We start from the raw sequence: 72089 nt of genomic DNA, 5'->3' as shown, positions 1-72089 counted from the left end.
AATTTTTTGAAAATGTAACTACTGTATGTATGCTAGAGAAGTGCTCAAAACAGTTTTGTGCATGAACACCAGATGTAATTATTCTTGCTGTTTGTGTGTTTAATTGTAGTATTTAGTATTTGATTTAAATTCAACCTCTAATAAATGCATAAAAAGAGCACATATGTGCGTTATAGCTCGCAACCACATCACAAATCGAGAATCCATAATATCTTTCTTTATATTTAAAACATTTTCAGACCTTTTTTCCTCATAAAATTGAATTGGTGTTATCTTTTGAACTCTTGGCATGAAAACAAACATGAGGTTTCAAATGATATATAGTTTGTCAATATTAATTTAGGTTTTTATTAAGATATTATTGTTGTTAAATTTGGAGTGCTCCTCAACTTTCCCAACATGTCCAAAGAGGAGTTGGTAGAGCGCTGTCAGACCCTGAGCACAGCTTTAAGTCATGATGGACAGCCAGATATTGATGGCAGGGAACTTGCATTGGAAATGCAAAACTTTCCACATCTGCCATCAAAAAACATGACAAACATTGAGCTCCTGACTTTCCTGCACAAGAAGAAGCTGACGGAAATTTACCCCAATATGTGGGTCGCTCTGAGAATCTCTGCCACTCTACCTGTTACCATCGCTGCTGCTGAAAGGAGCTTCTCTAAACTCAAACTGATTAAAAACTACATGAGATCTACAATGGCTCAAGAACGTCTCAGTGGACTTTCAGTCATTAGCATAAATCATGTGGTCTCCCAACAGCTGTCTTATGATGATATCATAGATGACTTTGCTGCTAGAAAGGCAAGGAGAGTAAGGCTGTAGAACATTTGCTACATTTTGCATTCCAGTTTGTGTATAGTTATTTATTTTTTTGTGTATCTTTTTGTTTCTGTATTTTTTTCCCCACAATAATCTTATAATATAAATTTATTTATATTATATTTATAATTTAGGTGTGTGTGTGTGTGTGTGTGTGTTTGTTTCAAAAATATTTTCAAAATAAAGAAAAACAAGACAAAGCTGCGCAGTTTGTTTCTGTGTGAGTGTATGAACACAATGATCAGTGGTGGAATTGTCTGTGATTCCAGGGGCACCAGGTGAAATCTTGCCTAGGGCAGCAAATTGGCCAGGGCCGGCCCTGCCTAACAGCCTCCTACTCCGTTATGTTACGTACTTGACATACTCTAAATAAGGTCAATAACAAATATCGCTAACTAATCTAAATGTTAAATCCAAATATGATTAGCTGGTGCTAACATCTACAACATGTTATTATAGGTTAAGATTGCCAAATCTTCATTTTAATGTTCCAAGATTTTTCTTTTCTTTAATCGATACAAGGATGTATTTCGGCCTGATCATATGATTCTTCTAAAATGGCTGACCCAAGTCTGCATGTAAGTGATTCAAATATTTAGTCAAATGTTTACATAACCAGCTAGTGTTACTTATAGATAAGGTAACACAGCCACCCCTTGATAGTATAAACAAAAAATTGCTACACACCTGTGAAATGTTTTATAAACATTTTTATGTAAAGTGTAAGTAATTCATACATTTATTAAAGATATTTAACATTTACCTTCAGGTCAGTTCTTTTCTCACAACATGTTACTTCTTGCTTAAGATTACAGCATTTGCAGGGCCCCTTTTTCAATAATTTTATCAGAAATGTTGCCCACTCTGCTCCTTCTCTTAGCCTTTCATATGTTTTTGTCTTTTTTTGTATTCCCTGGATACAGAACCATTTTATGATTAAGTAAAGGTGTCATTAATTTTATTAGTGGAACATAGACTAACAGTATTATTTTAAAAGCTTGTTTACTGATACTTATTTGTCTTTGTGCTCTTAGGAAATTCTAAGATTTCAGATTCTTTCAAGACTGCTGTCCAAATTAGAACTAGCTCTCATAAGATCACCAGTTGATCTTGATTTCCTGGAATTTACATGTCGTCAAGAAATGTACTTATGTCAGACCCTGTCAAGATATATTGATGTGCCATCACCAGTCATCCAGGCCCTGGAGGAGCTCTTTTCCCTTGTCAGGCAGCAAATAGAACGTACAGCCCCACAGACAGAAGTAACTACTGTGGCTGGCAGGACAGGGCGTCCAAAATACAAAATTGAAATGGAGGCTTTGTCTGAACTTTGCGAACTAAACTTCTCTGTACACTAGAAAAAAATACAGCAACATCAGTGATCAAGACCTCAATAGATTGGTTTCCCAGATTAAAAATGAAATGCCCTCTGCTGGATACCGAATGGTCAAAGGCAGGCTTCAGTCCATGGGGATTCACATTCAGTGGAGAAGAGTTGCTGCTTCAATGCATGAAGTGGATTCGATAGGAGTCCTGTCCAGAATGTATGGATTGGGATGTGTGGTACGCCGCACATATTCTGTGAGAGGGCCCCTGTCTCTCTGGCATGTGGATACTAATCACAAGTTAATAAGGTTGTGCCATTGTCATATAATTTTATATACGAGTATTTCTTATTTATTAACATTAGATTAAATAATAATTTATTTTGGTTATGAAATATTAATAGTTAAAGGCCCGGTTTCACAGACAGGGCTTAGATTAAGCCAGGATTAGGCCTTAGTTAAATTAGGACATTTAAGAAGCTTTTTTAAATGTGCCTTAGAAAAAAAAAATGGAATGAGACAATATTTAAAAATATGTCAGTGCTATTTACTTGCAGTTAAAATGGCTCAATCATGCATTTTAGTCTGCGACTAGGCTTAAGCCTTGTCTATGATACCGGGCAAAAATAACTGTAAAAATATAAACCCATGTCTCCTTGCATTGTGTTAGTAGAAATCCAGACACAAAATGCTCATTTAGTTTCAAATCCTTGCTTAATAGGTACAACATTGTCATTTTTGGAGCAGTGGATGGATACTCCAGGAAGGTAAGGGCTACTGGTGTTTTTCTTCCAACATTGCAGTTATGCTAATTTTTATATGATGGAAGGTTGTATCACCAAGTTCATATGTTACAGATAATGTGCTTGAATGCTGCAACAAATAACCGTGCATCGACAGCCCTTTGCTTCTTCAGAGAGGCAACTGCTCGATATGGTGTACCCTCAAGGTAAGTTTTTTTTTTTAAAGAACAACAACCATTTCTTCACATCAAAGTTGCATGAACTATTCATACACATTTTTTAATCTTTTAATAAAAAAAATATAAAAACATTTAAGAGTTGGATTTTCATCATTTAGTAATTATTCTCCAACACATGGCCTGGAGAGTTTGTGTTATAAGTCTCCCCAAACAAAGCATAGCAGCAGATTATATACTGTTATACTATATGCAATTATTGGTTGTATAAAACACATTTCTTTATCTTTTAAGGAGCTTGCAAACTAAGTCTTTGAGTAAAATTTTCATTTTTGGTGAATCTCACACTCTTAATTTACTCACACTCATGTTGTTTCAAAACTTTTATAAAAAAAAAAAATGTTTCTCAGAACATGAAAGAAGATTTATTTGAAGAATGTTGGTAACCAGACAGTTTCGGTCACAATGATTTCCATTGTATGAAAAATACAGTGAAAGTCAATGGGAACCAAAACTGTCTGGTTACTAACATTCTTCAAAATATAATCGTTTCATGTTCCACAGAAGAAATTAAGTCATACATGTTTGGAACAACATAGAAGATGAGTGAATGATAATATTGATGATAAATAATTGAATGATGATGATATATCCAAAATAAGTCTCATCTACTTAATATAATGTCACATGGTTCAGTTAAAGGGTTAGTTATATTAAAAAATATCCTGGCTCTTCCAAGCTTTATAATGAGAGTGAATGGTACCTTAGATTTTGAAGCCCAAAAAAGCACAACTTTATAAACTTTGTTGCCCAGCCCTATTTGTTTGGATGGATTTGTTTTTTTTTTAATTATAACTCTTATTGTGTTTGGCTGAAAGAAGAAAGTCATATACACCTAGTAAGCTTGATGGTGAGTAAATTATGGGATAATTTTCATTTTTGGGTGAACTAACCCTTTAAGTAGCTGCTACATTGCATCTGTCTGATGTATTAACCTCTAATTTCCTCTTATCCCACTTATGGCTCTCACTCTATTTGTTCTTCTCTACTTCTCTGATATAGAGGTAGATATAGTTTTTCTCTTTGCCCTCATTCAGATTCTGTATTACATACTAATTCTGTAACTTATTCCTAATTTCCTTCATTACAGAGTCAGAGCAGACCAGGGGGTGGAGAATGTGGAAATAGCAAAGTTCATGTTTTCAGTCCGTGGAACTGACCGTGGGAGCTTTATGTCTGGAAAAAGTGTTCATAACCAGAGGTGCACCATAGCACTTCAACATATTATGTAATGATGGAAAAAAAAAATCTGAAATGAAAATATTTTTTCTTTCTTTGATGTCACTTTAGTTATTTTAACACTGTTCTCACATTCATAGGATTGAACGTCTATGGCGTGATGTAAGGGCCTGTGTCACCTCTAAGTACAGTGATACACTACAAAGCCTGGAAAGAGATCAGCAACTTGATTTGTCCTCTGCTATGGACATTTTCTGTGTCCAATTTATATTTCTAACTAAACTAAAGGCAGACTTGGAGATTTTTGCTGCAGGCTGGAACCACCATCCACTCAGGACAGAGGGAAATTTGAGCCCAGAACAGAAATGGCACATTGGATTGCTGCAGACACAGATTGATCGGCCAGAGAATCTTGAGGTTTTTCTCCTGTTCATTGACAAATGTTTTTCCTTTATAAATTAAGTGCAAAGGCCTATGTCTCTTAAAAAAAAAAAAAAAAAAAAATTATTCTATTTTGCTGCAAAATAGGATATCCAAGAGCCTGACATTGATTGGGAAGTAGCAGCAGACCATGACGGAGAAAATGTGGATGGTGCAGTATTGGTCCCAGAGTTTGAGTGTCCCTTGAATGAGGAGGAACTGGCAGAACTTAACTCTCTCATACACCAGAGTGATCCCAACACTCCACTTACAGACCTTTATGTAATCTGCCGTGAATATGTGACTGGCAGATGCAACCTCTAATAATTTTAGTAGAATCCTTGGCACTAATGTAACCGTTTTCATTTCAGTTTTGAAAAATGTGGATATTTTTTAACAAATTACACAAAATGAGTTACATTCATTACACAATAAATGCAACTTTTCAAAATTGTACTTGCAAACAGTTTATTTCAAGAATGTTGTTATAACAATCTTAAAACCTTTGCTACTTGTTACAATTTATTACAAAAAAAAAGAGATGTATATTTTGTCTCCAGGTGACAGACATTCAAGGTATTATATATTTATAAGAATGGTAAATTACATCAATAAGCTGATTAAAGGTTAAATGCTGTCATAACAATCTTAAAACCTGTTACTTATTACAGCTTAACATTGCAACACAACATAATATAAAAATGTAAAAAACAGCGTTGCCTCACATTGTTGGTGTATGAAACTAGTGGCGACCAAACTCTTGGCTATTATTTATTGCTTCTGAAATGATATCTTGGAACTCCTGATATGTGCCGAGGTGTTTTGTTAGGAAAGTAATGCAGACAGCACAAGCATTTATGACTGGGTAGCATGTGCTGTGATGACCATAACGCACATCACAATCATGGTCAAACTCAATGTGATTGTAGTAATTGCAGTAGTGGATGGCCCTTGCAGTACCACACTAACAAGCTGGGAACTATCTGACATCTAGCTATCTACACTTACCATTTTGTGAAACACTAACATTCCCTTCAACATTAACATTAGATGGACCTGCGTTCAGGGTACCTCTCAACAGGTTCACTAAACGCTTTGCTGTGTTCTGTATTTCCACCTATTTTCAGTTATTATCAAAGACAGAAAACATATATATATATATCGCAAAAAAACATCTTACAGCTACAAGAAATTAAGGAGAAATTTAGAAAGAAACCATAACCTCTTTACTGTCTGCCATCATCCAATTCTCAATCTTCCCGCTTTCTGTCTGTTCTCGTCCAACAACAGCCAATCAGGAGAGATTCGAAGATGCAGCCAATCAATACAGGATTTGGTCAGCAGCCAATAGCATTTGTTAACAGAAAGGATTGGGCCCCGCCCCTGAGTGCCAAAACTGACTTGTGTGCGTAAAGATTTCAGCCGTGCGCGCGTGTGCAGAAAATAACTCGCGCGTGTGTACAGATCTGCGCGCGTGTGTGTGGGACTTGTTAATTTGTGTGCACAACCATGTTTTTTGTGCTCGAGTTTGGGATTTGCAAGTTCTGCAGGTTTACATTTTACATGCGAGCTGTGTCATCGTGCTCACACTGTTGAAATTCACTTGCGCACTGTGTTTTTGCGCTTGCAATGTTTTGTCCAATATTAAACGCCATAGACTTGGGGGATCAGAAAAGTCACTAGGTCATCGTAAATCTCACATCTCAAGAAGGCTGATGGTTGCTTTTGTAACCAAAAAGCATAGGGTCAACCCTGAAGAAGTTTTAGATGCTCTTTGGAAACCTCTTTAGATAAGCATTCATCATTGGCAACAAAATTTAAACAATACATTGTTATTAAAGAGATAGTTCACCAACAAATGAAACTCACCCTCATGGCATCCCAGGTGTGTATGACTTTCTTCTTCAGATCACAAATGAAGTTTTTGTAGAAGCATATTTCAGCTCTGTTGGCCCTCAAAATACAAATGAAGGGTGGCCAGAACTTTGAAGCTCTGAAAAGTACATAAAGGCAGCATAAAAGTAATCCATACGACTTCATTAGTTATATTCATGTCTTCTGAAGTTACCCAATCAGTTTTGAGTAACAACAGACCCAAATGTAATCTTGACAGCAGTCTACTCAGCAATCATGATTTCAAGCTCGTTTACACTGATCGTGCCTAGAGACTGCAATGCGCAAGATGTACAATGAAAAAAGGAGTTGCATTTTGTCTGTTCCCACCTAAAATCGATTAGATCGCTTTAGAAGTGAGTAAATTAGATCATTTTAATTTAAGACTAGACAGATAAGTGTTTTGAAATTAGACTGTATTTTCAATCTTACGAATAAAGGTGGCCTGCTCCAGTTGATTTGTGTACTGTATGTTTAGCTGGAAGACACAAAGAGGGAATCTTTTACTGTGGCCTCAGACTGCTTAATGAGGGCTTCGACTGAAAGAAAGAGTCTCAACAAAGTCTCAAGAGCAGACTCTCGAGTAGTTATAGTGTGATAGAATATTAAAAATTGCTCATTGCCGTCCTGCAGCCAGCTCCTGTCAGCTGCTCATTGCAACCATAGACAGTAAAAGAACGTAGAGAGCTGCAGTAGGCTACGTAGACTACGTAGGCGGCAAGGCGCGAATTTCATGCTCAAAAAAGTCACAAGGAGTGATTTGATTGGATGTTGCTGATGTTAAAGCGCAGTGTTTGTTTTATTGGTTTCATGATGACACTTGAGTTCAATGTTTTTTTTTATTTGTATTTCCGTGTTTACATGACAGACAGTCATTTCATTCAGAATTCCTCAATAAATAATTTTGCCCAGATTTTTGAAATTCATTAACCCCCTTATATGCAGTTATAAGAATACATAAATTAAAGAGTCATGTTGTTTCTACATCTTATGAACATTTAGTCAATAACACACATTGTATAGACAGATTTATAGATACACAAGATATACAAAGATTTACCTCATCAGATTTTAGTTGGACTGTTTTGGATTGCTGTATATAGTTGTATTGCTTGGATATAGTTGTTGACAACAATCATTATTTACACTACATATTAGTCAAATGCACAAGTATATGCATAATTTTTAACGATTTCCTAGTAGATATTATTATTACACATTATTTGAAATAAAAGGAAATTTTCACTTGTTATAACTATAAGTATACATTGTATTTTTATATACGTATTTCATGCATAATTAAATGTTGATTTTATTTCAATAGGAATTAATTGTCACACAGTTTTTTATGCTTACGTCATAGAGCTTGAGAGTAGTTAATGCAAACAAACTAAAATCATTAATGATATGTAATATCCATGAGACTCGTTCTCATGGATATTACATGGATATTTGAGATGGGGGTAAAAAAACCTTGTTCATACTCCCTAAATACAAATATACAATAAAACCAATCTTGTCCACATGAACAAATAATCAAAACCGATCACAGCACCTCAGTACTCAGAGGGATTATGTTAGCTTACACAGTCACTGAGGAGTCAGTGTGAAGTAGGAAACCTACATAAAAGTCATCAGTGAAGATTATGTGGAGCGTGTGCAGGTGTATGAGTGTGCCTTTACAATTGCTGTAATATGACAGACTGCCACATATCCGGTCCACATAAACTCCAACTCTCATGGACTGAGTAGACAAAGGGACTATAAACTATCTCATTATTCTGCTACAGTTTCAGGTCACTGTTCAGACAAAGGAAACTAGGGAACTTGTTATTAACACCCATTATGTTCTCTGTTCTATCTGAGCTCTTATAGGAAACTCCCACTGCATCTCCTCCCTAATCCAGCTCAATGTAACTGCGCACAGATAGAGCCTCTTTACACAGAGCCTGGTGATACAGTGTGATCAGTGGTGGTGGTGGCGTAGTGGCTAAAGCACAGGGCTGTTAATCAGAAGGTCACAGGTTCTAACCCCATGGCCACCACCATTGTGTCCTTGAGCAAGGCACTTAACTCCAGGTTGTTCCAGGGGGATTGTCCCTGTAATAATTGCACTGTAAGTCGCTTTGGATAAAAGTGTCTGCCAAATGCATAAATGTAAATGATCAGGATAGTTCTGCTTCACTGTAGTTTCTGATATTGTCTGGTTGTCCTCAGATAGTATCAGCCATGGATGTAATGTGTTTGGATCCACTGTAAGCTGATGGAGATCTGCAAAAATTGAGTTTGTTGTCATTTAGACCACGGATTACTAGATTTTTAAAGGGATAGTTCACCCAACAATGAAAATTCTCTTATAACTTCCTCACCCTCATGCCATCCCAGATGTGTATGACTTACGTCTGCAAAACACAAATGAAGATTTTTAGAAAATATATCTCTGTAGGTCCATAAAATACAAAAGAATGGTGACCAGACCTTTATAGCTTGAAAAATTACATAAAGGAAACTTAAAAGTAATCCATAAAACTTGGTGTGGGTGAGAAACAGAACAATATTTAAGTCCTTATTTACTCTAAACCTCCACTTTCAGATGTGAAAGTGAAACTAAACAGGCACCATGAAAAATTTAATGTGGAATGTTAATGTCTCTCCCACACCTATTATATTGCTTCTGAAGATCATTACTTTTTTTTGGAGCTACAAAGTCTGAACATCATTCACTTGCAATGTATGGACCTACAGAGTTGAGATATTCTTCTAAATACCTTTGATTGTGAAAAAGAAAGTAAAACACATCTGGGATGGCATGAGGATGAGTAAATGATGAGATAATTTTATTTTTTTGGTGAAATATCCCTTTAATTGTATAATAAGGTAAACATGTTATTGTTTTTTCAGTGAAAGGTATAGTTCACCCAAAAATGAAAATGATGTCATCATTTACTTACCTTAGTGCAGTTTTGTATGTAGTTTTTCTTCCACGCAACACAAAAAGAGACATTGCAAGTCTCAGTCACCATTCACTTTCATTGAATAGTTGTTCCATATAATGAAAGTGGGCTAACATTCTGCCTATCTCCTTTTATGCTCCACAGAAGAAAGTAATTTGGGTTAAGAACAACTTAAGGTTGATTTAATGGGGTGAACTACCTCAAGTGAAATTTACACGTATATTCTGCAGATAAATAACTTACATTTCATCAGTCCTGGTTTCATCCGACACGCTCCTCCATTGCTGAAACTGGGTGGTTAGAATTTTTTATTTTTTTTCATTCTGTTGTTAGAGTCATATATTGATCTGTTCTGTGAAGGCATTGTTCCCCATCAAAATGATACACTTTGATGCTGCGCTGATTTAGCACTTTGGGAACGTATTTAGGAGTGACCAGCTGTGAATATGTGTGCAACACGTCAATGAAATTGACTAGAATTTATAGCCTCTGCTGGTGACATCATCAGGATGCACCTGTAGCAGGGCTATAAATAGATGCGTCACAGGTGCATCTTCAGGTCTTTTGTCTTCAGACCACTCAAGTGTGTTGTGCTTCTCAAGCTGTCAGAACTTTCTTTTCCTCTGTTAGGAATTAGAATTTGTTAGGCAGTGTGCAGAAAACCTTTTTCCTTTCCTAGAACGATTGTGAAGCAAAGCAAGCAGTGAGCAAGCAGTGTGTGTTCCCGTGTTTACGCTCTCCCACTCGTCTCGCTTACTTCCAATAAGGCTGAGGAGCGAGAGACGGGTCCGTCCCTATCGCTCGCTCCCCAGATCCAGCTGGTCCTTCTCATCAGCCTGAAGTGTGCTTCGGCACCTCTTCGGTTCACGATGTGAAAGTGAAACTAAACAGGCCCCATTTAAAAATATTTAAAATAAAAAGGAACGCTATATCAGTTTCTTCCTTTCTTCGATGACCTCCATAAGAAGCTTTCTCTTTCATGGAGGAATCCTTATACTTCCCGTGTCTTCATGTCCTCGACATCGGCATATTCGACTGTCGTAGGTGCTGAGACACGGGGGTATTCCACGATGCCGCCGGTAGAAGAGACACTCGCCTGGCTCAGCATCATCTCTTAAGAGACCCACTCTCCCCACAAAGCCATGCAGGACCACCTCCACGCTTGTGGGAAAAGCTTATCAGGCAGCAGGGTCAGGCTGGTGCTGCCCTGCACACTACGGCAGTGTTGCAGGTGTACCAGTTTGACCTGCTGAAGGACTTGAGTGCGGGCAGTATGGTCGATGAAGAGGCTTTCGCAGAGCTTCGTCATGCCACAGATCTGTCATTCCGGGCGACCAAATAGAGCCGTCTATGGCTGCTTTGGTCAGCACAGAAAGACATTTATGGCTAAACCTTTTGGGCATCAAAGACTGGGACAAAGCGTTCCTCCTCGATGCCCACATTTCGCCTTCTGGCCAATTTGGCGATGCCATGAACACGGTTATTACAACGTTCCAGGAGGCGAAAACCATAAGGAAGCCTTCGGACAATTCCTGCCCCGCCGCACTCAGGGGGAGGGGCTGCCGACCACCCAGCCCCGCCCCGGTCCTTCTAGAAGGGTAGCTCAAAAACAGAGCATGGCGAATCATGTTCCCCCTCGCAGAGACTGGGGACCGGCTAATCGCCCTCAGCAGCCCCCTAAGCAAGACCTCAGGACCGTCATCTCTAAGAAGAGAAAGCCCTGATGGTCTTGCGTCCAGCCGTAGGGGTAGCCCCCCCTTTGGACGGGTCATGAGAAACATCTACCTATACCCTCCTGATACCCCCACGAAACCGCTCCATTCCCGCCACCTCTGGCGTTTCGGGAGTTAGTGGTTTCCAGTGAAATGTTGGGTGTTCTGTTGCTTCCTGCCGTAGCCCAGGATGCGGGACACTCAACATCCCCTCAACAGGAAGTGTCAGAGTAAAAAATAAATAAAAAAGGGCAAAAACCCATCTCAGAGAACCTCGCAGCGTGGAAACTACTGACAGGTGTTTCTATGAGGGCCCTAAGAACAGTAGAAAAAGGCTACAGAATTCAATTTGTTCGCAGTCCTCCATGTTTCAATGTTGTGGTTCCCACTACCGTGAAACTGGAACAAGCATGTCTACTGTGGGAAGAACTGGAAGTCTCTTGGTCAAAGGGGCCATAGAACATGTTCCCCTTCCAGAGAGAGGGTCAGGTTACTACAGTGATACTTCCTGGTCCCCAAGAAGGATGGAGGGTTGCGTCCGATTTTAGACCTTCAAGGCTTGAATCGCTCCGAGGGCATTCAAGTTCAAGATGCTAACCGTCAAGACAGTCATGTCACAAATCCAACATCGCGATTGGTTGGTCACGATCGATCTCATGGACACGCACTTTCATATAGAAAGTCTGCCACAACACAGGAAGTTCCTGAGGTTCGCTTTCGGGGGCGAAGCTTTCCAATATCGTGTTCTTCCATTCGGTCTAGCCTTATCACACAGCACATTCACGGAATGTATGGATACAGAACTGGCTCCTTTGCATCGCCGGGGCATCTGCATTCTGAATTACATAGACGACTGGCTGATACTAGCACAGTCACAAAAACTGGCATTACAGCACAGGGACATCGTTTTAGCTCATCTGGTTTCTCTGGGGTTGAGGCTCAATGCCAAGAAAAGCATCCTCTCTCCCACTCAGAAAACAACCTATCAAGGGATCGTATGGAATTCGATCACAATGCGGGCACAATTGTGACCCGTCACGGAAACCAGTGACACAAGTCGGCAGCACAACTTGTGAGCAAAATGAGAAACAAGTGTTTTTTTCCAAAATTGGTGATTTCCGCTTTTTTGCAGAATCTGTTAGTTGAGATCATGAAGAAGCCTCTCCATGTTTGAGATAACAGTATTGGTATATTTAAAAGCGTACATTTTGAGGTTGAAATCGGCTTGTTTTTCGGAGATTCTAGCATGCAGTAGGGGCGTGTCATTGTCTGTGTGTATTTCCGTACTGAATAGCCGCCGGCGTTTTGCCCCCGCCCCCAACAGCGTGGCTACTTATTATGCAGCGCTCTAGCCGGCTCTATCTGATATCAAAATTCAATGAAGATGGACGCCGCAAAGAATGTCGCAGACGAGCTGAACCGTGGCCGTTACAACGAAAATGTTTTGAAGTACTTCTTCGACAAGCCGGATGCTTATGAACAAGCGTTCACTGATTCTGAAGACGATCTGAGCGACGATGAAAGTGGCATGATAAGACTGAATAATATCCCTAATCTACAACTGAGCGAAGATGAAGACGAGGAAGAATGTATCGGACTGGCGTCAGACGAGTTGGACCGTAAGATATCAGAGGCTATATCGATAGTAACATTTGATGGGGATATAGATAGAGAAATGGGGAAAATCCGTAACTTTGACTGTAAATGTTACACGAGGAGAAAAGAGAACTCTCTGCATGGGAGACAGTCTTGTAGCCAGAAGCTTTCTCCAGACATTATGTACAACATACGGCTGGATTCTTTAGCTGCGGAAAAAGAGTGGCAGGACATGCGAATTATTGGACATTTAGAGGCAAACAGACGCACAGTGCAAACTTCGGAGATGGTTACATCCACAAAGAAGACCCCGACAAAGAGAAAGTGTGCCCGAACGACTTATTTCATTGGAGGCAACGAGATCTGCAAGAATACTTTTCTGTTTCTTATGGGGTGAGTTTCCATAAACATCAAAGTTTGTCGTTTTTTGTTCATTCTAAGAACACGTACACGTTATCTCATGTTTAGACCTTCCAATACCTACCTATTGTTTTTAGCTAGCTCAGGACTGTCGTTTTAATTGTAACGTTAGCTGCTAATCGTTAGCATCATATCACTTGCCAAAACCCCCATTACTATAATGAGCTTTAAGATGGTAATGTGAGCTTCTGCTATTAATTTGAATAATGCTTCAATTGCTTGAATTGACTGGTGTTAATGACTTAATTTAGGATTTTTTTTAATCCTTTGACTCGAACCAGGTCTAACCACTAACTGAGGTCTAAACGTAGAAGTAAAGTAAAAGTACCTATAATTTGTATAATACATTTTGATATAGGTGACAAGATGCCTGTTAGCAAGACCATGATGTTAAACGTTTTTTCTTATTTCCCCCCCCTTTTTTCAGCATTGGCAGAGACACCCTGGCTGATATAGTCAAACACTATGAGGAGAATGGGGCAAGACCACGTTTGAGGAAGAAGCACTCATTGCCACGTCCACCAGCCAGGTTCATCAGCCCTGAGGATATCAACAGAGTTGTGGACTTCATAAAACACTATGCAGAAGACAATGCCATCATGCTGCCTGGCCGACAGCCTGGGCATAAGGATTGGCATGTGAAGTTGCTGCCAACTCATGTGTCCAAGGCCTCAGTGTGGCGTCTCTACGTGAAGTCTGCTAAGGAGCTTGGTATGTGTAAACATTGATTTAAAATTGAGTGCTTATAAAGTGAAATAATGCGGAGCACTATTAGCAATTACAATACAATTAACCATAAGCAATATCTGTTTTTCAGGTGAGCGTGCAGTTTGTAAATCCAGCTTCAAAGCACTGTGGAACCGACTTCTCCCACACATCAAAAGTTGCCGCCACGCACAGATCTCTGCTGGCAGTGCCAAAGCAATAAGGAGCAGCTGATACGAGTGCAAACCTCCCAGATGATAGAAAGTCTGAAGCAGTAAAGAAGCAACAAGATCATCTTTCCCTTGTGCAGAAAGAGAGGGCTGTGTACAACGACATGACTGCTGCCTGCAGAAAGATTTGCTCTGGCTCCAACCTGTCTTTTGGACCATCCCTACCAGCAAGCAAGAAGATTAGGATGCATTACAGTTTTGATTTTGCTCAGCAGGTAATATTTCACACACATTTACTTCACTTTACTTTATTAATGTCCCTTAAAGGGCGATTTGGTGCATGAGAATAAATAGTGCAAATGCAGAATAGCATCAATATAGTAAGTTTTATCTTTATTAGACAATTATGAATAGATGCAAATTTAATTTAATCTAATCCAAGTTCCTCTCTCCCTCTGTCTCCTACAGTTACACTTTCCCTCAAACCCTCTCCAGCCAGGACCAATGTACTTCCTGACCCCACGGAAATGTGGCCTATTTGGTGTTTCATGTGAAGGGCTGCAGAAACAGGTGAATTACCTGATTGATGAAGGCATGTCATCTACTAAGGGAAGCAATGAAGTCATCAGCTACATGCATCATTTCTTCGGCAACTTTGGAGTTGGAGAAACAGAGGTGGATTTTCATTGTGACAACTGCAGTGGGCAGAACAAGAACAACTTCATGCTCTGGTACCTTGCCTGGCGGGTTGGACACAAGCTTCACGATAAAATTGAAATCCACTTCCTTATTGCCGGCCACACCAAGTTTTCCCTGACTGTGGCTTTGGACTCATCAAGCAAGCCTACATGAAGACAAGAGTCAACACTTTGGCAGACATCGCTGAGGTACTTTAACTTTACTTTGCTTTAATGACTTCAGTGCTGTTTTCTGTTCTGCTTCAATGAAACATTTAACTGAAGATCTTTTTTTTTCTTCCTCTCTTCTCTTTTTTGTCATCAGGTTGTGGAAAACAGCTCTCCTGTGAGTCACCTCAATATCCCACAGCTTGTTGGAACGGCAGAGGGCAAAGTTTTAGTCCAGACCTTTGACTGGCAGCAGCATCTGACTCGCCACTTCGTAGACTCCCACAGATCAAGAGTTATCAGCACTTCAGGTAATTGAAACTTTCACATTGTGTACATACAATATAACATAGCAACAACATACACATGACAGTTTTTTATAAGAAAATACTTTGCCATGTTTAAAATGTCTTATGTGCTTTTTCTGTCACAGCTTTGAAGCCAAGAGACCAGGTGTGGTGCTTGCAAAAAGTCACCGTGATGCACAACCTGTCGAATATCAGCTACTGCGCGACGGAGCAGATCTGCCCCCTGTCGACGGTCTTCCTGTCCTGGCCCCACCTGGACTGAAAATTGACAGGCAGACCTATCTATATGAAAAAATCAGGCCATTCTGTGCTGACGAGGCAAGAGACATCACATGCAGATGCTAAGAGACATTTATTTATTACCTGTTTGCAAACTTTTTTTTTTCTTTGATGGCACATTTTCCTGACCTTTTTGCTCCCCCCTGTGCTTTACAGCTTTACAGGGGGGAGCTTTACAGGGGGTATGGCTTATCTAAATGAGATGTAAATGAGCCCTATTGTCACTCCCAGCAGCAGAGAGAGGTGAGAACTGCACAATCTTTTGAGGCCGTTTTCTCCCCTTTTAGCTTTTTTGAGTGCCTACCTTCAAATGGCCACAACTTCTCCAAATATTGTCAGATTTCCATGTGTTACAAATCGTTGGAAAGCTTGGAGACTACACTTTCAGAATCTGTGAATAACTCAAAATGCCCCAAAACCGACTTGTGTCCCTACTTTCCGTGATCGGTCACAATTGTCTCCCGCTCGAATCGTGTCCATTCTGAACCCCTTGAGCAAAGTCAGGCTAAGGTTGCACTATTCCTCAGTATCAACGAATACCAGGTCTCATGACATCTGTGTCCTTGGTGATCCCTTTGGGCCTTCTGCACATGAGACAGTTTAAGTTGTGGCTCAAAGCCAGGGGATTTCATCCAAGGCTGATAAGGGTTATGTGCTGCTCGCTTCGTACCCTTTCTATGAGGTTCAGACACCGGTTACTCACTTTTGGTCCCACTCTAGCTGCATCTTGCCGCTGCAAGTTGCTAATGACAGACGCCTCCCTGACGGGCTGGGGAGCGGTCTTAAGTGGTCGTCCAGCTCAAGGGGAATGGGAGGGTCATCAGCTCGATTGGCACATCAACTGCCTCGAGTTGATGGCTGTATTTTCTGGCTCTGATATTCTTCCTCCAGTATCTGAGAGGCTGTCATGTCCTGGTATGGGTGGACAACACAGCAGTAGTCTCTTACATAAACCATCAAGGAGGACTAAGTTCACGCCAGCTGAACAGACTGGCATGGCAGATTCTCCTTTGGGCCCAGGGCAAGCTCCTATCAATCAGGGTAGTTTATATCCCTGGATGCCTGAATGTGGGAGCAGATTTGCTGTCCAGACAGAAAATACCGTTGGGGGAATGGAAACTCCACACCAAGTTAGTGGAACAAATCTGGTTGAGATTTTACGGAGCAGAAGTGGACCTCTTTGCCTCCCAACAGACAGTTGTCCCCTCTACTTCTCTCTTAGTCACTCAGCCCCCCTGGGTCTGGATGCGATGGCACATACATGGCATAGAATGCGCCTGTATGAGTTTCCTCCAGTTTCTCTGCTCCCGGGAGTCTTGGCCAGAGGTCGACAGCAAGGGTCCTGCCTCTTACTGATAGCGCCACGTTGGCCGAACAGGGTATGGTTCTCGGAGATAATGTCTCTCCTCAACGGCTCGCATTGGGCGATTCCGGACAGGAGGGGCCTTCTGTCTCAGGTGCAGGGGACAATATTTCATTCCTGGCCTGAGCTGTGGAACCTTCATCTTTGGCCCCTAAAGGGTACCAACTGAGGGACACTTTGTTTTCACCTGAAGTTATCGAGACCATTCTAAGTGCTAGGGCTCCCTCTACTAGAAGTTATTCTAATAAATGGGCTGTCTTTGAAAGATGGTGCAGTGCACATAATGCAGATCCAGTTTACTGCCAGATTGCTTCAGTTCTGTACTTTCTGCAGGAAATATTATCAGCAGGCACATGCCCTGCCACTCTCAGGGTTTATGTGGCTGCTCTATCGGCTTGCCACACCTTGAATGATGGTATACCGTTGGGGAAACATACTCTGCTTGTTCATGGAGCCATGCGATTGAGACCTCCTGCTAGGACCAGGATCCCTTCATGGGACTTAGCAATAGTCCTTGAGGGTCTGATTGAGACCCCCTTTAAACCTCTAGAGTCAGCGTCTGATAAACTTCTGACTCTCAAGATGGTTTTTCTTATGGCAATTACTTCTCTAAAAATAATTTGGGCTATGCAATTGCAGGCTTTGTCTGTCTTGCCATCCTGCTTAGATTTTGCCCCAGCAATGGCTAAAGCATTATTGCACCCTCATCCTGACTACCTGCCTAAGGTACCTTTCTCGACCTTACATCCGGTCACTCTTGAACCCTTCTGCTCCCCGCCGTTTGCAACGTTTGCAGGAAAGAGTTCACAGACTTTGTCCAGTCTGTGCCCTTCAGACTTATGTCCACCACCGCACTAGCCAGTGGCATAAGTCAGGGCAACTATTCGTTTGCCATTGGGGCCGCAACAGGGGGGCGGCCGCCACCAAGCAGAATATGTCGCATTGGGTAAGGGACGCTATTGCCCTGACCTACGAGGCGCGCGGTCAAGCATCGCCAGTAGGTATCAGGGCTCACTCTACCAGAGGGCTCGCCTCCTCTAAAGCCTTGGCTAGGGGTGTCCCTCTGCAGCATGTTTGTGATGCAGCAGGCTGGTCCTCTCTACACACATTCATCAGATTTTATAGTTTAGATGTTCATGCCAATCCGGGCTCTTATGTCCTTGAGTCGACATCTCAAGCTCATGTCTGAGACCTCTCACGCTCTTGTGAGCACACTACACAACCGCAGGGGGTCCGGACAGCTACTGTGGGGCGGCGTGGGTTTTGTCGTTCCCAAAGCGCTTTTCAGCGCAGCATCAGAAGTGTAGCTTTTTGAAAGGGAACGTCTCGGGTTACTTGAGTGTAACCCTTGTTCCCTGATAAAAGCGGAACGAGATGCTGCGCTTCATTGCTGCACTGGGATGCCCCAGAACTGCTCTTCAGATAAAATAACTGACGATGCGCCTGTGATAAATCTATTTATAGCCCTGCCTCAGGTGCATCCAATGATTACACCGGCAGAGGCTATAAATTCCGTTCAATGTTCATTGACGTGTTGCAAACATATTCACAGCTGGTCGCACCTAAAGTTGTTCCCAAAGCGCTTTTCAGTGCAGCTCCCAGTGGATTGGGTCGGCGAGTTCCTCCGCTGACCTGCGCACCCAAAGGGCTAGGGAGGAGTCATACAGTGATCCGAATGAGTGGGATCTCCTGGGAGAGAAAACGCACAGTTTTGTGCAGGCACACACAGACCCCAGGAACCAGTCATCCAGCCGCGACGGCTGTGGAGAGGACGGAGGGTTCCAGTCCAGCCCCACGCTGACCCAGATGCCAGACCATTCTCCAATGCAGCGGCGAGCTCATCCACCTCGAGCTCTAGAGGACAGGCAGGCTGGCCATGAGGCGAGCCGCTGTTGCCTCGAGCACAGACGGGAGTCAACAAGCATGTCGGGGGCGGGTGGTCCGAGGGGGCATACCCAGCAGAACTGCACCCACTGCAATCCCCAGATCCTTTCCTTCGGTTGAAGGAAAGCCACGACTGCAACGTTGCCATGGTCATGTCCTCGCAGTGAGAACATGAACCATCCACAAACACTGCCTCGATGTGATCGCAGCCCAGACACACGAGACAACGCCTGTGGCTGTCTGAAGCGGAGAGCACTCTACCACATCCTGGAACTACACAGAGGCGGAAGGGCATCTTTATAATGACACGTCCAGAAAAGGACGTTCAATCCCTGTGTATTGCTCTTTTAGAGGAAAATACTCTTTTACTGAGAAAATCACTCTTTTAACAATAAATTCTTTTAAGTTTTGCTCTGTCGAAGTGCCCAGGGGCAAACTGCACTGCCGTGCAGAGAAGGAGAAAGCCACTGACGTGCGCCGTAGATCCAACAGCAGAATCAGCTCAGAGGAACAGGTGCGTGACTCGCATCTCACTGCATACACGTCCATCAGCTCCGAAGAAAATTTTTGAATGAACTAGACATATTTCTCCGACCTTTATACCCGTATTCATTGGCTTATTTTCATAGATCAGAGGCATATTCGGCGCTCAAGAGAGACCCCTAGTGTCGCTTCTTCGACACAACGTCGAAGTGAGCGACAGACGGGGAACATCTGATTTCGAGAGATTCATAAATGGAGAGTGAGAGCACATATGAAAGGGATACTAAAAGTATTAACTATTATTAATTTATAAATTACACAATAAAAAACTCTCCATAGTTCACTGCAACAGCTTTTACAGTACCTCTTTAATTTATCTCACATCTCCGTAATCTGAATATTCTTAAACCATTAATATGTTAATTTAAGGCTGGAATGTATAATTATTTAGTTAAAAACTAGGAATTTTAAATACTTTCTCCTATCCCAGCTTCATAGTCAACTATATGTATATTTTTGTAGATTGCTTCCTCCAAAAAGTGTAAATGGTATGGGAACGGAATTCCAAAATGTAAGCAGTGTACTGTATACTGTATGTTCAATCTGAAGGACATAGGCATACAATGATGTACATCATTACGTTGTGTTATGGGACCTGACTCAATATTTCAGTTAATCTGGTGTTCATTAGAGATCCAGGACTTGGTTTTGTACAGGCAAGTCAAATTCTTCCACACCAGACTCAGTAAACCATTTCTTTATGCACTGGGTCACTGCCATTTTGGAAGAAAAAAGGACCTCCTAAACAAAGTTTAAAGTTCAAGAATGACATTATATGGTGTAGCATTAACGTTCAGATGTTTGTATTCACTGGAATGACTGGAATAGCTAAACTTGATAATTAGGGGTGAACATACTGTATAATATACATCATATATCCTCTGACTATAATGTATAGTGCTGAGGAAAGTTTAAGTCTTCACAGGGAAGAGTGCACGAATGCAATGTTATGCAATTACACCAGAATCTAAAGGGCCCATGTCAAAGATGTGATTGGTCTGTCGTCTGACACGTGTAATGGGTGCTTCCGTGATCTGTCACGCCTGAGGCATTTCCCATTGTAGATATCAGACAAATATCTGAAAGAGAATTACAATTTTGAGGTGTTGGTGGAACTAGAGAGTTTTAGAAATGGCCAAAGGTGCTTCTGAAACTGAACAGCAGGGTCACCCCCAAACATTTTCAAGATGTTCTGTCAAAAATAAACCAAAAAAGTATTGTCAAGATTATGCAGATAACAAGTTAAAGAGTACAGAAGGACTTTATTTATTTATTTATTTTTCAGCTTGAGTCAACTTGACATTTTGTTGATTGGACTGTATTGGATGGAGAGTGTGCAATCCAAATCAAGAATGAGTCAAGTCATTTTTATTTGTATAGCGCTTTTCACAGCACACATAATTTCAAAGCAGCTCTACAGAAAATCATGCTTTAACAGAAAATGAAAAGGCAATATATATATAAGTCTAAAGAATCGTAATTGTATAGTTTGATAAAATACGATTGTGAATTGTGTTTAAAATAAGTAATTAAATAATAATTATATTTAGTTCCCCTTTGGCTAAACAACATGAATATATATGTATAATACTTATGTATAGTACAAGTCATGGCTTAAAATTATTAAACTAAGTGTTAAGGGCCAGTGTTTAAACAAAGATTTTCTATGAACTGTAAGATTAATGACCAATGTCTTTGAACATAGATGCTATAAGACCAGAAAATATTTACATAGATTTTTTTTTAATCTCTTTTTTTCTTCCTTTTTTATAATGACCAAAAAATAAGGCCCAAATTCAAATAAAAAAAAAAAACTATTATGTTTGACAGAAAATAAGTCAATGAAGTAATGTTGGTTTGGCATAGTGGTTAAGAAGGAACAAATAAAATCTACTTACAAAAGTAATAAAAGGCAATATTCTTAATATTATAATATAGTTATGTGAATAAAGTAAATTGAAGCAAATGCTTCAAATGCAAATGCTTAAAGACCATTAACATTTGGCTATACACAATTCATATATCTACCAGGGTAATTATCTCACCTGCAAGGTGATTCAGAGTAAATAACTCAATACACTGTATACTACTTATTACTAATAGTGTATGTTCTTGGTCTTTTATTTTATTTAGTGTTCTAGTAATCTGAAGAGTTTTATGTCAAAAAAAAGTTTTCCGTTTTAATCAGTCAGTAATTAAAAACAGAAAAGAACTGAAAAACAAAAACAAACAAAGCAGAAACAAAAATCTATGTTTGCATTGTCTAAAGGAAATGCAAGTGCGTGCGAGACAGCAAAAGATTAAAGAAAAAGGAATAGGCAATATGCTTTGGTTCAGTGTAAATTAAATGCTACATCAGAGCTGTAGCCATCTATACGAATCAACATGTAACATGGTTTTTGTGCCAGAATGTCATGCTGAAAAATATGGTTAAATAGATGTAGAAAGAAAAGACAAACTGCAATTCAGTATAAAAATATTATAATGGCACAATCAATGCTATTAATTCATTAAAGTGAGGGGGAGATTTTCAGACAGAAAGAACCTCCACTTGTCTGTGGTGCTGTTGACCAAGATCAACAGCACCACAGACACTCGTAGCTTGTTTAGAACATTTAACACACTCCTCTGCCCTCCCCCTCCACCACCTGACACATCACTGACAGCAGATATATTCATTTTTTACTGATAAGGTTACAGCCATCAGCAATACATTCACTGCACCACACCCTGTCAAACACCTGGCTCCTGTATGCAACTATTCTTTCCCTATGTTCTCTCCTTTAACTGACACTGAGGTTTCTAAATTCCTCCTCTCCAACCACCCCACAACCTGTTCCCCATTCCATCACACCTTCTCCAGGCCATCTCTCCGTCCATCCTACCGGCACTTACACACATAATTAACACATCCCTTCTTGCAGGCACTTTTCCCACTACATTTAAGCAGGCTCGAGTAACCCCACAGCTGAAAAAACCTGCACTTAACTCCACACAGATAGAACACTACAGACCAGTTTCTCTCATCCCATTCATGGCAAAAATACTTGAAAGGGCAGTTTTCAAACAGATCTCCGCCTATCTCTCACAGAACAAGCTGCTGGATGACAATCAGTCGGGCTTCAAAAGTGGACACTCTACTGAGACTGCCCTGCTGTCTGTCACTGACTCGCTGAGACAGGCGAAAGCTGAATCCAGATCATCCGTTCTGATTCTGCTGGACCTTTCTGCTGCCTTTGACACAGTCAACCATCAGATCCTACTCTCCACCCTCTCTAAACTGGGCATCACTGGAACTGTGCTTGACTGGTTCAACTCTTATCTCTCAGAAAGGTCTTTTGAGGTAGCCTGGAGAGGGGAAGTATCCAAGCCACACCAGTTACTTACTGGGGTACCTCAGGGATCAGTGCTTGGGCCACTTCTCTTCTCCATATACACAACATCACTGGGACCCATCATACACTCACATGGTTTCTCTTACACTGCTACGCTGATGACACGCAACTCTACTTGTCTTTCCAGCCCAACGACACCACAGTGACCGCTCGAATCACTGCCTGTCTGGCAGACATCTCAGCCTGGATGAAGGAACACCACCTTCAACTCAACCCAGCCAAGACCGAACTCCTTGTCTTTCCAGCCAACCCTGCTGTTGAACACAACATCACCGTGCAGCTGGGTCCAACCACAGTTTCACCTTCCAAAACGGTCAGAAATCTAGGGGCAACCATTGATGATGAGCTAAATTTCACAGACGACATTTCAAAAACTGCAAGATCATGTAGATTTACACTCTACAATATCAGGAAGACCCTTCCTCTCTGTACATGCCACACAACTGCTTGTTCAGTCCCTTGTCATAACTAGACTGGACTACTGTAATGCTCTCATTGCAGGCTTTCCTGCATGTGCTATTAGACCTCTCCAAATGATCCAGAATGCAGCAGCATGTCTGGTCTTTAATGAACCTAAGAGAGCACGTTACACCACTTTTTGTCTCTCTCCACTGGCTGCCGGTTCATGCACGTATTAAATTCAAGGCCCTGATGCTGGCATACAAAACAGTCACTGGGTCTGCTCCAGCATACCTACAAACATTTATGCAGAGCTACGTTCCCACCAGAAGCCTGCGGTCGGCTAAGGAACGTCGCCTTGTCGTACCAAAACAAAGAGGCACCAAAACACTTTCCCGGACTTTCAGTTTCATCATACCACAATGGTGGAATTACCTTCCCAACTCAATCCGGGAAGCTAACTCACTCTCTATCTTCAAAAAACGGCTAAAAACACATCTTTTCCAAAAGCACTTAACCGGTCAATAAAAAAATAAAATAAAATAAATATATTTACATTTCTTGTTGCACTTAAATCTGTTTTGTATACTATTCTGATGATAGTGAAACTTTGTAATATGGCACTTTTTGTACCACTGTCTCCCTAAGATGATTCGCTGATGTTTTTCCTCTTTTGTAAGTCGCTTTGGATAAAAGCATCTGCCAAATGAATAAATGTAATTTAAATGTACATGTATTAGACTCTGAATGTCTGAATATACTCAGGACTCAATATAACATCTAGCCTGTTTAGGATATATGCATACTCAAACAATCTATGATAGTGGACACAGAGTAACAGAGGAGTCAGGGAGAAAAAAATACCCTGCATACAAGGGACCGGTGAATGTGGTATGGAGCGTGTGCAAATGAATGGATGTTTTGTTACAAATGCTGTAATATGATAAACTTCCAGATTCCCAGTCAAGATAAACTCCTACACTTTTGGATCGAACACAAATAGGAAACTCACAAACCATGTAATTATTTTGCCACAATTTAAGTTTTCCATTTAAACAATGGAGACTAGGGAACTTGTTATTAATGCCCATTATCCTCTCTGTTCTATCGGCGCTCTTATAGGCCACTCCCAATCCAACTGCACCTTCAATCTTCACCTCAAAGTAACAGCGTCCAGTCAGAGGCTCTTTGCACATAGCCTGGGGATAGAGTTTATATCTGTCAGGATTATCAGGATATGGCTGCTCCACTCTGGATTCTGACACTTTCCGTTTACCATCAGACAGAATGAGGCGTCGATGTAACAAATCCTCGTCCACTGTGAGTTGACAGCCATCTGCAGAAAGCAGTAAGTTTATTGTAAACGGTTAGTTATTTGGTTTAGGGTATTGATTGCTAGATTTATTAATGTAAGATCTCCTATACAGAAGTTAGATTACTCTGTGGATCATTCGTTTAAATATTTTTTTTTTGTTGCATCTGTTTAACATATTTCATATTTGTTCATTGAATAGTTCTATTTGTATATTTTCCACAAGACACCTACATTTTCGCAGACCTGGTTTCATTCGACATTTTCCTCCATTGGAAAAACTAGGGAAAACTCAGAGTCAACATAGTGTATATGCAAAAGAGCAGCATTTAAAACAAAACAAAACACAGTAAAAAAAAAAAAACAGTATGGAATGACACAATTAAACAACAGTAAATGTTTGGCCTGTGCAATTATAAATAACTGTAAAAAAATTAAGACTTTAGCTATGCAGATGTGCCTGCTTGTGTCTTTAGTCTTTCAGCTCACCACTTGCACTTATCTCTCAATTTTCAAGTTTGTTTTTTTTTTGTTTTCTTTTTTTCTGGAAAATCAGAATATCCACATTATCAGAGAAGAGGGCGGATCTGTTAGCATTGACAAATGTCCCCTGCTGGACAATAACAGCACATGCTTGTTTATATAGAGCGGACACAACAGAATTGCTAAAATGTGTTCTTGTGGGAACTTTATAACGGGCTCGAGCACGTTAGGCAGATTATTAAATCCTATGTTTTCGACAACCGAAAGGCTGTTCCACATTGTATATTGCATCTAAGAACTTTTAGCAGGAGACTATAAACACTGAGAGCAGGTGAAGTTGAAAGACGCCGGGGCAGCGCCCACATTGATGAAAGAGCTGTCCGTATAAACATCACATACATTTGTCTGATCCGCTGTTTCTAGTATACCATCTCTGTAAAATTTTTATTCTGTGTGGTCTCATGTTGCTCCGCAATCTTTTTTTCCTTTTAGTTGTATGCAGATTGTGTTGTTCATATATGTTGTTTTAATATTGGTTTCAAGCATGCTAAGATATGTAATCATATGTGTGACTGCGCGTACCATACTAAAGGCCCTGACCTTTTGTTTCATGTACAGTTGCAGCGCTAGTATAAGTATTATCATATACTTATTTTACTGTAGTGTAAAATATACTCCAAATAAATGTAACTGATAGAACTAAGAGCACATACTCAAGTTTCTCCAGTTTACAGTTTGGATCTTCTTTTTTAGCAGAGAGCAATTTCATTTCTGAGTCTCCAGGGTGGTTGTAGCTCAGATCCAGCTCCCTCAGATGACCAGTGTTTGAGCTCAGAGCTGAAACCAGCGAACTGAAGCCCACCTCTGAGATCATACACCCCGAAAGTCTGCAGAAAATTTTGAAGGCCAAAAGATGTGAGCAGTGACACCATCAATCATCATAATAATATATTTTACACACAAGTAGTGGGCAACATTACATAAAAAAAGCTAATTGTTAACATATTATTTTATAACTAATATTCATCACTTGCTAAATTTCATGCTGTAACTTGATTAAAACACTTTTTATCAAGCACTTCTCTGAGCTGCCAAGCCTGCCATAGACTCCCAGCCTGAGGAAGAATAATTATTAGAAAACACAAGGTGCACGTGCATTTTCAATAATTTGACCCCTAATTATAATACAGTAATAGACATATTATGTCCTAATTGTTGTGCTTACCCCAGTTTCTCTATACTACACTGTGGATCTTTAAGTCCAGTTGATAGTTTTTTCACTCCTATATCTTTCAGGTCATTGTTTTTTAGCTCCAACTCCCTCAAGCTTGATGATTTTAAAACTGATGCTAGATCTTCACAACAAGAGTTTGTGAGACCACACCATTTTAACCTGTGGAAAGACAGAAATTAGACCACACAATTCACAAATCAGCCAATGACAAATCTAAACGTATAAACAAAAAATACTTACTTGAGTGTCAGAACTTTACAGTGTGGACTAATTAGTCCAGAACAGAGTGATTTTACTCCATTATCCGTGAGCTCATTGTAGCTTAGATCCAGTTCTCTCAGGGGAGAGTTTGTTGACATGAGAACTGAAGTCAAACTTTTACAGGAGTCTGATGAGAAATTACAGCTATTCAGTCTGAAACACAGAAAAAAAGTTAATCAACAACTAAAATGTATATATTTAAAATTATATACATTTCTGTATTTCAGGGTTCGTACACATTCTGACAAGTACATTTCCATGACTTTTCCATGTTTTTTCACGAGTTTCTTCTAAGGCTGTAGATTTAACATGTTAATTCGGTACAATTAATTATATATAAAAATAACACAAAATAATGCAATTAATCATGTTCCCAGACCTTGATGAGGAATATTTCTACTATCTGAGCAATTCAAGCTGTGAACTGTAGGCCAATGATAGGATTATGTTCAATAATATGGAAATAAATATATTGCCTTCTAAAGCCACTTTTTGTCTTACAGCTTTACTTGTCTGCCACAATAATGTAATGCATTTTAATTATTTTATAATTATTTATATATAACTATTCATAATTATTTTATCATTATTTATTATTGTAATTAAATTATTGTTATTTGTGGGGCTTTCTAAGCAAATATTTTTATCTAGTATGATCAATCGTGGTTATATATATATATATATATATATATATATATATATATATATATATATTGGCAGCCCTATAGTTTCTACCCATTTGTGAAAAATGTAATTCAGCATTGTGTATAGCTGTAACAGTCAAAACATACACCTTATACAATATCACTAAAGCAATGACAAACAGCATTTGCTTTGTAATGATTCACAACATTTTTATTTATTTATTCATTTATTGATGTGAACACTGTATTTGCCTTGTCTTGTCCTCTCACCTCATCGTTTATATGCTTTTTAATGCCAACTTGCCAAATTCCTATTTTTTACAAGCCACTTTTTTTCCTCTTCAAACAGAGGAAAATACACCAGTATATCTAGACTATAAATGTACATACAGTAAAATGTTAACCATTGGATTTAAACTGAATTCAACTCAGAGAACCTCCCGAGATGGTCTGAGATTATTTGCAGCGCTCACAATTAAGACAACGTTCTTGCAAACTACTTTCGGACCACTGACACAGAGAGAAATTCTACAAATGCACATTCTGCGAGAAGTCCTCAACAAACACTAAATCAGACACACGCATCAACACTTATTTCGTCTGTTCTGCAAAATAGAAATGGTCACGTAGGCTATAATATGGAATCACTCAGTACTAAAGGGAACAGAATTGGATTTCATATAAAATCAACACAGGACACCGTGTGTTGTATTTTAGCCAGTGCCTCAAATCCAAACAGCTGAGACCATTTAGAAATCTAAAGGCTATATACTGTATATACAGTATATTTCCATCAGTTTCACATACAATTGTCAATGTTAATAATTACAGATTAGAATGGAAAAAAAATTGAGGGAAATAGACCTGAAACGGACACCTTTCGAACGGCAGCCTTAAATCTGCTTTTGCTCCAGTACACAGATGTGCCTCTTAACAGAAACGAACAGGGGAAAGATCAAGGGACATTGAGACAATCAGCGCACATCTTATCTCATGATTTCCATTAAAAACAGGAGAATGTAGGTGATACCGAGACATGTAAGCACAGCGTAGTTCTAGCGGAAAGACTAGCAGCTGTTGATCATCACACCATTAGCTGGGTAATTCCTAGCCAATCGCATGTAAGCCATTGCTTTATAAGTCTGCACACAATCTATCACACTGCAGTTTCAGTGTGCTAACATGGCATCCTCCACCACCACCAGTTGAGCCCTGTCCGGCACGGGGGTAGACTCCTCGTCCCTGCCTCCTATCTCCGGCAGGATATGACGGTTCCGAGTACAACTCCCTCGGACCGCAAGACGGGCCTATGCCAAAGAGAGACATTACTTTTCTGTTTTACATTCATCAAATAAATGGCATCTTAAACCTGACTCAAGCCTGCGTGTCTTCCCGAAATAAATTTAATGATTGCTCATCAAGAAGTGGACAATTAACACTGCTCAGACTCACAAGCAAACGTCACCATAACATGATCAGTTATTACATACAAACGACTCGGGTTACTTAAATGTAATCCTTGTTCCCTGTTAAAAGCAGAACGAGATGCTGCGCTGGAAGCGCTTTGGGAACACCTTCATGTGTGTGACCAGCTGTGAATATGTGTGTAACACGTCAATGAACATTGACCAGTATTTATAGAATCTGCCGGTGTAATCATTGGATGCGCTGTTTGCTGTGTACAGTCTGTGAAGTCTTTGCTGCTCCGGCGTTGCAAACGGCGGGGAGCAGAAGGCTTAAGAGAGTGACTGGATGTAGGGTTGCGAAAGGCACCTTAGGCAGGTAGTCAGGATGAGGGTGCAAAATTGCTTTGGTCATTCCTGGGGCAAACTCTAAACAGGATGGTAAAACAGACAGAGCCTGTAGGTCCCCAATTCTCTTTAGAGAGGTAATCACCATAAGAAAAACCATCTTGAGAGTCAGAAGTCTGTCAGACGCTGACTCTAGAGGTTCAAAGGGGGTCTCAACCAGACCCTCAAGGACTATTGCTAAGTCATATGAAGAGGTGCTAACCTAGCAGGAGGCCACAGTCGCATGGATCCACGAATGAAGCGAGCGAGTAGAGGATGCCTCCCAAAGGGCACCCCTTCCATCAAGGCGTGAATATACACACCTGGTCCCTTATCAGGCTAATTAAGCCTCTGAGAGGGATAAAGGCAGATGGCAGACGGTGGTGCAACGAGAGAGAGATAGTTTACGGACATGTCCGTCATGTGTGTGTTTTGTCTTTTTAAGTTTATCATTAAAAATATTATTTATATTGAAAAAAAAAAAAAAACGTACTCGCCGGTTCAACAGCCGCTTCTCCCCGGGCGGACCGGAGTTAAGACTCACGACCCCCGGTGGTCAGAACGCCCCTCCGCGTTCTCAGCGACTCGTGGGGACACTCCTCCGCCCTGCCACAGCATGGCAAGCCGAAATGGCGGCCACATAGACCCTGAGAGTGGTGGGGCATGTGCCTGCTGACAGTTCTTTCTGCAGAAAGTCCAGAACTGAAGCAATCTGGCAGTTAACTGGATCTGCATTATGAACTTTTAATAGAGGGAAACGTATACAGGCGCATTCTGGGCCTGTATGCGCCACCGCGTCCAGCCCCGGGGCTGGGTGACTCAGGGAGAAGTAGAGGAGACATTGCACTGTTCATAGAGGCGAAGAGGTCCTCTTCTGCCCTGTAAAATCTCACCCAGATTTGTTCCAAGCGGAGGGAGCCCTAGCACTTAAAATGGTCTCGATAACCTCAGGAGAAAGCCCTGTGTACCTCAGTTGGTACCCTTCAGGGGCAAAGCATGAAAGGTTCCACAAATCTGGCCGGGGATGAAATATAGTCCCCTGTGCCTGAGAAAGAAGGTCCTTGCTGTTCGGAATCGCCCAAGGCAAGCCGTCGAGGAGAGATATTAACTCCGAGAACCATACCCTGTTCGGCCAGCGCGGCGCTATCAGAAAGACGCAAGACCCTTGCTGGCGAACTCTAGCCAAGACTCCCGGGAGCAGAGAAACTGGGGGAAAACGCATACAGATGCATTCCGGGCCATGTATGCGTCATCGCGTCCAGACCCAGGGGGGGCTGGGTGACTCAGGGAGAAGTAGAGGAGACATTGCTCTGTTCATAGAGGCAAAGAGGTCCTCTTCTGCCCTGTAAAATCTCACCCAGATTTGTTCCACTACCTCTGGGTGAAGTTTCCACTCCCCCGTCTGTATTTTCTGTCTGGACAGTAAATCTGTTCCCACATACAGGCATCCAGGGATATAAACTGCCCTGAGTGACAGGAGCTTGCTCTGAGCCCCAAGGAGAATCCGACGAGCCAGAAATTCAGCGGATGTGAACTTGGACCTCCTTGATGGTTTATGTAAGAGACTACCGCTGTATAGCCCACCCACACCAAGACATGGAAGCCTCTGGAGGAAGTATTTCAGGGCCAGAAATACAGCCATCAACTCGAGACAGTTACTGTGACAACCAAGCTGAAGACCCTCCCATTCCCCTTGAGCTGGACGACCACTTAAGACTGCTACCCAGCCCGTCAGGGAGGCGTCTGTCGTTAGCAGCCTTCGACGACGAGACGCACCCAGAGTGGGACCCAAGGTAAGAAACCGGGGTCTGAACCACATAGAAAGGGAACAAAGCCTGTGGCGCGTAACCCTTATTTGCCTTAGGGGACCGGCTCTTGGATGAAACCCCCTGGCTTTTAGCCACAGCTGGAACGGTCTCATGTGCATAAGGCCCGATGGGATCACCGCAGATGCAGACGCCATGAGACCTAGTATTCTTTGATACTGACGAGCAGTGCAACCTTGACCTAGCCTGACCTTGCTCAGGGTGTTCTGAATGGAAATGATTTGTGCGGGAGACAATTGTGCCTGCATCGTGATCGAATTCCGTATAACCCCCAGATAAGTGATTCCCTGGGTGGGAGAGAGAACGCTCTTTTGACGTTGAGTGTCAGACCCAGAGAAACCAGATGAGCCAAGACAATATCCCTATGCTGAACTGCCAGTTTTTGGAACTGCGCTAGGATCAGCCAGTCTTCTATGTAATTCAGAATGCGGATGCCCCGGAGTCGTAAATGAGCCAGTGCTGCATCCATGCATTTCATGAATGTGCGGGTTAATAGGGCTAGGCCGAATGGAAGAACCCGATACTAGAAGGCTTCACCCACGAAAGTGAACCTCAGGAACTTCCTGTGCTGTGGCGGAATTTCTATATGAAGATATGCATCCATGAGATCGATGGTGAACAGCCAAACTTGATGTTGGGCTTGTGACACGATCGTCTTGATAGTTAGCATCTTGGACTTGAACACCCTGACAGGGCAGTTCAAGCCTTGAAGATCTAAGGTCGGACGCAACCCCCACCCTTCTTGGGAACCAGAAAGTATTCGCTGTAATAACCTGACTCTTTCTCTGGAAGGGGAACATGTTCTATGGCCCCTTAGACCGAGAAGTTTCGCAGTTCTTTCGACAGTAGAAATGCCTGCTCCGGTTTACGGTAGTGGGGACCACGCCATTGCAACATGGAGGGAGACAAGCGAATTTAATTCTGTAGCCCTTTTCTACTGTTCTTAGGACCCACATAAAAATATCTGGCAGAAGTTTCCACGCTGCCAGGTACTCTGAGATGGCCAAACTCAATCACGCCAAACTTGAAGAATTCTTATCACACTTGTTCTGCTGAAAATATTTTGTTTGAAAATGTCATGACTTTTCCAAAACAGTTTTTCCATGTCATTTCTAGGCACAATTTCTAAATTCCATGACTTTTCCAGGATACAATGGTTTTTTTTTTTATATATATATATATTTGTAAGGGATAATCCATGACTATGTGTGTGATAAAATATTCTAATGCACAACGTAGAGGCGCAAAACCACCCAACGTGAAGCAGAGGGTGGTTGCCTCCACGAAGTGCCTTAAAATCTTTAAACACACACCTAGCCGTGGATTATCCCATTTATACCATGGTCACTTGCTGGCATTGATTTCTTAAAGCAGTCATTGTTTTTTATAGAGCAAATTGTTACTGGAAGGATAACGATAATTGTTAACTTTATCTATAGGTTGCTTGATCTAGAGTTATGCCATTTCTAAATCAGACACAGAAATAAAATAGTGTGAGAATATCACAGTTTTTTGAAAAACTGTGAATTTGAATACTCAGTTCACTTTCATCGAATGATAAAAAGATGCAGTGAACGTGAATGAGACTAAACATTTTACTTAACATCACCTTTTTTGTTCCATGGCAGAGAACAATTCATTCAGACTTAAGGTTGAGCAGTGATAAAAGTAATTTCATTTTTAAATGAACTGCCCTTTAACTACCTGTTAAAGTATTTGTTAAAGAAATCTGCCAAGAAAAAATATAAATGTTATTCAGCACATGCTAGACTTTATTCACAGCAGCGCCATATTTAATTTTTGACAAGAATGTACGTCTATCCCTCAGCCTTGTTGTCAGTCTCTTCAATGGGCTGTACTGCAGTTTAAAGTGTTTTTGGATCATTCCGCAGACAAAATATTGTTAAAATATATTTTCAAGGACACTCAGTAGACAAAAAACTCCAGACTAAATGAGTTGTGGAAAATCAGATGGGATCTAGGAGCTTTTTACAGTTTTAAACCATGCCTGCCATTGAAGAGATCCTCACAACTTCGTTTCCATTCCCATTAAAAATCAAAGATGACGCAACTTTAAATAAGGTCTATAGACCAATCCTTTTGTTTAAAAAAATGTCAGCACATGCACAGTAAGTGGTGGCAGAAAGCCCACTGACTGTTGTGTTAGATTTGATAGATGATTAAACGAAAGTATGACACAAAACCATCATAAATACAAACATATTCTCAGCGATACAATTACTATAATGAAATGAGTTAATAACAAACATGTAATCATGTTCGCTATACATTTTTGCTGCAAAGTTGATAATGTGAAATTATCTCCTCAGTCCAGTCAGCTCTGTTGATGGCTTGAAGCCACAGCAGTCAACGAGAGCCCTCGTAATAATTTTTCAACAACGTAATCCGATAAAAGTTGATGCAGTTTTACGCATGTTTTTGCCACTATTTCTGTGTTTAACATAAGCTCCAATCCCCGGCGCCGCATCAAACTCGCACCGGGGTTCTGGGGTGTGGGTCCGGCGACAAATCTAACTCTCACCGGACCTTTCCCGACCTGTGAAGACGCCAGCAGGTAGAAACCGGTCTCCAGAGGAGAGATGCGCTCATGGTTTAAAGGCAGCAGTGATGTGGCTCTTCATTGGGTTCAGGTGAGTCCCATCACATGCCTGCCAAACAGGGAAAAGTCACTGCTGGCAACGATGATCCACATGAGGGAATTTGACCTCTGAGACTTCCATATATACCATTTCAAGGACTGTTCGTTGGTGACATCAAGTAACGTAACTGTTCCATGAACATTTCCTGCTTGTCAAAACAGAGACTATTTAGCAGAGATGGGCCACTTCTATTAAAATTAATGGGAGAAATTGGAACGCCCAAAGGCAGCCATCAACAGATGTAGAAAGGAAGTCCCACCTAACAGGTAAAATTCACCTGTCAATCAACTCAAGAATGCAAATTAGCTATACAAGCTATTTATTTTTTTCCACATAATCTGTGTTAAAGACGCAATTCATTGTACCACTTGTAAAGATGGTGACTGAAACTACCTAATATCACCTTTTGATATCCACTGAAATAAGAAAATCATACAGGTTTGCAACAGCATGAGGTAAGTGATGACAATTTTCATTTGTGTGTGAAATATCTCAAGTAAATGTCACAACTCATCAGTTACCTTAAAAATGGTTGTTTAAATTTGACAATATGTATTGAAAATTTTAACAGAATAATAATGAAAGAGAACTGCTCTGCATAATTAGTTATGTATTAGTTAATATATTTTCATATTATGTATATTATTAATATTATAATATTTATATAATGATATTATTGTTTTGCATATTATTATGACATTTTTTAAATTGAAGGATACAAATGACAGAAAATACATGTATATGTTAGATCTAAAGAGATGGAGAGGAGAGATACAGTATAACAGGTGTTAAGACCGTTCCAACCTCGAGTGCTTGCAAATTGCCACGGTGACAGATTTGTCGATTATAAGCAGAAAATATAGCTGCAAGCAGCGATGGCGGGCCCAAGCCGGTGGCACCGCCACCCCCGTGCCTTTAGGGTTGCTGTGCACGATGGGCAATAACGTAACCTCGCTTTGACTGTCGAGAAGATGTGTGCTGTAGACCTTGCATCAGTGTGGGCTCTGCAAAAGTGCGCATCGAGGGCACATATCAACCACAAAGTATGCGTGAGCACCCTTCTGATACCTAAAATGAAAAATGAGACACCCTACGGTCTCATGGAGTTAATGGACACATGAAATAAGTACACAAGACTGAAAATTCATATGAAGTGTGCCATTTGGGACAGGGCCTATGACCGTGAACCACAATAGTCACATCTATGAGGTAATTCAAATGTAGAATAATTTTTAATGTCATAGGATGTCATAGGCCAATATCTTTTGCAGCACTTAAATGTGTTAATCCAGAAGGCCAGTATTTATCTGGAGGTCTTTGTACAGGTTTATTAATGTAATTATAATTTACGCTTATGTGTTCCTATGATATGCAATGGAAGTACATTTTTATGTTTAACATGGGTGTATTCACAATACATAGCATACGATATCATATTTTACGATTATTTATCATTATGTTAAGTAGATCATTAAAGTTAAGATAGTAAATGTATTTATATATTTTGTAGTAGCTAATATAACAAGCAAGTACACTGTGGGAATTATGAATTATACCAATGGAGTCGTATGGATTGCTTTTATGCTCCCATTATTATGCTGTCCTTTTTATTCATAAATTAATTTCCTCGCCACGGCCAAAACGTTGGAGATATCAAAATCCATCCGCAATGTAGCATCCTCAATGTCTTGACTTCATGCTGACCGAGTTTGGTGGCAATTGGATTAATTCTCTAGGAGGAATATATATAATTCCAGAGCATGTGTTTCCAAACAACCTATAATAGCCGACTTCCTGTTGGGCTGGCGTAAAACTTAGAGCACTAAAGTTGTTCGGCCCGATGAGATCTAGAAGTGTTCCAAGTTTCATATTATTACATGCAAGCATGTTTGATATATGGACCAAGTTTTCAGACCCCGCTCAAGGGGCGCTGTCGAGCCCCCTGCCACGCTCGGGTACCAGCTTCAGCCCGCCCCGATGGCCGCGGGTTCTGACCCGTGTGCAAAGTTTCAAGAGTTTTTGAGCACGTTAAGGGCCCCAAAAGTCCCGGAAACCTTGAAAAACAATATCTTAATGCAAATCTCACCCAACAGAAAACCCCTCTCCTCCCCTCCCTCCCTCCCCACACACACACACAAACACACAGAATCGCAGGTCTGTCTGTCAGAGAGAGAAAAATTCAGAGAAATCCACATTCAAACCACAATATCTGACTTTCTGTTGGTCGGAGCTAATGACTGTAAATTAGAAAGTTGTTCAGCTCGACGAGAACAATATACACGCCGAGTTTTGTAACTGTAGATAGAACTAACTAAGTTATAACACACTTCATGTGTCCTTTTTAGTCCTAAATCAATTTCCTCGCCACGGCCAAACCGTTCGAGATATCAAAAATCCGTCCGAATGTAGCATCCTCAATGTCTTGACTTCATGCCGACCGAGTTTGGTGGCGATTGGATTCATTCTCTAGGAGAAATATATATAATTCCAGAGCATGTGTTTCCAAACAACCCATAATAGCCGACTTCCTGTTGGGCTGGCGTAAAACTTAGAGCACGAAAGTTGTTCGGCCCGATGTGATCTACAAGTGTACCGAAGTTTCATATTATTACATGCAAGCATGTTTGATATACGGACAAGTGTTTGAATCCCATTCCAGGGGCGCTGTCGAGCCCCCTGCCACGCTCGGGTACCATCTTCGCCCGCCCTGATGGCCGCGGGTTCCGACCCGTGTGCAAAGTTTCAAGAGTTTTTGAGCACGTTAAGGGCCCCAAAACCTTGAAAAACAAAAATAAAAGCATTTCACTCATCAGCAAAATCAGCCCCTCCCCCAGACACAGAGAGACGTAGGGTCAGTGGGAGAGGCAGAGAAAATTCTCCAAAAATCCACATTCAAACCAAAATATCTGACTTTCTGTTGGTCTGAGCTAATGACTGTAAATTAGAAAGTTGTCCGGCTCGATGAGAACAATATAATTACTGAGTTTTGTGACTGTGGGTTAAAGTATAAAACCAACCCCTCACTTTTGTCAAAAGGTGGCGCTACTGAGCCCCTGCACCACGCCCGTTTCTGAAACTTTGCACATGTCTACTGGCTAATAAATGTGATGTGTCTGTCGAGTTTCATGCAATTTCAAGTATGCTAAGAGTCTAAAAAGCATCAAAAAAGAATATTCGAGTTTGAAGCATTGCCGCTGCAACAGTATCCAAGATATCAATAATCCTTTCACATGTCTACATCTGCCGTGTGTTTACATTACACACCAAAAGTTTGAAGTAAATCGGGTAAAAATAAGAGGGTGATTTCAAAGCATTTTGAAGGTGACACACTTCCTTCTGCCAGTTGGTGGCGCTATAACTTTGACTCACAATAGTCACATCCATGCGATCGGGCTCTTACAGCGAACAAACTGCTGAAGTTTCATCGAGATCAATTAATGTATGCAGAAGTTATAACACACTTCCTGTTTCTCTTTTCGCGCCATCATTTCGTTTCCTCGCCACGGCCAAACCGCTCGAGATATCAAAAATCCGCCGGCAATTTTTCATCCTCAATGTCTTGACTTCATGCTGACCGAGTTTCGTGGCGATTGGTGGAATTCTCTAGGAGGAGTATTTCAAATTCCATTGCATGCCTTTTCCAAACAACCCTAAATAGACGATTTCCTGTTGGGCTGAGGTAAAAAGTAAAAGTATGAAGGATATATGAAACGATGAGATCTATATGTGTACCGAGTTTCATATTATTACATGCAAGCGTGTTTGATTTATGGACCAAGTTTTCGGACCTCGCTCCAGGGGCGCCGTCGAGCCCCCTGCCACGCTCGGTACCAGCTTCAGCCCGGCCCTAATGGCCGCGGGTTCTGACCCGTGTGCAAAGTTTCAAGAGTTTTCGAGCACGTTAAGAGCCCCAAAAGTGCCCCAATAGTCGTAAAAAAAATAATAATCATAGTCATCCTAACGAAAACAATAGGGCCTTGCCTTTTCAAGGCTTGGGCCCTAACAAGTTGTTAGTGCATCGCTCGTTTACAGAGACGCAAAATAACAGAATTTGCATTTCTGATTAACAGGTTTATGAAGGTTTATACATGTGTAACATCATAATTTAGTACAAATGCGCTTCCTTGCATGTGCTCATATTTAAGTATCAGCTGCTAAATGCAGGAGAGAGAGAGAAAAAAATTATTATGACTCACAAAGATTCAGCTGTTTTAAGTGTGTCCTCAATTCATGCCCCAAAATTAAAGACCACAGCAAATGAAATTTAAGACTTTTGTAATTTAAGATATTTAAGACTTTTTATGGTTTAAATTTTAAAAAGTAAATGTAAGACTTTTTAAGGAACTCTGAGAACACGCTTTAAAAATAAGCCTATGAGCATTTGAAAGCAGTCGTGTGTCAGTCATACTGCCCGCTGGTACAGGATAGACTCGGTGCTTTGTACTACCTGTACTGCAGAAACACTGGTATAGTTACATCCATTTTATTTTTGTATCGACTTGGTACCGTAGAACCGGTACTTTTTACAACACTAGAACAGAGTAATAAAACTCTTGCAATGTGTCATTACGGAGGACAGCAGAGAAGGCGCATTAATATAGAATGGTGATTAAAACTGATTGGAAATACCTGTGCATTAAACGGTTTTAACGAACACATTCCAACCAATCAAAATAGAGTATTCAAATGGAATGTGGTATAAATACAATAATGTCACGCAATGTGCTTTGGATAGACCCATAAACATGTTATTTTTGAAAACAAAGACACATATTGACCACTTACCCCAGCTTCTGTACTTGACAGTGTGGACTTGTTAGTCCAGATAAGAGTATGCTCACTCCATACTTGTCTAATTTACTGTTGCTGAGATCCAACTCTCTCAAGGGTGAGTTCAACTGGACAGCTGAGGCCACTCTTCTGCAGGATTCTTGTGAGAGATTACAGCAATCCAATCTGCACAGTGGAGATAATCATTACACTAATTAATAGGGTTGGGAGATGAAAACATGATCTTCAATATCAGCATTCATCTGCCAATGTGGACACATTTTTACGCTCACCCAATTCATTCTGAAAGAAAAAAAATACAGGTCTCTGAAGTATGGGTTATTTTATATTGAAACTACTGTAAGACAACTTGCTGCATTGTAAAGTGGCTGCACAGAACATGTATTTCAAGGTGTAGCAGTGCAATCCAGTATAGAATGCAGTAGAAGTGCATTGTAATAATGTACAGGATGTATGTTAAACAGAATAAAACTGACCTGGCCTTTCTGCAGATCCTTAGTACTGGCAGCAGCCTCAGCTGGTTTGCTGTTGATGTATGGAACTTCTTCATGTCAAACTCATCTAACTCCTCTCCTGATGCGAGCAACAAATAGGCCAGTGCTGACCATTGCTCTGGCTCCAGCTCACTACCTAACAGTGTTCCTGATTTCATGGCAGTCTGAATTTCTTTGACAAGAGAGTTGTCTTTCAACTCATTTAAACAACTGAAAAGATTAATGATTCTCTCTGCCGTTAATTCCTGTTTGATCTTGTCTTTAATATAATGCACTATCTTGCTTTTATCTACACAGTGTTGAGATAAATCACCTTTAGAAAAGTCTTGCAAGAGAGTGTGGTTAGGGTCAACGGAAAGACCCAAAAGGAAGCGGACGAAGAGGTCTAGGTGTCCATTTTCACTTCTTAAAGCTTTGTCCACTGCACTCTGATGTACATCAGAAAGATATAATTTGTTGGGGTTTTTGTCAAGAACATTTTCACCATTATTAAGACATGCAAAGTGTGCATATACTGCTGCAAGATACTCCTGAAAGATCAGATGCACAAAACTGTAGACCTTTTCCCTGTACAATCCCTGCTCCTCTCTGAAAATCACTGTGCACACAGAGTACTCTGAGACTTTTTTGACATCAATGCCACAGTTTACCAGTTCTTCTTCAAGAAATGTACAATTGCCTTTCTCTAGTTGCTGGAAAGCCATTTCTCCTAGTTTAATAATCAATGTTTTGTCAGATTCAGTCAGTTTCTTTGGGTTACTTTCATCAGCTCCATTGAACTTCTTATGCTTGAGACTGATCTGAATGAGCAGGAAGTGAGTGAACATCTCAGTCAGAGTTTTGGGTATTTCATCAGAGTTCCCATCACTCAACATATTTTCGAGCACAGTGGCTGAAATCCAACAGAAGATTGGCATGTGACACATGATGTAGAGACTCCGACATGATTTGATGTGAGTAATAATTTCACTTGCCAGTTTCTGATCACTAATTTTCCTCCTAAAGTATTCTTCCTTCTGAAGATCATTGAATCCACGAATCTCTGTGACCCGATGGACACACTCAGGAGGGATCCGTGTGGATGTTGATGGTCGTGAAGTTATCCAGAGGAGAGCAGAAGGAAGCAGATTGCCCTTGATGAGGTTTGTAAGTAGCACATCAACAGAGGTTTGCTCATTTATATCAGAGCAGATGTCATTCTTCTGGAAATCAAGAGGATACTGACAGACTTCTAAACCATCCAAAATAAAAAGCACTTTCAATTCTGAAAGATTTGCTTCCTTCAATTCAGGAGCATATTGCTGAATGAGTTGCAGAAGACTGCAGTTCCCCTTTTTCTGGTTGAGGTCTCGAAATGGAAGATGAACGATGACATTGATATCTTGGTTTGCTTTTCCGTCTGCCCAGTCTAGAATGAACTTCCGCACTGACACATTCTTCCCAATGCCTACTATGCCCATTGTCAGGACTGTTCGGACATGTTGTCTTTGTCCTGGAAGTGTCTTGAAGATGTCATTACATGCGTATTTAGTCTCTGGAGTGGTTCTGCTTTGTGATATCACCTCATTCCTTAATACCTCATGTTCATTGTTTATTTCTCCACATCCACCCTCAGTCAAGAAGAGATCTGTGTAGATCTCATTCAGTAAACTTTGTTTACCTTGAGATGAATTTCCTTCATTTAAATGTTGACATTTGTGCCTAAGTGTTGATTTATTGGCATCTGTGATTTTTTGAAGTGGATTACCTAGGTGAAAGTAAGAGATTTTTAGATGCAATGACTCTTTTTTTGTTTTGTTTTGTTTAACTAATATATATATAAAATACCATTAGACAGGAAGTGTGTTGTGATCCTCAATGCTGCCTCTCCTTCAAAGCTCTCCGCTAATATTTCGACAACTTCAGAGGCACTAAGCTGCTCTGTATGACTTCCTAAGCATTCTGGGTATTCCTCATTCAGTTCTCTTTTGAAGGTTTTAAAGTCTTCTTTCCCCATTTTCCCCATAATTTGAAGGAGCAGGGATTGAATGCTTGGCACATTAGGTTTCTGCACAACAAAAGAGTAACCAAAACCTTTTTATAAATGTATCATAAACAATATAATCCATGCCTCTGGTTCACATTTACAGAGCTTTATTTTAAAATATTTTTAGAGAAACTAACCACACTGTAGATTTTACTGTGGCCACGGTGATCTTGCACAACACAGATGTTACAGATGTATATGTTGTCGGTCTTGCAGAACACCTCCAAAGCTCTATGGTGCTGCTGACAAACTCTATTAGCAGGTATACACCCTGCCTGCTCTGAGGATTCTTGTGTTGACAACTTCCTGCGTGGATATTTATTTTTTAATCAATTATTGTAAAATGACATTCTTTGGATTATGAAATTATTCATACTTATTTAAATCCTGATTATTGCATTATAGCACATCCCTTGCAAAAATTGATAATTTTCACATGCAAATGTGCTTTTGCGTCAAACTTGCAGCAAATTGTCCATTGTTGCAAATTTATGGAATTTTCACTGTAACTTTTTTGTAAATGTTGACCAAACCTTTTTGTAATTATCTGTGCTTCATCGCTGAAGTTCAGTGGTTCAGGAATTGATCTTGCACTCTTCAGAGACACATGCGATGTTGTTGAGGAGTCTGATCTCTCCTGTTTATTTCTAAGAGAAGATCAGGCAGAGAATATTTGGCATGTGTAAACAAGCATTTTCTTGAAGTCATTCTAACTTCCTCATAAATGCTTCATTATATCAAACCTTTTTATGACTTTTTGTACTCCATCACAAAAGTTCATTGGTTCAGGAATTGATCTTGCACTCTTCAGAGACACATGTGATGTTGTAGGTGAGTCTGATGTGTTCTGTATGTTTCTAAAAGTAAAACAAGGAGATAATATTTGTCACAAGTAAACAGGTATGTTTTAAAATGTTTACTTTTCTTTTATAATGTCAACTTAATTTAATGCTTCAACCTTTTAGTGCCATCTCCTTTTAGTTCATCGCTGAAGTTCATTGGTTCAGGAATTGATCTTGCACTCTTCAGAGACACATGTGATGTTGTAGGCGAGTCTGATGTGTTCTGTATGTTTCTAAAAGTAAAACAAGGAGATAATATTTGTCATAAGTAAACAGGTATGTTTTAAAATGTTTACTTTTCTTTTATAATGTCAACTTAATTTAATGCTTCAACCTTTTAGTGCCATCTCCTTTTAGTTCATCGCTGAAGTTCATTGGTTCAGGAATTGATCTTGCACTCTTCAGAGACACATGTGATGTTGTAGGCGAGTCTGATGTGTTCTGTATGTTTCTAAAAGTAAAACAAGGAGATAATATTTGTCACAAGTAAACAGGTATGTTTTAAAATGTTTACTTTTCTTTTTTAATGTCAACTTCATTTAATGCTTCAACCTTTTAGTGCCATCTCCTTTTAGTTCATCGCTGAAGTTCATTGGTTCAGGAATTGATCTGTCACTCTTCAGAGACATATGTGATGGTTTCGGTGAGTCTGGTCTCTCTTGTATAGTTCTGAGAGTGAGGAAGAAATAAAAAAAATGCTGGCACTAAATATTTGCCACTTGTAAAAAGTTAGGCTATTTTTTTTTATATTTCAGAGAAAAAAACACAATAAATAATCAATAATCTAAAATTCTAAAATAATAATAAATACAACTTTGCTCTGTATCTTTATGCTTTGGGTTATAAGTAATTGAAGTAGTGTTGTTTAAGTGCAATGTGAAAGCATATTAATTCCATATTAAATCCTAAACACCATGATGTTCATAACAACTTCAAAAATTATCAACCACTATTTTTTGTTTAGGCGGTAAGTTTCATTGTTATTTGTGTAACAAACCAGTAATCCATTATCAGTGACAATAAATTGATCAAAATAAATGCATATCTTTCTCACTGTCCTCACAATTTAGAGAGAATGTCTTCTGGACTGCTCTTGGGGGCAGATGGATCATCCTGATTTCCAGACACACTCATCAAATAACAGATTCCTGTGAACAAAGAAGTGTTTTATTTGGAGGCTCCGAAATAACAAAACAAGTTGTTGCCGTTTATTACTTGCTTTTGTGGGTAATTAGGCTATTCTTTTTTTGTTTTATCCTGAGATGGTTGTATATGGACAGTCAGGTCATGTCAGTCTGTCTCTTATATCTAACGAATTATGTGTTGTGAGTGTTTCTACCGTTCACCTAAAATAAACAGACTTATAAACTAGGGTGTAGGACCTACATAAAAAGTTGCCGAACAGCTCAAAACTCGATCAATTTAGTAAACAAATCCTTTTTAACGGAAAATTAAGTATAAAAGTTGATAAATAATAAGAATAATGTTCCTTAATCGCAATGATAGACAGAATTATTCGTTAAAACTTACCGCACTTCTCAAATCGGTTTCACTTTCACTTAGTTGACTGACGCAGCAATTAATTAAAACGGAAAAGGAAGGGAGGAGTTCTTGAATGTGGGGTTGAACATTTAAAAGCTACCAATGAGAGACCTTGTAATTACATCCGCACAAAACTTTCTTCTTCTTAACTGTTTTATGGCGGTTGGCAAACCAGAATTGGTGCAACCTATTGGTATGGAGAGTGGAGCATTGACGCTATGGTAAATAAGTAAATAATTATAATAATAATAAAAACCTGTTCTTAAATAAAGTTTTTCAATTTTTTGTCCTTCAAATATATTAGTAAAATGTCTATACTCTTCCATCCTTAATAGGCTTTTCAGTGAAAGCTGAGTAATATGGATTTCATTGCATAAGTTGTTTTCTTTCATTCTTATATGACTTACATCCCAGCTAACACACAAATTATTCCGTATTTTTGGTAATTTCATGACTTACTAACTGGTAACGTAGCTAGGCCTACAACGTCGCAGGCCCGTAAATTCATTACCATTAAATGACCAATTCACAAAGTCGCAATTACGTGCTATTGATGTTGTAAGATAACCAAGAACGTTCCGGTTACGTAAAATATTCGTAATATTTTGGTAATTTCATTACTTATTGGCAACGTAACTACAACGTCGCAGGCCCGTAATTTCATTACCATTAAATGACCAATTCACAACGTTGTCATTACTGGCTCTTGTTGCAAGGTAACCAAGAACGTTCCAGTTACGTAATATATTCGTAATTTTGTGTGCAATTGTCTGACTTACTGGCAATGAGACTGCAATGTCCCAGGCCCGTAGTTTTACCACCTTTCACGTAATAACTCAAGACAAATTGCATTTGTTTGTTTGTTTTTGTTGCTGTAGCAGTTGCATAACACCAAGTGTTGTACATCTGGAAGACAGTTACATTTTACAAGAAGGGGTCATATGAAATAAAATGTTAATATTAATGTATTTCATGTTTTGTATCCGTGTGCTTTACTGTCTCAGATTATTAATTATTTGGACATTACATTTTTTAATTCTCTGCAACAGAATACAAACCACAATTTGGGAGCCTGACATTGTCCTCTGGATAAAGACAACACACACACACAGATATATATAAACTTTATGAAGGCACTTTATTTAGACCAGGATACACAATTTCTGTATCAAACAGGCTTCTTAAAGGTTGCAATATATTTATCACTTGATATGATCCATATATTAATTTGCTACAGTTGTGTAATGCTTTGTAGTAACTTGTAAAAAAAAAAAAAATGGCCAACTTAACCCCCTAGTCTGACCTAAATTTAGGCAATGTATATGATCTTCACACGTAAGAGTGCCCACTGACATTTTTTTGCATTCCCCCACACATTAACTTTGTGTGAGGGAACAAAGTTGTCTTTGACATTAACTGTCAGGGAAACAGTAGGACATTTAATGATAACAAGGCAGTAAGTGTACTGTATGATATGACATTTTGAAAAGGAACAAATGCACAATATTGCTATGCACACTTCAATTTTTGATATTAATTCATTAAGGGATACACTTTATTTATTGCAGGATCCGTACATTAATGCGCGCACGCAGCACAGTCTGCGCATGCGCATTGTCTTGTGATGTTAGAGACATCTAAGAGATGTTAAAAAGTGGGAGGCACATATACAAAGTGTTGTAATTCCTACACCTTTCACCTGATTTGGATGTAAATACCCTCAAATTAAAGCTGGGAGTCTGCAGTTGAAGCACATCTTGTTCATTTCATTTCAAATCCATTGTGGTGGTGTATAGAGCCATTGTGTCGATTTCCCAATATTTATGGACCTGACTATACAGACGTGTATGTATGTGTGCTTACACTAACCACAGTTTGGTCTTTCAACTGTTTTTTGTTTTGTTTGTTTTTTTATTTAATTAAATTTTTTTCAAAATATATTCACATTTAATTTTACTTTCACAGAAATCCCATCTCTCCTTCTGGCTACAGAGCATTTAGGGAGGTTAGAATTGTTTTACATAATATAAAGCACAGTTACTAATGACAATGTTCCACATTTCCTTGCCTTTTTAAACTCAAGATCTTTAGAGTTTTTTGGTTGCTCAGTAGTAATATTTCTGCCTATTTATTTCAGCCCATGATTTCAAATGCAGATGTCCCTGAAATAAGATTTAAATCTAAATCATTCATTTGTTTGTCATTATCATTATCATTATTATTATTATTGTTGTTGTTGTTGTTTTTTGTGCAGTTTACAATAGCTTGTGGAATCTGTTGCAGATGTTCATGATGTACATTTTACATGTTGTTCATATCTATGAACATATGATATAGATGTTATTTTAAAAAACAAAAAAAACTTGTGCATTGTACCCAGGACCACAATCACGAACGGATGGAGGGGGGGGTTACCAACTTGCACTGGGCCCCGCACCATGCTTGTGACGTCCCTGATTGTTCTTGTACACTGCATCTTAACAAGGAATAGTCTGCTTTGTAAATGTTTTTCTGATGTACAGAAACTGATGTGACTTCTTTCTAATATATTAATTTCTCTCTTACAGATGTCAAAGATTCCATCTCATGTTCCTATCTCACATGCTCCTAAAGTAAGTATTAGCTGCTTTTTATGTAATGTCTGTGCCACATGCTATTATGTCACATACAAAGCATAACTATTCAAATAATGACTGTTTTCTTGAGATCATTAGATAAACTTATTTTGTAACAACAATTGTCCAGTACTATTGCTAACATATATCCACTTACTGTATTAATTTTAGCCTTTGGAATCAAATGCAGATTTCTTTGATGTAAGTTATGCATTTTTAACTATTGTATTTATTATAAATATACTTGTACAAGTTAGGAACATTATTCATAGCATCATAGTGATTTGAACATGACTGTGGTAGATAAAGAATAGTTCACCTAAAATAGATATTCTCATCATTTACTCACCCTTGTGTTGTTTCAAGTTTGTATGACTATGACGAAATGACAAAATCACATGTACATAAGTATTCACAGCCTTTGCTCAATACTTTGTTGAAGCACCTTTGGCACCAATTACAGGCTCAAGTCTTTTTGAGTATGATGCTACAAGCTTGGCACACCTATTTTTGGGCAGTTTCTCCCATTCTTCTTTGCAGGACTTCTCAAGCTCCATCAGGTTGGATGGGGAGCGTCGGTGCACAGCCATTTTCAGATCTCTCCAGAGATGTTCAATCAGGTTCAAGTCTGGGCTCTGGCTGGGCCACTCAAGGACATTCACAGAGTTGTCCCGTAGCTCCAGTCTGAGGTCCAGAGCAGGTTTTCATCAAGGATGTCTCTGTACAGTGGAAACAGGATGCACCTGAGCTCAATTTTGAGTGTCATGGCAAAGGTTGTGAATACTTATGTGCATGTGATTTTTTTTCGTTTTTTATTTTTAGTAAATTTGCAAAGATTTCAAACAACCTTCTTTCATGTTGTCATTATGGGGTATTATTTGCAGAATTTTGAGGAAAATAATGAATTGAATCCATTTTGTAATAAGGTTGTAACATAACATAAAATGTGGAAAAAGTGAAGCACTGTGAATACTTTCCGGAAGCACTGTAGACATACATTCCTAGTGCTTAACACATGCACAGAGCACTAGGTAGAACCAGGAAGTTATTTAATTAATCATGATCATGAGGTTGATTGCTGATGTCAAGATTTATAGTAGAGGAATGTTTTGGTCTGTTCTCACCCAAAATCATGAAGACATTTGCTTCAGAACACGTTTATTAAAGTACTGGTGTCTTATGGTTACAATTAAGCTTTTTCTGTCTTTTTCAGAACATGAAACTCCTATTCACTTGCATTTTATGGGTGTATTCACGGCATACATCCATCAAAATATAAGTCACATGACTTACAAGCAGTAATGTTTAGATAGTTGGGCAAAGTTCTGATATTCTGATACTTCTACAAAGATTTTATGATGCTCAGTGTTATGTGTATTGTTTTTAATCTATCAATATTCTGCTTCACAGGTGCCAAAGACTCCATCCAAGGCTTCTCTGTCTGGTTCTGCCAAAGTAAGTATTTTGTTTTCACCTTGCAAAAATACCTGGTGCAGTTACATTAGTGTCATTGCTTTGTTAATTCTTAATAAAGTGTGTAAATGTTTGTAGGTAAGCTCTTCCTTTCCATTATAATTTACCAGCAACAGTCTGTCTGTAAAAACATTTTATTTTTTTTGTCATTTTTACCTTTATTAGTGTTGCAGTGATGCTAATTATGTAAGTACTTTTTGCTGAGGATTTAGGTCTGTATACAGATTTGTTATGCATTTCTGGGATGGGTGAAATGGCTGAATAAAAACTTAAATTAGTTTTAAATAATTTATTTGAAAAAAATGTATATTGTAAATCTCTTTTTATGTGATCACAACCACAGGTTGAGTTAGCACATGGCACAGGTATAAAAATTCTAAAGCATCAATGGACTTCTGCCCTGCAGACCCAAACAGCCACTTCAATGGTACATGTTCTTTTAATGGTCTCCTTCCCACTGGAGATTCTGATCCACAGCAATTTGAAAGGTAAACAGTTTCGAAGGCCAGGTCATATTCTTAGATATTAATCTTGAGTAGTTTAAAAAAAGGCTAATTCTACCTTTCCTTCATTATTTTTTTACTGTCCAAAACATACCCATGAAAATATCTTTCAAATCCAGCATACCTATAGTTATTTTTCTTCAGTTCCACTGTTAAGGTGAACAAAAATATTTGGACATTTAAAACTAGTTTGAAGACAATGGTGCATGCCCTCTGTACCCTATTCAAATGTTCATGTGTCGTGTATTGTCTTTTGTAGGAGAAACGAGTAAAACTGACTGTGGTGCAGAGAGAAGGAATGCCCTTGACAAGGACAGCAATATATGGTAAGTCAAGAGTTGCTGTGCGTCCAAAATCACATACTGTTAGAGTAGGTACATTTGTATTTGAATTTACTTCACAACCATTAAAAAAGTATGTTCTATATGAATAAAACAATTTATTTTTTATTTTTTATTTATTTAAATACTATGAATTCGGACATACTACCATGTTGGCATACTGTTTTTCGAATACTGTATAGTAGAGAAGTATTTGATTTTGGATACAGAGTTGGTGAAAGGAAATTTTACAAGAAAAATTAAGTTAAAGGATTAGTTCAGCCCAAAAATTAAAACAATTTCATAATTTACTCACCCTCATGTTGTTCCAAACCTGTAAGACTTTAGTTCATCTTCAAAAACACAAATAAAGATTGAAAAATTTACTTTTTGAAGTGTTAAATTGGTAGTTAATTTGGCGTGGACTGTCAATGGAGGGACAGAAATCTCTCAAATTTCATTAAAATATCTTAATTTGTGTTTAGAAGATGAATGAAAGTTTTATGGGTTTGGAACAACACGAGGACGAGTAATTAATGACAGAATTTTCATTTTTGAGTGAACCATCCCGTTAAAATATTGCTGTGATTTTTGTCTCTTACAGTGGCAGTGAAGAAGTTTCCCAATGTGTCCAGAGGAGCTTTGGGGTGTCCAGAGGAGCTTTGGGGTTTGCAGTGAATTCTAAGATGGGGGAACTGAGATGGCTTGAAAAAAAAAAAAGTACATTTTTAGAAATTTAAAGTATGTTTGTTGCTTGAATTTTATTCAAATGTGTTACATACATGTTCACGTTTTAGACATCATATAAAGATTTTCTTCAAATGTTACGTGTGTGTAATATATGTGTAGGGCAAAATATATTTTTAAATGCTTTTAAAAATATATTTAAAATATATTTTCAAAAATGCCCAAAATATTTATTTGTATAAAATGTATTTATGTAAATGTATTTTGACAAATATTTAAGCAAATATATTTTTTGGCCATTTTTTGTATATTTTGAAAAAGCCTCTACAATAGTTTTGGGCAAATGAGGACAGAAATTAGATTGGTACTGCAAGTCCGCCCATAGAATATTAATTAAGATTAAAATTACCAACTGGTTACCAACACACAACTATTGATTCACGATGTTGCCACAACGTTGCGACAACAAACAGGCATCGTCACAAAGTTACGTTGTGGCGACGAATCCAGGAATTTCACTTTTCCGGTTGTCACGACGTAACCATTTACGTTGCCACGACGAAAGATTCGTAATGTGATTACTTTGCCGTTACGTAATGGTCATGTAATTTGGCTAGCTGGGATTTTATTAGGACAAGTTCAACTGTTCAGGAAGACGCAATCTTTCCGGATTCATTTTTGCCAATACTGAAAAGTGATTTAATTAATGAGGAATGCCCAATTATGAGTCAAGATATTATGGTATCTTCTCTTCTGTTTCCATAACTTTTCCTCTCATCTCCAACAGCTCTTTGGATATTATATAAATGATGCTCCTTTATCTCTCAATCCCATTGACCTTGCCACATCCTTATTACAACCGTTTTGTTTATTTATTTTACTTCCACTTTACTCAATGAGACACTAAAGTCTATATCATTAGGTGTTACAGCTTGTTTAGCAATCTGATCAACTTCCTAATTTCCTTTGATCCCCATGCAAAATTCACATTTACATGGTGTTTGTACATAAATGTGAGTCGGCAGTGTGTGTACACAACAACCCTACAATGTTAAAAGTCCACTCACTCCTCTTTCTTATATTTCTATTAATCAAAAAGAGTGTCAAAATGAATGAATTCGTTTCTGCTCTAATGTGACGTCACATTAGAGCAGGCCTGGTCCATGACTGGTGACTGACTCCACCCTATTATCCTCCCCTGAGTGATCTACACACAGTCCGCCATTTTTTTATGAGCTGGAGCAAATACAGTGAGAAGAATAATGTCTCAGCTTCGTAAGCATCATAAGTGTTCTGTTGTTGGCTGTAAAAGTGAATATAAGAGTCTTCATGTACTCCCAGTATCAGAGCCACTGAAGACACAGTGGACAAGTTTTGTTTTTGAAGGAAATGTGCCCCAAAACATAAAATAATTAGTGTATGTATGTTTGTGGAAATCATTTACACCGGACTGCTTTGTGAATGAGTGTCAATATAAAGCAGGATTTTCAAAATGTTTTATTCTCAAGCATGGATCAGTAGCCTTCCAACTATTCATGTTCCAGCTTTATATCCTGAAGATGTAAGTAACACACTTTATATTTTGTGAATGTTTGCAAATCGCCTTACCGAATGTGCTTGTTAGCTGCTTCCACAGCTAATGCAGCTAAAGATACCATCATCTCTGATTGTATTCACGGAGACCAGAGCAATGTCGTTATTTTTTATTTTTAACCCGAAAACTTTTACTGTCAGTTACCATTGTCTCTGATTGGGCCGCGATAAGCTAAAATGAGCCGCCGCATTATGCAGAATGAACCACAAAACGGCGCCGCGATATGCAGAAAAGGACAGTGAACCCCCCCATTTACATTTACATTTATGCATTTGGCAGACGCTTTTATCCAAAGTCTGTATATTACATCTTGTAAAAAGGGGCATAATAGGTCTCCTTTAACACATTTATACCTTTCTTGCTTTTGCTATAATTCTTTGGATGTGTGTGGCAAATGTTAATTTACAATCCATCTAAATCCCTAGAAATCTGATTACTGATGTTTGCTCTAACTCTTGATCATACAGCTTCAATTTAACAGAGTGAGTTTTCTTCTTTTTTGGTCTTTTCCACTAACAGCTTAACATGATAGACTTCACAGTCCGCGGACGGGCCCTTAAATGTACAAAATAAAAGTATGCGATAAACAAAACTGCTGTGTGTTACATTGGTACACATGCCACATATCTTTGAAAAGCTACATTTCTTGATTTTCTATTGATATAAACCATTTTAAGATACAATCACAACAGCAGGTACAATCTATATCTTTGTCAGACCACCAACATATAAACAACCAATAACAAAATTTAGGCAACTCACCTATGAAGCATCATAGTAGTCCACTGATCCATAACTTCACGACAAAAACGGTGTTGTTTCATTGTCAAATGTCCAAATGATCAAATCAATTAAAATGTTTAGTCCAAATCACATTATTACATCAATAAATATCCACAGACTCTTGTTGCATCATTTCAAAGCACCTGGCAGCTGTACCTAAACTTTCACATATTATCGGTAATAACTTCAGTTCAGATGTAAACATTTCCTATATCCGGTATCAAAATGGAAGCACGCACTCTGACCTTTTGATTGACACCTCATTTGACCCAATAGGAGCTTCCATGTCCTGTCCAAAGCCTTCAATACCCAACCACAGTCTGTGTCGAATGTAAGGGCATACCCACTTTCCTTTGTTTACTGATCAAACCAATTACATCGAAGAGTGGAAATGACTGACGCATCGTATAGCCAATGAAATTCTGAAAACAGTGATATGCGGCTTTAGTGGGACGATTAGAGCATGGTTCTGTAATGAGTGTGCGCAAAATTGCCTTGCCATTACCCAGTGTTTTGTGCATCCGTGTGTAAAACCATTGGAGTGTTGTTTTGGAACTGTTTACACATTTGGCGATTTAAATATGGTGAAACGGACGCGAAAAACAGGATTTTCACCCCAGGATGTGATATAAGAAGGCATTCATTGTGAAAATTCTGAGTTTGGAGATGAAATTTCTGAAAACAATACGGATGATTCGGAGGCAGAGGAAATGTTTATGGAGAGATGAGACATTGCTCTGGACAAGTAAGTGTTTTCTTGTGTTTTATAACATATATTACTGTGTATTCCGCATAAATAAGCTTTAGTTTGAATAATGAATACACATTTTGTAATTACCCTTTGTTGTGTGTTTCCTCAGTGAGTGTTTGAACCGTTTGTGCGTGTGTGAGGTTTTAGTTCATTGTTTGTTTCAGATCTATTGACATGCTATATAGATGGTTTGTATATTTACTGTAAATATATATTTATATATATATATATATAAATGGACGCGAAATATATATATATAAATCAATCAATAAATATAAGTTGAAAATAAGAATATATGTTGTGTTTGAGAGTCTATTTGTTACAATGCTGAATTCATGGGGGGAGGTGTAGGCCCATCTATTTGTTACAATGCTGAATTCATGGGGGGAGGTGTAGGCCCATCTATTTGTTACAATGCTGAATTCATGGGGGGAGGTGTAGGCCCATCTATTTGTTACAATGCTGAATTCATGGGGGGAGGTGTAGGCCCATCTATTTGTTCCATAGTACATTGGCAAAATATACAGTATTTACATACAATAATACATATTTACACACTCGAAAAAAAAGAAAAAAAAAATATATATATATATATATATATATATATATATATATATATATATATAGAATACAGAAAAGATGGAAAAGTTGTGTCTAGCTTTGTAAATTACATTTATTTATTCTCCCCCACTCAGCAAGTGGCCACATAAAGTGGAGCAGCAGGACAGCACCTCATCAAGAGAGGAGGGCTTTCAGAGAGACCCTTGCTGAGGAGCTGGCAGAGTTGGGGTCTCACTCCACAGCCAGACCCGTATCTCCTGCTCCACGAAGAGCACATCACAGGCTGTTGCACATCACCAAATCTTGCACCGCTGGTTGTCTGAAGTGCAGGCAGTGTCATGCAAAGACACCAGTGAAGTACTCTTCCTGTGATGTGCCTTTGTGCTTTGTACCCAAATGTGACTGCTACAATGACTGGCATGTTGCTAGAAACATGTACAATTTTATAATGGTTTGTAAATACTTTGTGTAAAAATTCATGTAAATAGTTTGTTGTGTATTTTTTATATAAACAAATTGTCCACCATAGCACTAGATTTGACTCTTTTATATGCACAACATTTAGTTTCAAGAAGGGAAAAGGCACTCTAATGTGTTTATGCATCAGTTACTCTGTGTCAGCAAAACTAATAGTGGATCTGGATATGGAATATGATAGCTCTAAGTGTCATCTTTCATTAGAGCCCAAAATTATGACTGTACGTTGAAGCGTTCAAAAGTAGGAGCCTTTTTGTCCTAGGTTACCAAAGCACTTTTGTAAAACGCCTGGGTGTACCCTTAGAAAAACATGTGTAAAATATTCATTTTTTATGGTATTGTTATAAAATTTGAACTTGGACTAGGTAACGCAAATTTCAGGCAGAAAAACAAACTTCTATTTCATTGTGTTCAAACTTCTATTACTCAAAATCAATAGCACTTACAGTAATTGTGACTACTGGGGAAAAAACTTCAGAGTGTCCCCTTTCAAATGTGACCAAAACCATGCATGAACTCAAAAAGGTTCAAGAACAGCTTTAAATTTACTTTGGGTATGCCTTGATTAGGCGTTTTAGGCTAATTTTACAGGATTGGGAACTCCAATTATTTGCCCAGTCCTCTACTTCTTTAATTGCTGTCAGCATCCTTTTCACCACACTGTTGTTTATGACACAGGAGAAATGTTATACAGAAGCTGAATTTTATTTGCTATAGATTTTCAGAGTGCCGTGAGAACGGCGTTTGCAGGCCAGGTGACCCAGAGACAAAGGAAATCGCTCTTTTATTGAGAATGTGGTGACAAATTAAATAACTTCATATAAAGATTCTCCTCCTGGCCTTCCACCAGGGGACGGAGTGGTCTGCTTACGGAGCGAGCGTCTCAAGAACGCCTGGGAGCCTTCCGGGTGCACTTCCTGCGGGGTGCTTGACGCTGGGGCTGAGAGCTGGGCCCGGGTTGAGGCGGAGCACGTTTTCTAGCCACAGGGGGACGCCCTCAGCGGGGCAGGATGTGTGAGATGGCCTCCGTCTGTTTTTACACCGCTGAGGACTGCTGGGCGGAGTTGTTGACGGAGTTGGAGACAGGGGCGTTCGAGAAAGCGTGCTTTGTCTACCTCCCATATTTCGACCAGGTCCAGTACATAGATCACGTTTCTGGACCACAAGGGTGGCCATCGCCCGTTCGAGTGCCGGGGCTTCTGACCTTCGTGGCCCGGGGGGGCGCGATCGGTCATTGAGTGCAGTTCCTGCAGCACATCAAGAACAGGACTACCCAAGTGCAAGTTTTGAAGTGCCTTGGCCTGGTGTTGGTTGCAGGAGGGGCCATGGCATGCAGGGCAGAAGCGGTCTGGGACAGCTCCACTGTCGAGGGTAGTGAGAGTGGAGGAGTGAGGAAGCCGGCGGCTTACTCAACTCGTAATGCACGTCCGGGAAGAAAGGAACTGAGGGGGCACTGCTGTGAGCGGCACACATGCCGTAGAACCAATCAAGTAGCCGTGAGGGGGTGGACGGGGTTTTCCGGTCCAGCCTTGCGGTACCTGGGAAAGCATAGCGGACCTCTGTGCGTCAGGCACAGACTGGGCAAGCAGACCCGAAGGTGGCGGCCCTGGCGAGTCATCAGCATCAGACGCCGCTGTTATGCTCTCCGATTCATCGGCGGTGTCGTCATCGAACGGAGGTTATGACAGTAACTGAGATGTGTTTGCAACAAAAACGAAAACCAAAATACGTATTTCAGATGAACTGCCCAGGTTTTGAGTAGATTCAGTTATATTCATCTTGCGTCTGACTCTTTATACAAGCTAAATAAACTTCTCGTCTGAAAGGCCCATTTGCGCTGCACGTTAAAAGCCTGGTTTGTGCGTGATGTGGTGCGAGCATCACAGCACATCACAGACGTAGGATAAGATAGCAAGAGCGGAATACTTACAAACTGGAAATGGGACTTTCCTCTACATCACAGCACGGATGACAAAATGTATGTTACCCATTCTACTGAGATTTTAGTATTTTAATAGTTTTAAGCACTGTGGAGGAAATCAAACCTCTTGAGGCAGCTCTGAAAGCACTGAGGAGGAAAAGAGAAGCTACGTTTTTCAAATTACACAGTACCCTAACAAAAATGTATAATACATTTACAGCAGTAAAAGTAACTGTGGTATTTTGATATAAAATGCATAAATGTGTTATTGTTTTATATTAAAGGAGACCTATTATGGCCCTTTTTACAAGATGTAATATATGTCTCAGGTGTCCCCAGAATGTGTCTGTGAAGTTTCAGCTTAAAATACCCCACAGATCATTTATTATATCATGTTATAAATGTCTCTTTTTGAGTGGAATCAAAAACACGCCGATTTTGTGTGTGTCTCTTTAAATGCAAATGAGCTACTGCTCCCCGCCCCCTTTCAGGAAATGGGCTGTGTCTTTACAGCTTGTACTTCAGATATTACAGCAACAACAAATCAGAACTAATATGACTGACAGCGGAAATGCCGGATTTTAGCCATATATGTATGAACCAGAGTCGGACACTGATGAAGGAGAGACTCCGGCAGAAGTCACAACTGTGAGAATGAACCAGGACATTTCTGAAAGGTTAATTGACACTACACAGCTGTGGTGAGTCAGTCTGGCAACAAACATCCCTCGTGGTACTGATATGTTGTGCAGATGTGCAAGTAAACATTCCACTTTTAGTACAACTACAGCTAGTCTTATGTTCACAGAAAACATACATTGTTTTCAAAAAGACAATCACCTTACTGTATTGTGCATAATAAAGGTGCAGTTATGAATTAAGACAGTAAGCTAAAAATAACGACATAGCTCTGGTCTCTGTGAATACAATTAGAGACAATGGTAACTTTAGCTTTAGCTGGAACATGAACAGTTGGTACTGATCCATGCTTGAGAATCAAAGTTTTTTGAAAATCCTGCTTTATATTGACACTCATTCACAAATCACAGTCCAATGTAAAATGATTTGCACATTGTAACATACACAAATTTTTGTATGTTTTGGGGCACATTTCCTTCAAAAACAAAACTTGTCCACTGCATCTTCAGTGGCTCTGATGCTGGGAGTACATGAAGACTCATATGTTTACTTTTACAGCCAACAACATAACACTTACGAAGCTGAGATATCTGCTCCAGCGCAGAAAAAAATGCCGGACAGTTTGTAGATCACTCAGGGGAAGATCTTTGAATAATCTTTTACAACTGTGGCAGTTGTAGGTAACGTTTTTAAATTTGTTTAGGCTTCTATTTTTTCACAACATATACTATAATGTATTGTTTGTATTTAAAAAAAAAAAAAAAAGTTTTTTTAAGACAGACAATCTACAGTGCATTGACCTAAACACAGTAATGAGAAGACATCGAAGGCCTTACATAATTATAGCATTGCACTGTAAATAAAAAGGAAAGTGCATTACAGACTTTAAAGTTTGGATCTCCTTATGGCCAAATTATGTAAAGGTATTCCTACTGTACAATATATAGGGTTGGGGAGTAAGGAAATACATGCATCGGGAATATGTATTTAAAATAAAAAATATAAGTAGCTGCATCCCTCTACAGTTACATTTTAAATCATTGATATTTAGAATACAGTTACATTCAAAAAGTATTTTGATTACTGAAGAGATTACTTTGCATTTTATTGTCATTTGTTTAATTTAATATTTAGTCCTTTCAGATGGAAAACATTTATACATATAAATGATGCGATCCAAAGTGCATTTGAACAGCGGTGAAAATATTTCATATGAAGTGTTACATTCATACGAGCAGACAGAGAAGTAAGTTTGGAGCAGAAGAAATAGAAATAAACCTTGGCATTTTATGCTAAGCTAAAATGCTTTTTCTAGCATTATACATGCACATGTTACCAGGCATGATAATAATTTCTATTTTTCTAGTAAGACCTTTGATATTAGAGCATAAAATCATATTCTTGATAATAGTTTTTTTTTATTGTTTTCCTGTAAAAATATCGATTAGATTTATCTTTACAACACTGCATAAGATATTTAGGTTTTTCAGAGAATGTATTTTTAACATGTGCATTTTGTCTTACTGTACTGGCAGAGTTTTTATAGTCAAAAAAAGTGAAAAAATCTACCAGTGCTGAAGAAGTATTTCAAAGTATTTAGAATATGTTACTGACCTTGAGTAATCTAACGGAATACGTTACAAATTACATTTTACAGCATGTATTCTGTAATCTGTAGTGGAATACATTTCAAAAGTAATCCTCTCATCCCTGGCAATATAATGTATGTTCTGTTCTGTTCGAATTATGTTAGATTAAAAAAAAATTAAATTACCCATGCATGATGAGGAAGCAATATGTTACTTGATGGTTGAATGATGAAAGGCTAGAAACTCAAATTGAATGTGGAAACAAAATAAAGATTCTGGGTTCTAGGCTGATCTGCCTTTCCTTTCTGTGTCTGGTGCCGTTTTTCCATCTTGTGTGTGCATGTATGTTTAACAGTTCACCATAACAGTTCACATCTTGTTTTGGCAAGTGTCACATGTCTGTGCACAGGTGTAGCTGAGACATTCAGTACAGTGGCTCATGCTAATTGAGTTACTCATCTGTGTCTCATTGTCTCGTGTGCATTTATTCCCTCTCTTTGTTTCAGTTCCTCACTGTTTTATCTCTGGACACATCTTCTTCTTTCCCGTCTCTACATATATTCTACGGATTTAGAAATGAATTCAGTTTTTCTATTGAGCGAATGTCCACACTTCCTTTGTGTTGTGTTTGAGTGCCAATCTCCATTTTTCTTCTCTGGAGCCTGATGCTGGTTTATATATATCCATTTCTGACTCACTCTTTCACCCAGGTATAGAAGCTACATCTATCATCAGCATCCAAATAACTGCCCTTTCTTCGTCCAGTTCTACTTCTTCATCGGTGCCCATCAAAGAGCCCTGCCTCAACCCACCTGCTCCTTAAGCTGCAGATTCCTGTTGCAGTGCTCGCTGATATTTACCCTTCAGGCTACTTCAATCCCTAATGTGGTGGTTAGAGTGCCGTTTGTTATTATGCTTGTATGTAAAAGCTGCTTGGGAGAACAAACTGCCATGATGTGCCTCGTTTCAAGCCTTCTCCAATGATTTGTGAAAGGTTTTCAACCATTCAGCACATGGCAGGGAGGCGGCTCGGTATCCAACTATCATCGAGTTCCTAGGTTTGGCATGTCAGTGTTTCTCATAGACCCGCCCATCAACATTTGTGCCAATCTCTATCGAATGACAATTTATATCATCACCACAATATATATCATCATATCACCCAGCCCTAGCTGCCCCAGAAAACAATGTTGCCCTATGAAACTGCCTATATCACATATGCTCAAAGAAGCAAATAGTTAGTTTAAGTTTATTTCATAAATTTACAGATTTAATTATAGTACACAGTAATATATTTACCTGGTTAAATAAAGGTTACTACTACTATATTGATTCTTTTAAGTAGAATAAAGCACATGGAAAGATTAAATGGATTGGTCAAGTATAATTTTTTAGCTTGAAGTCGCACAGTGTTCTGACTGGTGTGAGACTCTAACGGAAGAAATCTGAGCATCCAAGCACAACAGCAAAAAAAAATACGTTTATGAAAGCATAATACGTCATTTTGTTTTAGCATTAAAGATGTGCTTCTATTAGCCAAAGTCTGTGGCATTTTTAGGCTTGCTGATACTTTCCCCGATAACACAAAAAAAGAGTGACCCACTACTAATCACAGCTAACCTACCTACTGTTTAAGAATGATTTGGCGATATAGGAAAATATTAGGAATGGAAAATATGCATTTGTCCTTTGTTCCATCCATCTACCTGTCCTTTTCCCTAGTCACATCCTTAAGCTCGTCATGAGCTATTCCCTGGCCATCCGAGAGATATAGTTCCCCCATGCATGAAACACCTCCACAGGATGGTGTCCAGTAGGCATCCTGACCAAATGCCTAAATCAACTAAAATGCAACTCTACTCCTTGCCTCTCCTTTATGTCTGAGCTTCACACCCTATCCCCTAGTCTCAGCCCTGCCACCTGGCGAAGAAAGCTAATTTCATTCATTTGAATCCATAATCATATTCTTTTTGATACTATCGAAAGCTCATGACCAAGCTCATGACCATCAATTGCCTGCCCCATCACTCGCTGCATGTCACAGCATGATGATGCCAGCAGGACAACAATACAGAGAATTTGCAATACAGAGGCTCCCAAACAAGATACACTCTGTCCCTTGTCTGTGCTCTGAAATCCTATACATGAATATCTCAAACAGGATAGGTGACAAGGGACAACCCTGGTTGAACAGAGTTTTGTCAGAATGGTGCCAAAAAGAAAAGAATTTGTAGTTTGAGCTGACAGAATTGTTGCAGTAACTCAGATAACCCCTCTGTACAATTGTTGTGTGCAGAATAGCATCTCAGAATGCACGACACAGTGAATCTTGAAGTGAATGTTCAACAACAGCAGAAGACCATGTCGGGTTCCTTTTCTGCCAGCCAAGAACAGAAAGCTGAGGCTCCAGTGTTAGGCAAATTGTCTTGCATGGTGTAAGCTGATTGGTCCTTTGACATGTAATTGGGTAGCCAATCAGTTTGCATCTCTCTCCTTGTCTAACATTTAAATTACTCAGTGTTGCAGAAAAGACGGTTTCACTGCAGCATGCTGCAAGAGTTTTATCTCTGAAAATGCTCTCTGCTCAGATTGTAGCTGGGGCTTTTCTTCTATCAGTTTGCATGGTAAGGTCTGTTTTTGGCCATGACACTTGATAGCGCATCTTTAACAAGGTTAGCCTTAGCCAAATCTGGCTGGCAAACATCGCCATCTTAGGTCATTATATTAAATCAACTAATTTACTAAATTACTAGTTAAATTAGCTCTGGGCTTCCCTGGTCTAGGAAAACATTATGAGTTAGGTCACTAGCCATTTAAACCATTCAGGGGGGACAACTCAACCTTTTTCCCGGGCCCAGGCTTGAGGAGGGGCCTGGCTGGACTGGAGTGGGGGCTCACAGATAGGCACAAAAGCAAAAGCCGCCGGGTAGCACACCTTGATGGAATAACTGTCCACCCCCATTGGACACGTACTACTCCCAGTCCTTTTGATGGGACCGCACATTACAACAAAGTGCACCTTCAGGCTTCAATCACTCCGAACACATGTCCCACATGTGAAGCATATTTCATGGTTACAAAGCGAGATGAACATAAAAAGTTACTGCATCTCCTGATGGAAATGCAAACGGATGTGGCTGGCAATAGAATATTAAAATAAAAGTGCATATTAAAAACATAAATATACTGATGTATATTCATTGCTTTGATGACATTGCATCATTGGTAATTTGCAATAACAATGCATATCAATGCATCAATCCATAACTATAGATTCTTACAGCCGTAATGCTAACTCTGTATGTCAGTGTATTTTCTAGTAGTAGCAAGTCTCTGTATTTGCTCTGCAACAGCAGCTCTGAAGATCTAGTCCAACAAGACCAATATCCTATCAATATGATATACCCACATTAGCATGCTAAATATTTGAGAGCCTTGTCTTGACTGAAATGACCAAAGTTCAGCCAAGTAACTCTATGTGGCACAAGCTAATAGGTTCTTTGAACTTGTTATATGTTAGCCAGTTGGCTTTCTCAGGTGACATTTAAGCTAATCGGCTTGCATGGTGTGAACTGATTGGTCCTTTGATATGTAATTGGGTAGTCAAGTAACTTACATCTTTGTTAACATTTAAATTGCTCAGTTTAGCTGATAAGCCAGTTTTACCTCAGAACACTGAGTTTTTTCTCTGAAACCCATCTCCACACCAGCACCACATGTCTAGATCAAATTTACTCAGTATGTCTGCATATTTTGTAGCAGTAGCAAGTCTCTACTAGCACTGCTGCAGCAGCAACATAGCAAATCTAGTCCACCAAAACCAATATCCTATCAATGTCATATTCACATAAACCTGCTAAATCTTGGAGAGAGTTGTCATGACTGAAAAATATACTGTATATGTTGTAACAAAAGTCCAATTACAAAACACAACTTGAATAAGCTGGTCCTCCCAATCACTCCAGGTCTCTCTGTCTTAGCCAACATAACTATGGAGTTTCCAGATGTCACCCTTTCCAGAGCTAAACTTAGGGTCTCCAATATGGAGACTATATGAGTTTGTCTATATGAAGAAGGCCAACAAAACTACTTAGGTATGAAACCTTATTAAGTTTTTACATTGAAGTCAAAAAGATTAGAGTCTGTAGTTTCATACGATATACCATTTTTACAATTTGAGTGATTTATTGTGAATCAACATGCTGCTAAACACAATGTACACCATGTTTCCATCCAAGGGTTTTTTGCGACAAAATGTTTACCGATATAGCTAATGGAAATTATAACAAAAATTTGTGTCAAAAACAAATTTGTGCTAAAAAAGTGTCAACATAATATTTTTTTCGTTTAACTCTAGCTCATAAACTGGTTTGGAAACACGTTTTGACAAGACAATTGGCATTATTGCAAAAATTTGTGTCACATGACAGAATTTACTCTAATCATTAGCCTGTGTTATTCATGACAACAGTATACATAATCGAAAGCCAATTTATTGTATGTGAAGCATTACTAGCACTATTATAGATTGGTCTTTTCGATAAAGCAAAACTTATGCGACAAAGTGTTTTTTAAGCATGTCATTTTTATAGATAAAAGGCCATTTGAAAAGAAACAAGCAGAACACGACAAATTTTGCAAAAAATTGTTTACGCATTTTCACTTTATCAATAACAAAACAGCGGGAACTTGGTACTTTTGTGCGATTTTTCCTGAGAAATCCTATAGATTTCAGAGGATTAATATGGAGTTAGGATGATGAGACCAGTGCAGACAGCACACTGGAGGCTAAGTGATTCACTTTATAGGGGGCAACTGAGCATCCTATAGCTTTCATATGCAACTAAGTTCATTCAGTCCTAAAATCTGACCAAAAGTTCAGTTTCAGGCTGCAGATGATGTTTGGACCACTCAACATGTTTGGCAGACAGGTAGCAATGGTAATCAGTACATACAGTATATTCAGAATTTATAAAGCTACATTTTTATTTTAACATTTAAAATTTCCCTTTTATATTGAATGTTTATTTGGTGCTACTAGTTACAAATCGAAAAGGGAAATGGAAAATGCACACTGCAGTGATCCTCGGGTGTTAATTTTAATGCAAGTGGTCTGATTGATATGGAATGCTTTGGTGCACATTGGAATTGCGTTATTTTTGTAATGGTGGTGTTTCCCTCTTCATAAATACGCCTAAAATTTGCTTAATTATGTCAATTATGTTCATCCCTGTGTAAATAGGATCTGCCACACAGGGCAGCTATTTGCACCTCAATAGTCTGGTGGATCCAGAGAAATATATGGAAAACCAATCAATAGGTGTTGCAGCAGTGGCGTGGAATGTAAGGTCAGTGTGTGAATGTATTGTTGTCCTAGCGGTTTGCATCTGCGTTTTGTCACCCTTTTTTTCCCATCCAATTTCCTGCTCCCTATCTGTCACTCACTTGAAGTTGTGTCAAAGTAGTGACACTAGAGGTCGCTCTTGGGAGCCCCAAACACCTTTGATCTTTGAGAAAAGTGCAGAGAAGCCTAAACAGTTTAGTTCCTGGTTGCGGTCGCTACCTCTCCGCCTCTGATGGCCACGATCGCTGTCTCACCTGCATGGGCCGCACCCACGCTGAGACCGCATTTGTGGATGGATCATGTTCTCACTGCGAGAACATGACCATGGCAACATTGCGGTCACGGCTTTCCTTCTTCAGAGGGAAAAGCACTCCAGCTGCTCCCCGCCCAAGCAGCTCACCCTTCTACGAGGTGAGTTTAATGTCGCATTCAGGGCTCAGGAACAGGGTGAGCTCTCGATCGCAGCATCAGAGAGCAGGCTGATCCAGTTGGAAGCAAAGGACTCGACTTAGATCCCACCTTCTGGTGTGGTCGCCCTGTCTGAGGCCAACGCGTAGCTGGTGGCCATGTTTGCCAAGCGGCCACAAGCTTCAGACCTCTCATTCTTCCCGGAGGTGCACAAGGAGCTTTGTTATGAGATTTGTAAGGAGCACATCCACTGGGTTTTGTTCTTTTAGATCATAATAGTGGTCATTGTTTTCAAAATTCAAATTATATTGACACTCATCCTGACCATCAAATGTAAAGAGCATTTTAATTTAATCGTTGTTTGCTTCTTTCACCCCTGGAGTATAGTCCTGAATTAAGTGAAAAATACTGTAGTTATTTTTTCAAATTGAGATCCCGAAAAGACTTCGTGACAATGACCATGATGTCCACCCAGTCTAAAATGACTTCTGCACCGACACAGTCTTGCATATCCCTGCTACCCCTTTTGTCAGGACAGTTCTGATTTGTTTTCTGTGCTATAGGTATGTTCACAATGTGTAATTGCAGTCTATTGGTCTTTCCTGTGTGATTTTGATTTCTGAAATCTGTATCACCTCATGTTTTTTGTTGACCTCTTCTCTCCCACCCTCTATAATAAAGAGCTCTGTGTAGATCTTTTTTAATAATGATTGTGTCTAATTTCCCTCTGCTATAACCTTGTATCTGTGCCTCAGGTTTGCTTTATTGGCATCAATTACTTATTTAACCAGACTTCCTGAATGAACAAAACAATATTTGCAAATATCCAATGTTTGGATTATTTTGTATCATTAAAGTAACTGAATCATTTACATTGTTACTGCATTAAAGGTGCTGTTAGTGTTTTTTCTTTTTTTTTTTCTTTCATGGAAAGGTGTTCAAAATTATTTACTACTCCCTGAAAGATATTAAAGCATTAAGTATTGTTAGATGTCTCACCAATCTCTGTGACATCTTTAGGCTCTGTAAACAGCAAATAAAAATGTGCCTGCGGGCTGCGGTCTCTGACGATTTCTGCCTGTCAATCATCTTGCTTGTTCTCATAGTGTTGTAGTTGCAGAGAAAAATTGAAGCTTAATGCCATTTTATGCCATGTTTTTCACAACAGTTGTTAGTTGATGGTGCTAATTTGCTACTGTTGTGTTTGACAACCATGGGATGAAGTTTTTTTGCTCTGTGTCAGTGATAACGGTGTCTTTGATGTGAGGGTTTTTGGAAAGAGAGGGCGTGGCTAATTCAATGTCTTATTGTTCTAGAAAGTGTTGGAAGTTGACAAGTTTTTATTTCATGATGGTGCTAGTATTGTAAATGTATGGTATATTAGTAAATTTACCAAGAAATAAACAACCTTGTCTCAAAGAATTATGTTATACCTGCATTTTTGCAAAATGATTTTGTTTGTAGTTCGTTTTCTGGTGAAATGGACACTAGAGATGCTACAACAATAACTTTAATTCCCTTTCACACAAATTATGAGTACAATTGTAGAATATCAGTTCATACACACCTTTTCTCTATTTCTCACACAATGCTGTCTTATGACATCAAAACACTTACTAAAGTGCAAGACCTGTAAGGCGATAATAGTAAATGGTCTGCACTTATATAGCGCCTTTTTAACCTTAGCAGTATTCAAAGCGCTGCGTTTCATTCACCTATTCACTAACACATTCACAGACCAATGACGGAAGATCTGCCATGCAAGGCAGCCACACTGCTGCGAGGCCCCACCTCCAGGAACGTCAGATGCTATCCTTCCCTTAATGCCACTTGCCCGGAATTTGGATGTGTGGTTATCACGTCCCAACCCGACTCGGCTATGCAATTAAATTCGCCAGGCGCCCACCCCAGTTCCATGGCGTTCTCTTTACATCGGTGAAGAATGAGAGCACCGCCATCCTGCGTGCAGAGATCGCCGTCCTTTTACAGAAGGATGTGATAGAGCCTGTCATCCAGCCAAGATGAAGAGTGGCTTTTACAGCCCTTACTTCATTGTTCCCAAGAAGGGCGGTGGGTTGCACAGACTCCTGTTCAAGATGCTGTCACAGAAGCACATTTTGTCATGCATCCGGCATCAAGATTGGTTCGCGGCGGTAGACCTGAAGGACGTGTACTTTCACGTCTAGATTTTACCTCGACACAGACCCTTCCTATGGTTCACATTCAATGGTTGGGCATATCAGTACAAGGTACTCCCCTTTGGCTTGTCCCTGCCCCACCGCGTCTTCCCTTGCCCTGCTAAGGGAAGTTGACAAACGCATACTGAACTACCTCAGCGACTGGCTGATTCTAGCACACTCTCAAGAGTTACTGTGTGCACACAGGGACCTGGTGCTCATGCACCTCAGCCGTTTAGGACTTCAGGTCAACTGGGAAAAGAGCAAGCTCTCCCCGGTTCAGAGCATCTCTTTTCTCGGCATGGAGTTAGACTCGGTATCAATAATAGCATACCTCACGAATGAGCGCACGCAGTTGGTGCTGAACTGCCTGAACTTATCCAGGCAGCAAATATTGGTCCCACAGAAGTACTTTCAGAGGCTCCTGGGGCACATGGCAACCACAGCGGCGTTCATGCCACTCGGGTTGATGCATATGAGACCGCTACATCACTGGCTCCAGATCCGAATCCCGAGGCACGCATGCCGGTGCGTCACACATCACGTGGCTCTAACGCCCACTGCTCGCTGCCTTTTCAGGACTGACGCTTGTGTTCTTGCGGGCATGTAACGCTCAGGGGAGAGTGGAGACTCAACCCTCAGGCGGTTCAGCTGATTTGGAGTCGATTCATCAAGGCACAGGTTGACCTGTTTGCCTGTGCAAATATGTGTTCCCCCCAGTGAGCCTATTTGCTGAGGTTCTGTGCTAGATCAGGGAGGAGGAGGAGCAGGTCACCCTCGTGGCTCCATACTGGCCCACTCAGACCTGGTTCTCGGACCTAACACTCCTCCCTGGTGAATTCCCCTGAGGAAGGATCTTCTTTCTCAGGGATGGGGCACCCTCTGGCACCCACGCCCAAACCTCTGGAATCTCCATGTCTGGTCCCTGGATGGGACACGGCGGATCTAACTGGTCTACCGCCTGCTGTGTTTAACACGATCACTCAGGCCAGAGACCCTTCTACAAGGCAGCTCTACACCCTGAAGTGACATATCTTCACTAAGTGGTGTTCTTCCTGGAGTGAAGACCCCCAGAGCTGCGCAGTCGGGTCAGTGCTTTCCTTCCTGCAAGAGAAGTTGGATGGGCAGCTGTCCCCCCTCCACTCTCAAGGTTTATGTAGCTACTATAGCAGCACACCATGACGTGGTTCAAGGTCCCTCAGTAAGAACGACCTGATCAGGCTGAACCCTCCTAGACCATGACTCTTTCCCTCATGGTATCTCAGGCCTACAGAGAGCCCCCTTCATGCCCCTTGAGTCAGTTGAGTTAAAGTCAGTCTTTCTAAAGACTGCCCTCCTGACCATGCTCACTTCCATCAGGAGGGTCGGGGACCTGCAAGTGTTCTCTTTCAGCGAAGAGTGCCTAGATTTTGGTCCAGAAGACTCTCACATGATCCTGAGACCCCCACCGGGCTATATGCCCAAGGTCCCCACGACCCCCTTCAGGGATCAAGTGGTGAGCCAACAAGCGCTGCCCCCAGAGCAGGAAGACCCAGACTTATCGTTTCTGTGTCCGGTGCATGCTTTGCGCATCTATTTGGATCACAGGCAGAACTTTAGATGCTCTGAGCAGCTCTTTTTCTGCTTTGGTCAACAGCGGAAAGGGAAACTGTCTCCTAACAGAGGCTTGCCCACTGGATCGTGGATGCGAAAGCATTGGCATACCAGGTCCAGTCAGTGCATGCCCCCTTGTAAAAGTGAATCTGCTTCAGGTTTTATCTATTAATGGTCAATGTCTCTGAAATATTCAAATTCAACATTCATTGTTGTCTCTAAGAGTTTTATAAAACCAGGAATTATAAAAAGGTAAAATGGGTCTTTGCCGATCAATGTAGCTTTGGTTGAAACAAAACAAGGTACCAGTGCCGGCCCTACCTGTATGAAGCATAAGTTGGGTTCAGAATAGCCAAAAAATTATATTATAATAATTAATTGTAAATAGCACTGGCCACACAGCTCGGCTATATGCACACCAATAGTCTGACGGAACCTGTCAAAACTAGGAAACATATATTATGGTTAAAGAAAAGGATCAGTATATTTAGACATATGTATGCAAATTCGACTCATGATTGTCCAAGGGCTGCCATGCAACGTTAGTTTTTTTACTCTTCTCCACATATCCATTTTTAGATAAGCAAGACAGACAGTGGCTGTACACCTTCAGAGTCATTCATTTTAAATAAAAATAATCACAAAAGGTGTAAATAAAGTATCTTATGGGAGTATGATAGTAAATGTGGTATCCTCAACATGATCTGGGGCTCACTGAAGTTTGGGCAGTGCAGAGAAGGGTTTGGTTTAGGTAGGGAGGGGCAGGTCGGGCAGCCACACGTACACCTTTCATATTACGGGTCAGTGGAGAGTGAGGATCGTAATGGCTGCATAATTATCTGTTCCTATGACCTGAAGAAACTGGTGCCTTTAGAGCTGCTCTGCATTTAAAGGCAGCAGTGACTTATTCCCATATTGTCACCATTACGTGGCAATCCAGGTGTGTTTCGTCCTGCTGCCAGTGCATTTAGTTTCCGTCACAGTACCACATACTCTGAATGCTGTTAGATTATATACCATTTTACTCTATTACACTGCTGTGCAAAACATATCTGCCACAACTTGCACCAGGCTGCAAGTAGCATGTGTCACTATTTACAATAATACATTATTCACAGCATCTTTGATTTTTAATGGGAATAACAACAAGGCTGTGAGGGATAAATGGACAGTCTCTTCAATGGGCTGTACTGCAAATTAAAGTGTTTTTGGATCGTTCCATGGACAAAACACAAAAAGAAATATCTGTCCAAGAACATTCAGTAGAAAGAACTGAAGACTACATGAGTTGTGGAAAATCAGATGTGATCTAGGAACTTTATACAGCTTGGTAAAGATGGCGCTAGTGTGAATAAGGTCTATAGCATCTACCTCAAAGCATACCTTAATGTGGTCATTGAAATCTTTCTTATTTGTTTTCACAGTCTTGGAATTTCATTAGATGTTATTATTAATGTGTGCATGTGATTGGTGTGTTTGGTTAGATTAAAAATGATAAATGTTGCACTTCTAAAGTAGTTATGCCTGTGGAAATAAAGTACCGTTGATACATTTTTAAATTTCATACTTATGAATAAATTTATTTGCACAGTTTTAGCTTGCTCCGTTATTGATGATTAGTTGTGTTTGGTTAGCTGTACATGTAGGCAGGGGGGAACCATTTAAAAAAAATCTGCTTAGGTCCACCCAGATGACCTGTATGTGTATTTGTGAATTGTATTGTGAGCTTATAACAATATGTCTCTATTTGTGATTTTGTTTTCCATAAGAATTCAACATTTTGATATTAAGAATTGACATGTGTATTTGTGTTTTTTATAATGTTTTCATAGTGGTTGGACAACAGCCAGCTCTCATTAGCCTCCTCTCTGCAGCATTCCAAACTTTTTTTTTTTCTTCCATACCTCAAATATTCTGGTGAAAACTAACTAAATTTCATAATGTTTAAAAAAATCAAACTTTGGGACACAGTGATGTCTCAACAACAGCAATGTCTTTGCCAATGGCATTCATTAAATTCATTCACAAATGCAACTCAGAAAACAGGCAATTAGTAATACCTACCGTAATTTCCGGACTATTGAGCGCACCTGAATATAAGCCGCACCCACTGAATTTAAAAAAATATATTATTTTGAACATAAATAAGCCGCACCTGTCTATAAGCCGCAGGTGCCTACCAGTATTGAAACAAATGAACTTTACACAGGCTTTAACGAAACACGGCTTGTAACAAAAATAAATAGGCTTTAACGAAACACGGCTTGTAATAAAAAATAAATTTGCAGTAAACAGTAGCCTACCAAGATTGTCATTGGTCACTATCTTCCTCCTGTGCACTGAAACCACTGAAGTCATCTCCTTCGGTGTCGGAGTTGAATAGCCTCAGAATTGCTTCATCCGATATTGGATCGTTTTCATTGTCGCTCTCGTCACTTTCATCCGGAGGCAAATCCCTCGCTGAGCCCTCTTCAACACGCAGCAGTCCAGCCTTTCGAAACCCGTTGATGATAGTGGATTTTTTGACAATGCTCCACGCTGTCAGGACCCACTGGCAGACTTGACCATAAGTTGCTCTTCGCATGCGGCCCGTTTTAGTGAAGGATTTCTCCCCATTTGTCATCCAAGCCTCCCACTGAACACGGAGCGCCACCTTAAATGCACGATTTACACTGATGTCGAGTGGCTGCAAATACTTTGTTGTGCCCCCAGGAATCACAGCTGGAATTGAGTTTGTCCTTTTGATGGCTTCTTTCACTGAATCTGTTATGTGGGCCCTCATGCTGTCCAAAACGAGCAATGCCTTGTTCCTGTGAAATAATCATCCCGGACGCTTGCCGTAACACTCCGTATGCCATTCATGCATTAGGCTTTCCGTCATCCATCCTTTCTTGTTGACTTTCACAACAATACCTCTCGGGAATTTTTCTTTTAAAAATCACCATCGGTGGAAGCTTTTCTCCCGATGCCGTGCAGCTCAGAACACAGGTGAAGTGCATTTTTTCATGCCCAGTTGTTTTCAACGTGACGGATGATTCGCCTTTCCTGTTGACAGTCCGAGTGAGAGGCAGGTCAAACGTCAGAGGAACCTCATCCATATTTATGATGTCGTGCGGGCCAATGCAATGCTCCGCTATCTTTGCATCAGTGAATTTGCGGAAGTTTGAAACTTTTTCCTCATAGTCGGGAGGGAGCTGCTGACACAGACTCGTCCGTACCCTGATGGACAGGCCTTTACGTCTCATAAATCTGAGACACCACGATGGTCCACCTCTAAAATCCTCAAACTTTATTGTGGTGGCGATTGTTTTGGCTTTCAGTCGGATCTGCACAGTTGAAACACCTCGGCAGTCTGCTCTCTGTGTGTTGACCCAGTCTTCGAACACATTTTCTAGTTCGGGCCACCTGCTTTTCTTCCCTCTGAAAGCTTTAGTCGTCTTTTTGCACTGAGTCAATTCATCACGCTGCTGTTTCCAACGTCTTATCATCGACTCATTAAGACCAAGCTCCCGTGCAGCAGCTCTATTTCCTTTTTCAACAGCCAGATCAACCGCCTTCAATTTGAAAGCTGCATCATATGCATTTCTACGTGTCTTGGCCATGATGAAGGTGACAAAATGACTACCGTAATCAGAATGATGGGAAGTTTGAGCACGCTCGATTTAATCTAAACAGTAAACAAAAAAAGCTGTTCGGCAATTTCATTGGTCTAATGAAAGCTTCATGCCGCCAAAAAACTGAGCACCTCACAAAAAAATTTAAAACATTTTTTTTTTTAAATAAAATTTGAAACCGGGAAAAATCCATATATTAGCCGCATCGTTGTTTAAGCCGCGAGGTTCAAAGCGTGGGAAAAAAGTTGCGGCTTATAGTCCGGAAATTACGGTACTTGGATTGTTTGATGGTGAGGTGCTAGAGCATGATGCCTGCTGAGCTGCCTAATGTGTAATCCATCCAAATGCATCATATTTCAAACACAAGTTTGAAATAAACCAATTTATCCCTTTACCTCTGAAAGGCCAATAAACTCAAATGTTCTCAACACCTTAAACACAGGGCTGTGATGGTTCCTCAGTATGGGGCAGATCAGACGTATTAAACCAACCCTGCATTCAACCTCCAGAAAAGCAAAGTACTTCCCCAGTGAACTAAGTATGTTTTGTGTTATTAGGACACACCTACCTTCATGCTGTCAGCACTGGGTGAGATGTGGACAAGAAATATAGAGGTAAGCAGGCTGCAATCTTGTAAGGGTTCAGCTTGGGCAACAGCCTGGAGTGTGTGAAATGTCAACACCAACACAATTACTTACACTGGGAGACTCCATATTCTCACATGCTTTGGATAGTGGAATGGGGCATTTAAGGTGTATTTAATCTTTAAAGACATTGCAATGGCATGCCACTTATAGGTTCATGAAATGTGAGATGAAGGTTGACAAAGACAAAAATATGCTTTCTTACAGTGCAACTAGCTGCTAAATACTCTGACAAAAACATTGTAGGCCACTTTCAGAAGGAAACTGCAGTGCTTGCAAGGCAGCAAATGAATAATGCTGAAGTTGTAGGGTTAGTTTAGGTCAGTGGCGATTTCTCAGGGCCAGCAAAGCCTTCTCTGCTGGCGTAACATGCCTAATAAATAAATATTTTTTCATTCTTTCATTCTCATTGACCTTTTTGCATATGTATTTTCAATCGCTTTCCACTCTTATTTTATCTACAAATGAATAGCAAAATTTTTTTTGGAATTATCGAATCAGAATTTATTCCTCGATCCTTACAAGCAAAGTACAACAACTGGTATTAGACCACCTTGATTATGGCTTTCGAGTGTGGATGTGTTTTTAAAATGTCAATTGGTATTATTAGTTGACTGCGATGGCATACAGCATCTTATTCATTGTGAAACTGGGTTTTCTTAATGGCATGAATCGCACTGAGGGCCTACACTTAAAATGCATGGGCCATAGCTGGTTTAGTTTCTGCTTGAATCAAATACCGCATCAGAGTCGCTTTGCCTTTGACTTGATACTCAACACCAGTCTTGTAATGTATTGCTATTCAACATGGGCGGTCCCCCTGGAACTGACAGATCAGGCCGATCTCACACGAATGTTCAGTCTATGCTTTCTGAATTTGTCAACTGCCCACCACTGCCCCCCATGTTGTTCACATGCACCTTCACACACAATGCACTGCAAAAAAAAACAAACAAAACAATTATTTCAATTCATGTGACATCAAAGGTGCAATTTTTAGGGCATGATTTTTGGACAGTCATCACGTGAAGCAATACAAGCGATTCTACTCCCATTTGATTTGTATTACACTTGACATGAGAGGAATTATACAATACTCTGATAATTATATAGATTCTGGGGACTAAGAATCTGGAGGGAGTCAGATTCTATATGTTTAATCCAGTTTTATATTAATTCAGTTTTATATCTATTTTCTCTCAATTCATTCCTAGAGAACCACTAACACTACAAATTGTGGATGTCTCCCTTGTTTGACACTAAATTCAGATCATGGAGCACTCTACTAATTAGCTAATCT

General features: G+C 39.9%; 2 protein-coding genes across 4 annotated transcripts; one reads left to right on the top strand and one right to left on the bottom strand.

The window, feature by feature from the left end:
• Positions 1-20743: 20743 nt before the first annotated feature.
• Positions 20744-43124, bottom strand: si:ch211-201o1.1 (NACHT, LRR and PYD domains-containing protein 12). Of its 3 annotated transcripts, XM_052147030.1 has the most exons (16): positions 43085-43124; positions 42618-42702; positions 42107-42223; positions 41889-42005; positions 41671-41787; positions 41456-41569; positions 41246-41359; positions 40850-41018; positions 40514-40733; positions 38669-40433; positions 38187-38357; positions 26461-26634; positions 26212-26379; positions 25700-25873; positions 24738-24784; positions 20744-24527 (listed from the first exon to the last, which is right to left on the bottom strand). In XM_052147030.1, exons 2-16 carry the CDS (start codon positions 42686-42688, stop codon positions 24007-24009), a joined length of 4059 nt encoding a protein of 1352 aa, XP_052002990.1. In that variant the 5' UTR covers positions 42689-42702; positions 43085-43124; the 3' UTR covers positions 20744-24006. The 3 variants fall into 3 exon arrangements, with proteins under 3 accessions (XP_052002990.1, XP_052002991.1, XP_052002992.1); XM_052147031.1 differs by lacking the exon at positions 41671-41787; XM_052147032.1 differs by lacking the exon at positions 41889-42005.
• Positions 43125-43259: 135 nt separating this feature from the next.
• On the top strand, positions 43260-62865 carry LOC127657617 (uncharacterized). Its single transcript, XM_052146493.1, has 10 exons — positions 43260-43317; positions 45664-45708; positions 45883-45912; positions 47122-47166; positions 47350-47370; positions 47528-47672; positions 47947-48013; positions 48612-48727; positions 62252-62352; positions 62713-62865. The coding sequence occupies exons 1-10, from the start codon at positions 43315-43317 to the stop codon at positions 62863-62865; spliced, it is 726 nt and encodes a 241-aa protein (XP_052002453.1). The 5' UTR covers positions 43260-43314.
• Positions 62866-72089: the final 9224 nt, after the last annotated feature.

Source organism: Xyrauchen texanus, chromosome 17, assembly GCF_025860055.1.
Source record: "Xyrauchen texanus isolate HMW12.3.18 chromosome 17, RBS_HiC_50CHRs, whole genome shotgun sequence".
In the NCBI taxonomy this organism is placed as follows: domain Eukaryota; kingdom Metazoa; phylum Chordata; class Actinopteri; order Cypriniformes; family Catostomidae; genus Xyrauchen; species Xyrauchen texanus.
The sequence above is the reverse complement of the archived record's forward strand: the minus strand, read 5'-3'. Positions and strand labels throughout refer to the sequence as shown.

What these genes read in the sequence shown, in the direction of transcription:
- si:ch211-201o1.1 (XM_052147030.1), bottom strand. Translation starts at nt 42,688, where the DNA reads ATGAGTGTGTCTGGAAATCAGGATGATCCATCTGCCCCCAAGAGCAGT. An exon ending in AAAGGAGATGGCACTAAAAG is followed by an intron (nt 42,006 to 42,106) that starts GTTGAAGCATTA and finishes TTTTACTTTTAG; the next exon opens with AAACATACAGAACACATCAG. An exon ending in ACAGTAAAATCTACAGTGTG is followed by an intron (nt 40,734 to 40,849) that starts GTTAGTTTCTCT and finishes TTTGTTGTGCAG; the next exon opens with AAACCTAATGTGCCAAGCAT.
- LOC127657617 (XM_052146493.1), top strand. An exon ending in GTTGCAGTGATGCTAATTAT is followed by an intron (nt 47,371 to 47,527) that starts GTAAGTACTTTT and finishes TCACAACCACAG; the next exon opens with GTTGAGTTAGCACATGGCAC. An exon ending in TTGCAGCAGTGGCGTGGAAT is followed by an intron (nt 62,353 to 62,712) that starts GTAAGGTCAGTG and finishes TTCCTTCTTCAG; the next exon opens with AGGGAAAAGCACTCCAGCTG.